At 45.1% G+C, this 72,089-nt stretch overlaps 2 protein-coding genes across 2 annotated transcripts; both read right to left on the reverse strand.

The window, feature by feature from the left end:
• Positions 1-4,044: 4,044 nt before the first annotated feature.
• LOC147624940 (uncharacterized) lies at positions 4,045-59,558 on the reverse strand. The gene is made up of 3 exons (XM_086818182.1): positions 59,293-59,558; positions 5,175-5,444; positions 4,045-4,381 (listed from the first exon to the last, which is right to left on the reverse strand). Exons 1-3 carry the CDS (start codon positions 59,504-59,506, stop codon positions 4,326-4,328), a joined length of 540 nt encoding a protein of 179 aa, XP_086674308.1. The 5' UTR covers positions 59,507-59,558; the 3' UTR covers positions 4,045-4,325.
• LOC147624941 (uncharacterized) lies at positions 30,595-32,162 on the reverse strand. The gene has a single exon (XM_086818181.1). The coding sequence runs from the start codon at positions 31,706-31,708 to the stop codon at positions 30,800-30,802; it is 909 nt and encodes a 302-aa protein (XP_086674307.1). The 5' UTR covers positions 31,709-32,162; the 3' UTR covers positions 30,595-30,799.
• Positions 59,559-72,089: the final 12,531 nt, after the last annotated feature.

Raw genomic sequence — 72,089 nt, forward strand, 5'->3', positions numbered from 1 at the left:
AGTTCCTTTGTCTTAATTGGAAGGAAGTGATGGGACTGATGAAGTGGGAATGACGCACAAGGGACACAAGGAATTCTCTGTTTAGCTTAGGATTATTGTGGTCTCATAAATATACCCCCCCTTTAGCTCACTTAGATGTAAGAATAACCAAAATATTGAATAATAAGGAGCTGAGATGGATTAGAGACTGTTGGGATAGATCTCCAGTTGAGTGGAAAGAGCTAGAACAAATCAAGGATGAATTTGGTTTCAAGCAAAGGGACTTACAGGTGGTAAGACAAGCCCTGGAGGAGATTGGGAAGGGATAGGTTTCTACTGCCTGCTGTAAATGAGACTTGTTGGATGAAGGACTAGACTTGGATTGATGGGATCAAGTTGGGAAGGGTGACCACCAAGTGTTTGTATGAGGAGATGAGCAAGTGAGAAATGAATGTGATGAATTATAACAAAATCTATAGAGTAAGGTGGAGTTCAAATACTTGGATGAAGAGGTAGAGACTGTTGTGGCGTGTGGATATTCCTTTGAAGGCGGAGACCTTTTTGTGGAGAGTTTGTATGTGGGCTCTTCCCCTTAGATACAAATTGGTACAAAGGAACTTTACTTCTCAAGTGTGTCGTAGATGTGGAACTACAGTTGAAGATGGTAGACATGCTTTCTGGGGATGCCTTGCTATTAGGGAGCTGTGGAGTAGAATTCATAAATGGGTATCCTCTAGCATAGGGGTAAAGGGAACTTGGGGGGAGTGGTTTATGGGGAGACTAATAGAAGCATAGGGGGAAATTAATCTAGTCTTTGGCCTTATTAGATATAGATGTTTATGGGATAATTGGAACACTAGAAACTGGCTATAAATGTGTGCACCAGTGTTGGTTTGTATATTATGTAAATAAGATGAATAATTCATTTGTAGAGGTAGTGCACACTCTATAAGATGAGCCACTTTCATGCTGATGAGATCATTGCACATACTAGGGTAACCTAACCATTTATTAGCACTATGCAAGGAAAGATTTGAAGGAAAGCTTGCCAAAGTTTGGACCTAAGACTCAAAGATGGTATCTGAAGGAGAAGCAACCGGTTCATACCTTTATGGCCTTGATAGAGAGTCCTATTAGCATGAGACCTGATGTGAAGATCTTGACCAAGAAAGAGTTCATGGAGGAACACTCCTAACTAAGTCTTTGCTTGTGGCTGGCTTGCAACTGGGGTATCATATTTCTTGGGAGCACTCATCTTTTGTTTGGGAGGAGAGGTGGAATCAAATTTGTGGTTTACTTAATAGTGAGTGACATCTATAAAAGTTGACTATTTGATATGTTTTTGTGTAGTTTATAAATATAATTATAATTATGTTCCCAAGAAAAAAAGTTATCATGGACAAAAGTCAAAGGTTTTTGTAGATCTAGCCAACGCACCTAAGTTATTGAATAACGAACATATTGGGCATGCCTTACCTTTGGAAAGTTGTGCATAAGTGACTATAATGCACGCTGTAAATAACCAATCCACAAGTTTCTCAAGTCTAGCTTCTATAATGAAGTCATACTTCGTGGGCATGGTGCCCTGCCCCCCCGCCCCCTCCCTCCCTCCCTCCCTCCCTCCCTCCTACATCTTTGAAAGATAGGTGAGCTTATGGAACTTCATTGCTTTAGCCATGAGGCGTACTCTGACAAGGTTCATTTAGGACACTTGCTGATGTTTTATTCACACGGATCTATACACAATAGGTACCACCACATTGAATGTAGCCAATTCCTTTCCATCCAATATCTACTTCAACAATTGAGGTATTGGCTTGGAATGTCTCGGGATATCATTATCTTTTCTTCATTTGTGTGTGAGGACATGTTGATAGCCCCCTCAAAGTCAAAGCCGAGTTGGCAAAATAAGCACTAGTGGCATGGTTTCTTGGGCCCTTGTATGAGTACAAAGGAGGAAAGGTTAACCTACAGATTATGTGGCTCCTTAAAGATCATATCTCAACTCACTATGATCATATCATGTCATAGATCGAGAAACCCCTAGACTCTATACTAGGTCGGAAAAGATAATGCATTTCTTCATCTTTTGATTGAATTTCATTTCTGATCGACACTGCTTTGTTTACAACTTTGCAGACCCTAGTGTTACCTACCTCAGCGTGAAAGATATGAACCGTGCTCATATCCATCTCATAGGTTACTATGCTCTTGTGCAATGCAAAGATGCTTGAGTCCATGTTCCTTGTAGTACTCATGAAACCCCCTAGATAATGCTAAGATCCTTGATTCATGTTCCTTGCCGTAGTCATAGAACTCCCTAGGTAATGCTAAGATGCTTGATTCATGTTCCTTGTCATAGTCATAAAACTCCCTAGATAATAACTCAATCCCTCCCCGCCCAAACCCCTACCTTTAAAATTCTATTCATCCCATTTTGAGCCATAGTCGCACATTCCTTAAACATTGAGCTCCTTGACAAGGTACACGCAAATTTCCCTATTGTAGTCACATGAAGTAGAAAAAATCTCCCACAAAAATCCATTTGAACAAGTTGAAAAGTATCTATCCTGAACCAACTTCTAGTGCGAATACATTTCAATGTTGGGCAATAACCAACTTCTAGTGGGAATATATGTTAACATTGCTTGCCCATCATGCAAGCCTCACATATATACAATAAATAGTGCGTGTGGAAGATCCAAAACAAACTAACTTCTTATGCTTCTTGGGCAAGCAAGCCTCACATATATACAATAAATAGTGCGTGTGGAAGATCCAAACGAACTAACTTCTTATGCTTCTGGACCTTTGCAAAAGTCATCACACTCCAATTCCTATATAGAAAAATCTACAAGCCTTTGCATCAACTTCTGCATTAAGAAACAATGTGTAGAGGTTATTTTGTGGAGCCCACCAATTTCTATTCTTATCCAAGATGACACACCCCATTAAATCAAAATGAGCATTTATGTTGCCATTAATGGTAGAATAAAGAGATCCTACAATTGTTTAAAAACTTTTTGACCTAAGCATGAAGGCACAATACATATCTACAACTTTGAATCTAGTATCTTCAATATATCTACATCTATTGCTCCTACATTGTATTATTGATGAAGTTGCTTCTCAACCAAGAAGAGGTAGTCAACCTCTACAACATTCCTTGATTCCATTCTCTCCTAGGTACACAAAGTATTATCCTTAGCATAAGCTTGGCTTTTTTAAACTTCTTGGCATAAGATGCCTATGACAATAATGGACTTTTCAGTCCCATCCAAGGTTGTGTGCTTCCATTGAGCCTCACACAAGTGTCCAAGGTAGCACACCACAAGTCTTACATCTCCGATGTGGGGGTATCAAGGTATCCCACCTATCTAGCAATGAGCCAAGCCGACATAAACATCTTGATCACACTTTAACCCCTCTAGTGCCAAATCTAAGGTGTCCGCCTGTTCACAAACCATGGGCAAACATTGTTTAAGGTTTCAACTCATAGCACAACTTATCAGTGAGCTCAGTATTCTATGATTGGTGTCGACAATTATATTCACTTATGTCTGCCTACATGCATAGTGTCCACATTAGACAGCTCATATGTGAAGATGTTTGGTCAAGGAGCTCATATAGCACAAAAATTGGCATCCTCAATTCACTTTTTGGTGCTGCACTAAGTTTCCATTAATGCAATTGCTCTTAAACCATCTGCACCTTATAACCTTTTGGGCTTCCCTCCTCTCTGCATCAACCCAACCATTTGAAGGGTCGTTCATGTTTGGATGTCCAATCCAGAAGAATTTGCACAAGCTGTCACATCGCCCTCAAGGCAGTAGGCAATCCACAACAGACCACTGCAAGTCCCCACATCCCAGATGGGCTTCAAGCACACCAAATAGTCTGAAGCCTTGCATTATGGCTCTATCATGAACTGTCACTTACACTCTATCTCAATGCTCCCAACAACACTCTACAAGGTTCAATCAAAATGTCTCTCTCTCTCTCTCTCTCTCTCTCTCTCTCTCTCAAAAACACATGTGAGCAGCCATGTTTCCTGCATCCATGATAAGAATCATGGTCCATTATTAGATCATATCCAGCAAATCACTTTAATTGAAAGCATTGCAGCCTCAGAGTAAAGCATGTTAATCTTGCAGCTGAACCTACTTAATGGATTACTCTGCAAACCTAATGAGCCAAAGGGCCATTCTGTTGTGCAAGGTCGTATAAAAGAAACAAGAAAACACCAATCAAACATGATAAATTATGATACATCATGGCAATGCTTGCTACAAGCAAACATGATACAAGGAATGTTTTGCTTCTAAGAGCACAGGAATGATTTGCTTCTAAGAGCACATTGCCTTCTCAATTGTTTCCTGCAGCTCCCCACTCTTGTATGCCTCTACAAAAGCCACACACACAAACATAAACTCCGTTAAAAAATGTTTAACCAGTATATAAGAAGAGATTATGCAATTTAAGTCCTACTTTCACCCCTTGAAATATATTTAAAAATCAGGGACATCGTTGTACGGCCACTGGCCACAAATCTCTGCTTTGAGAAGACGTGCATCTTGAACACTAGAGCAAAAATCCATACTAGACCACCAAAAACTTTAAAAAACATTAACGAGCATGAATTTTACAAGATGAACACAACCATGCATGCGTTCACACATACACATGCACAGGAACAAATGCAACATATTAACACTCGCACACACATACACGGACCAACACATGCACACGTGCACGCAAGAGTGCAGCGCAAGATAAACTCCATGGTAGATCCAGAAAGTAAGAAAAACCCAAACAAATGAAAAGCACGAATTTAACGAAAGGAACACTAGGGAGTAAGTATGCACTCACAAATGCAATGCAACGACGCATACGCATGAATACATGCAAAAACATGCATGTCCAAAAAAACACACGCACAAAAACGCATGAGCGCGCTTGCAGACACAGGATAAAAACAAATACTGTGAAAGGCAAATTAGTAGAGAACTTAAGGAAAGGACAGCAAGCTCTTGAAAAAATTTCAAATATGCATGTACACAAACCACATGCAGGAGCTGTTGAAGTATACGAGTTGTTGCTTTACAGAAATTATAAAAGACTCAATGGAAAAACAAGCTAACGATAGCAAGCTTTACTATTCCTTAAAAATTCAAAATAGGCAAGTGTATTCTCACCCAGAGTGATGTCACAACCTCCAAAGAATTCTCCGTCTATGTACAGCTGGGGGAAAGTAGGCCACTTGGAGTACATTTTCATGGCGTAACGCATCTGTTCATTCTCGAGAATGTCCACAGTCTCATAAGGTACATTTAAAGAGTTTAATACTTGCACCACTGTATTTGAGAAGCCACATTGAGGAAACAACTTGGTGCCTTTCATGAACAGCACCACCTTGTTGGATGTTACATACTTGTCCACTGCTTCCTTGAGTTCTGGTGACAATGCTACATCATGAAAAACATAAAAAACCTGATAAGTTTAAAGTCACCGCTACTCAGAGCTGATGCTGCTCTCATGTTTCGATGTTCTATAGTATTCATTCCATGATGAGTTTCCATGGACAGTTTTGTATCACCCGAGTGAGATAGCTATGTTCATGTTTTCTTTCTATTTTATTTTCCATTCCATGATGAGATTATGCCATGGACATTATTGTATCACTTTGGCCCATTGAGTCTTTACTAGACTCTCTCTCTCTCTCTCTCTCTCTCTCTCTCTCTCTCTCTCTCAAAAACTAAAACTAATGGATCTATGCTTCACCTTTCCTTGAAATTCTGTGAGCCTTAAAACATGCCAGAATCAAGTACCCTCCAGTAAGATGCTAAGTGGAAGCGTGCTTGATTAATGGTACAATTGATGCAAATTAAAACGCTAATCAAGTGCACAAATAGAAGAAAAAAAATAAGACTTCTGTCTGTGCACGTGCACGTGCGTGTGTACACACATAGTACATACAACATGTATATACATGTAATTCCCCCCTGGGAAAAAGATCCTTCTATTAGTTACCAAGAAAACAGCCAAAATGGCTACGTACCTCAACTGGGAAACGAGAGTCAAGATGCATAAAAGGGGAGGATGCTCTCCTCCTCCGGCTGGCCACTCTAGGAGGAGAAGGCTATCTCATACAATGGAGGGAGGAGAAAACAACTGCACAGGTGGTCTACAATGCCAAGTGGGCTCGCCACCACTATCAGTGAGAAAGGGACCGTGACGCCAGATCCTTAAGAAGGCCTCATGGCACTTCCGCATGCAGTCTAAGCCACCCTGAAGCTGCCCCCACTCACCACGAACGATATGAATGATATCGAGCCAAGTGCTCCGAATGGACTCCGCTGGCAGGGTGTGGGTGCCTCCTATGGCTTCGCTGCAAGCCTGCATCGAGCTCTCCATATGTGCCACACAACTATACTGCTGCGAATCTCCCATCTCTGGCTAGAAGCGAGGCCTGAGCATGTGACCACTAGGGAGACGGACCATGAGGTTTGAGATCAAAGGCTTTCGAAGATGCTCCTCAGATGCTACTGGAGCTGACTGCTGAAGAACCAGCCTGAGATGATCCCAAGCACGCAAGAGACTCGCTGCAAATCTCTCCTCAAACGCTGGGGTAAAGCCATGTGCCCGCATCTCTGTGAAAATCCATCTCGTGCTCTGAAGCCAAGGGCCTCCCAACATCGGGGTGCGGGCAAAAATCCTAGCCAAGAGGAAGTCCTTCCAAGGCTCACCACCCAGAAGAAGAACTCGAACAATCAGCTTGCCCAACACGGCACAGCTTTGGATGGAGGGGTCGATGATGCTCAGGCCCCCTCTGTTGCACGGTTGAATGATCACTCTCCAAGCCACCTTGGCTCGCGCAGGTCTCTCATCATTGCCAGCCCACAAAAAGTTGTAGATCAACCATTGAACATGACGAATACAAGCCCGGGAGAAAAGACCAACAGGTGGTGATGTACCACATGGTGGCGAGAAGATCCTGGCTTGCCACCACAACCCAGCCAGCTAAGGACAGCCTGACTGAACTCCAGTATAGCAGCTTCTTCCGAATGCTCAAAAGAAGAGGGGCAAGTTGCTACTCAGGGGAGATGTCAATGCCAATCTGGCATCCAAGATAAAAGAACTGGAGTGCCCCTCAAGACACATTGAAAAGCCTCCACTGAACGCCAAGTCGGGGCGGGTGATGAGCCAACCCAAAAACCACACAACTTGTGCCAGTTGATCGGCACTCCGGATGTACAAGAGATCTCAATCGCCTCGGCGAATCTCTGGAGGTTCCCCTCGTCCCTCGACAGGTATGTTGCCGTGTCATCGGCGAACTCAAGATCAAAGAGATCCTCTTGCTCACAGATGGGAAGACGCAATCCTTGGAGCCCAGTCTCTTGGGCAGAGAGAAAACTACTCTCATGGCCTCAGCGACAAATAGGAAGAGATAAGGAACCAAACAGCACCCCAGTTGGGCCGAGCAAGAAAGTGGAAATCTGTCGCCTCTAGCTCCTTGAATCAGAACTTGGTTGTGTGAAGTCGAGTAGAGTCTTGAAACACCTCGGACCCACTCCTCTGAGAAACCCATCTTGCACATCGTCCCCTCCAAAAAGCCCGAATCTACTCTGTGATAGGCTTTCCCGAAGTCAAGAAGAAAAAACAATCAGATCCTAATGTCTCATCCTAGCCGATGCGGTCGCCTCCGAGACGATGAAGATGTTGTCTAAAATACTCCAATCCTGAACAAAACTGGTTTGTGTACCATGACTCAAGTTAGGAAGAAAGGGCTCCAATCTCCAATAGATGGCCTTGGCCAAAATTTTGTAGACAATCCCTAGGAGGGTGATGGGTCTCCACTGCCGAATCTCCAATCTGTCACCCCCCTCCTTAGGAATCAAGTGGACCAATCCCTCAGACAACCTCTCCAGCATGGCTCTCGTAACCATTATCTCGTTGAAGGCCACTCTAAGCCCACCTTCCATGAGATCCTAGTGACAGAGAAATAAGGACACTAGAAACCCATCCTCGCCCAGGATTCGCCCCTAGCTAATGCCGTCATAGCCTTGCCAACTCCTCAAATGTGAAGGGGGTCAAGAAGAGGGTCCAGAGAGCGTGAGGGGTCACCTCTCTCGTATGCCGCCAAACACGCTCACACTTCCAGCACCTGTGTGGAAGTAGGGGCACTCCTGAGAAGAAAGCTGGAGAAATTTGTGGCGATGGCTTTCACATGGGGGGGGAGGGGGGGTCTATAACAATGGATCCATCCTAGCCTCGCAACCTGCAGATACTATCTCTCTGCCTGTGTGGGTCTGCAATCTCAAAGAAATCCCATGTGACCCTGTCTCCCGCTTGCATCCAAAAAGAGGTTGTGGCATGGTATCTAAACTCCACCCGCCGCTCCTCTATGGATCTAAGCTCTGCACAGGAGTCAACCAACTAACTCTCAATCCACGCACTATCTGGTGCACTCTCCTGAGGCCGCTAAAGAGAAGCAAGACCCCTACGAATGCTCATCTCCTACTCTCGAAAGCCAACCAATCTGCTCTGCACTGCCTCCTGTAATAGATTGCTAATCTCTCCAAGGCCTGCATCCAGTGTGCCTGCGAGACGACGGTTGCTCCTAAATGAAAATCTAGCCTCTCCCAAATCCCCTCAATCCTGCTACAAATCTCAGGGTCCTGGATGAGGCTATCTGGGATCCGAGTGCTCAAATGTATGTCCTGCCTCTAGGGGTCATCCAAGGAGAGAATAACCGATGCCTGATCAGAGTAGGTAGTACCAGCTAAAATTCCAATCATACCACCACGACCACAAGCCCTCATCTACATAGAACCACTCTAATCTAGATAGGTTGGGACAAATACACCTCCTCTTGCATACGGAGAAGCACAGACTCCCGGGGCTGTGTCCAAACTCTAGAAGATGCCAAGGGTCATGTCCCCTGAGAATCAAAATCAACTCTTCCCAAGCCGAGTACTCTACACCAGATACTGTAGCCATACCACCTCTGTGTCTGTCATCTGCCGACTCTAGCATGTTAAAACCCCCCCACATACACCAAAAATCTGCCTATGGCAGGGACTATACTATAGAAGGTGGCCTTGCCTGCTGCAACGTTCGGCGCATATACATTCAAGAAGCCCACACAATTCTCTCCAATCTTGATGGTCACCCACTGAGCTCATCCAGTGACAATGGTGCTTGAGTCAACCACTGACAGCAATAGCTGCTCACCAACGGAGATGCATACACCACCCTGAGTCCTAGAGGGGCCAAAAGAGTGGGGCCAAAAGGTGTGACTCTTGCCCTACAAGATCTTCCCACAACGCGTACGTCCCTCTAAAAGATGATGCTCCTAAATGAACGGCTCCACCAACTGCTGCTATGTGGAGCTCCTCTGTAAGGACACCACATCTCTCAAAGCACTGTGGCCCCCCCAAACCCTGGATGTTTCATGAGACAATCCACATAACTAAGATTGGTGGAACGTGGAACTCTCTGAACTACCCTCCACTCGAAGAGTCTTGGGCATGGGTTTCGATGGATAGTAATCGTTGTGGTCTTGGGTGTTGGAGGTGGCAATTCGCGTAGCTACTCTCCGGTTGTCGCATGACTAGTTGTGTTGGATTATCCCATATGTGATGCATGGGAAGTCGAAAAGCCATATATAGGGTGTGGTGGCACCTTGTCGTAGATATCTCCTCCGACCGGATTTTTGGGGGGAGCAGCAGTTATGGAAGCCCAGCCACCGGCGTTGCTCAATGCCATAGGATGGTGTGCGTGCTGCTGCTACGTGACTTTGACATGGTATCAGAGCTCGACCTGTGTGCTCCTTGGCGGTCCTAACTTTGTTGGTTGAGATGCGAGATTTGAAGGAGGGTGCTAGAGGTGGCAATTCGCGTAGCTACTCTTGGGTTGTCGCATGACTACTTGTGGTGGATTATCCCATATGCGAGAGCATGGGAAGTTGAAGAGCCATATGCAGGGTGTGGTGGCACCTTGTCTCATAGATATCTCCTCCGGCCGGGTTTTTGGGGAGAGCAACGGTTGGGAGATGGAAGCCCAGCCACCGACGTTGCTCAATGCCCTAGGGTGGTGTGTGCTGCTGTTGCGTGACTTTGACATTGGGGCGAAGCCGTGCCAGATGGACATGAATCATGGCTACCATATGCAGCCACTTTGTTCGAGCCCTAGAGTATGCATACTCTAGACTCCACAGGTATTTGTAGGAGGGGGGGAGTGGTCCTGCAACTGAAACATGAAGAAACACAAGGAGAAGCACCTCCAGGCTAGAGGGCGCCTCCCCTGCCTGATCCCTAAGGCCTGATCCTCCCAGCTCCATCCGAGCCAAAGACTAAGCACATCTACAATACGCAGGTCATGCAAGTGATGCGAAAGCTCAATGGCCTGCCCCTAAATAGTGGTGGACACTGACTCCGTGATCCAGTCTGGTCCCTGTGCTTCACTCGAGTGGGAAGGCGAAGATCATCATGCCTCTCTGGGGTGGACGGTCTGGTGTCACGTGCAAGCCCGTGCCAAGGCTAATCTCCAGCATGAACAACCTAATCCCAGATTAATCCATCAGTTAGACAGCATGTAGGACAACAATATCATCATCATTAGCAGTAAACAGCAGTAGCATCATCATCAGCATTATCATCAGCATCATCATCAGCCCCAGCATCACCATCATCATCATCACCAACATGACAAGAGGATGGAACCCTGTCGGAAGCCAGCAGAGGGTCCCAACCAGCCGACAGCCAAGCGCCAGAAGGAAGGGCAACATGAGTGGGCAACAGGGCAGTTAAGCGCAACAATTTTGGGGATTTTCCTCATAACCTTGTCCAACAGCAAGCCAGCCTTCAAGACTGGCTGACCAGCTCCTCCTAGCGCATATAAATACATTCAGTCATTATTCAGCGAGGCATTCAGTCATTTTATCAGTCAAGCATTCTCAGTCATCAGTAGAGCATATGTAGGACCAGAGGTCAACCCCTTTGGGGCTGATCAAGGGCCTCAACCATGTACATTCATTAAGCTACCTTTTTGTACAATATTAAATACAAGAAAAACCCTGACACTAATCTCTCTTCTTCTCTCTCCTCTATCTTAATCATGTTTATTTAGCATCTTGTTCTTAATCAAACTTAGGGCTATGGATCAGTACAGCAAGGCTTTCGCGCATGCAACATTGGTATCAAAGCATTCAAGCTCAGCCAATAAGATAGTCCCAAGGAATATGCACAGTTCCAGCAAAAGAATGCAACAGGGTAGCAGATGGAGTGGTCTGCAACATGCAAAGCTAGAGGAAGCATTCCCTACACATAACCAGTACATCATTAAGCTCTCAGATCAGTTCCAAAAGCCTACCAACAAGCATGATCAGTACCAACAGGTGACCCACCGTAGCGTTAAGGGCAAGGGAAAAGCAGTCAAAGTCAAAGTCAAAAGTAGAAGTTTAAGGTCAATAGTCAGGATGACACAGTGTTCAGCCCGTCATCAAGTTTAGCACGAGGGGATGTGTCATGGCCCTGTGAAAATGGAGCAGGACAAGTGTGGGCATGGTGGTTGCAGAGCCAGAATATTTTATGATTCGCATGGGGGGTGCCCGGACAGAGTTTAAGATGTGTGGACATCCCTAGGTGTGAAGGGGGGAACTAAAAACATTAAACTTTAATGTTTAATAAAGTTCTCTCTCTCTCTTCCCTTTTTGGGGAGTCGTGTAGCAAAAGAGGAGAGTTTCTCAAGCGCATGTACACAAGCGTGGAGAAGCTGAAGAGCAAGTCGACTGCAGATTTCTGGAGGGCTGTTGCTGTTTTTCTGAGTGGAATCAGCCGTACAGCACTGTACGGCCAGAACTGTGCAAGTACTCTCTCTCTTTCTCCTCTGTTGCTGGCTGCGCATAGAAGCTGCTGCAAGGATTCCCTGCGCACAGGCCCTGTACAGGCTGTACCAGCAAGTACACAGCCAGTACAGCACTGTACGGCTGCCGTACAGTGTACGGACAGCCAGGTACAGCAAGTACAGTTGCTGCAGGCTGCTGCAGGTGGCGCAAACAGGTGCTGGACAGACTGTATACTCTGATTCAGGCCGGCACAAGAGTGGACAGCCGGCTGTTTGTGCAAGTACAACTCCTGGCACGTATCCCGAGGCGGTACAGACGGGTACAGTGCTGATTTTCAGATCTGTATTTTCAAGGACAGCATAAGAGTGAACATCAGGAGGAGGATACAGGCAAGTACAAGCACATGTGTGAAGCAGGGTTGTGAATACAAGTGCCTGCAAGTACAAATTGGTGCCGTTGCTTCCTCCAGTGCTGTTTCACGAGCTGAACTTGGTAAGCTCTGTTTCTGTTCAACTATCTCTCTTTCTACTGCTTGATGTCTGTTGCAGATATGTATTATCTGGCCCCTTGTGAGAGGAGGGGTATGGCAGATTGACAAGGGTTGAGACAGAGTTTGGACAGCACATGTATGTTTGAGCTGAGAAGATGTATCATGCACTTGAGTTATGCCAGATGTATGCCCATGGCTGGCCTGCTTTGTGATCTTGGCTGATCAAAGGGAGGCACAGTGTGTTGCTTGGGGACACAGATCTGTGTGCATAGATCCTCTGTGCTGAGAAGGATTTGTGGGCCGTCAGATTGGACTTACAGGTGTAAACTCTTGGCTGATCTTTGTGTTGTACTCAGCCATTCATTTTATTTTAATTGAATAAAGAAATACCGCAAGGGGCGCCAAGCTTTGGGGCCAACAGGTGTCGCTGTGTTTTCAGATTTGGGCACTCTAGCTCCAATCTGTGTTTTGTTTCTCATCTAGACTACAAGTGGACGGGTGATTGCTTCTACCGCACTCTGGTTTTCTATCAGAGGCCGGTTTTCAAGGTTCCGTTGCCGGGACAAATCATCAACTTTCTGAAGGGGGTGAGCTCGTGGTTGCTTTGAAGAAAGCCATCGCTGAAAATTCAGCAATCATGTCTGATACAGAGGATGAGTACTTCTATCATGAAGAAGAAGAGCAAGAGGCTTCTCCTGACAGAGATGTATCTGAGGATCTTTTTGCAGGAGAACAGGCTGCAGATGTTGAGCCTTATGAGGATGTAACACAGCCAGAAGATGTGCATGGTAAAGAGGATGATGATGCTCGGTTCAAAGATCGCTTGGCTAGTGTTATGGATACTTTTATGCAGCTCACTCAGAGCGAGAGATTTGCTGAATTTTTGAGATCTCGCACAGAACCCCGCACAGAGCCCCAGAAAAAGAAGAAGAAGGTTCGTTCGAAGAATCTTCCCCAGGGTCATAGTGGTGCCATCCCACAGGAACCATCTTTTGGCCAGTTTCCGAATATGCAGCATGCTTATGGTGCAAACTCTCAGAGTTCCTTCTATGGACAGCCACCTATTCCTCAGCAGAACATGCATCCAAGTTATTTTGGTGGTGGCTCGGTGTTCCAATCCATGACTGGGGGTTATCCTCAGGGAGGCATGGGTATGTATGGGCCTTTTGGAGCCAATTTTCAGCCTAGCATGCAAGGGAATATGTATGGTGATATGCAGTCCGGTATGGCTGGAAATATGTTTGCAGGCATGCAACCTGGGATGCAAGGCAATATGTTTGGTGGTATGCAGCCAGGTATGCATAATGGAATGCATGGAAACATGGCTGGAATGTATGGTATGCCTGGCATGGGAATGGGAAATGTTGACCCAATGATGGGTATGAATGTTGGGGGCAGCAATCTCACGAAACCACTTCCATATGATAATCTAACGCCTATGGGAAAGGCGAAGGATTACAAGGAAGGGGGAGCTGCAGTGAAGTTTGACACTTTCAGTGGGGCCAAGGATAAATTGAAGGCACTTACCTTTTTACAGCAGTTTGATGCTGCTTTTTCTGGTGGGAATTACACAGAGTCCTCTAAGGTGAGGAAAGCTGCCACTTTTCTCAAGGGCAATGCTTTGCAGTGGTGGTCTACTCTTCTTTTGCAGGGCATAACACCCACCACATGGGTCCAATTCAAACAGGTTTTCTCTTCCGTATGGCTCACATCTACATTTGAGGTGGATGTTATGACCGCATGGCACAAGCTGGATGCTTCAAAGTGTGATAGTTTGGAGGATTATAACAAGAAGTTTTGGGAAGCTCTACTCCCAGTGACTTCTTATCGTGCCGTGCCATTATCTGAGCAGGTAGAGAAGTATTGTTGTGGGCTGCCCAAGGAGGTACGAGATTACTGTATAAAGACAAGAGTAACGAACATGTCACAGATGATTGAAAATGCTATGACAGCTAATGCGTTACTCACAGGTGGTTCATCTGGGTTTAAAGGCAGTAAGAAATTGAGCAAGAAAGCTGAAAAATTTGGGCATGCTTCTCGTGATGCTAAAGGGTCTTCAGAGACAAAGTATAAGAAGTTGCCAATGCCCAAGAGGACTTCTGAGGAAAGACAGGCTTTGAGAGATGCTCAAAAGTGTTTTTTCTGTACTGAAGAGGGGCATATGTCATTCAATTGTCCCAAGAGAAAGTCCCAAAAGGACCCTCATAATAAAGGAGAGCCCAAGCCAAAGAAACCAAAGCCTTCTGCAAGCTTAGTTCCTGATCTTGTGGGGGAGCAGCTAAGTGGTGAAGCTACAGAGTTGTGCAGGGCATGGGGCAAAGTGAGAGATCAGAATGCTTTGATCTTCTTTGACACAGGTGCTAGAGCCAACTTCATTTCACCAGATTTGGCTGGCCGATTGGGAATTCGCGCAGAGGAGATGGGGCCGTTACATGAGGCAAATATGGCTTGTCCAGGGTATGCAGAACCCGTTACTCCTATCATTGGGAAGCTTCGGCTTCATTTACAGGGTTATGTGGACAGCGAAGAGTTCTTCACCATGCCTTTGGATGGCTGTGATGTTTTGTTGGGGATGCCATGGTGCCACAGGGTACATGCGGTGGTGGATACTTACAATAGGAAAATTACTCTGACTCATAGAGGGAAAGAGCATGTATTGGATGTAAAACTCAAAGGGGAATCTGTTCCTATTGTATCCGCTTCGGCGATTTCATCAGTAATGAAAAAGCATCTTTCCGCGTACTTGATTTATGTAAAGGATGCACAGGATGATGAGTCTAAGTCTAATTTGTCAATGTTAGATAAGGACAGGGCTGATTTCTTAAGTGGGTTTCAAGACTGTTTTTCCGAGTCATTGCCAGGAGAATTACCTCCTGAGAGGCCAGAAGATCATGCCATAGATCTGATTCTTGGTAGTACTCCACCGAATAGACCGCCGTATCGTGTTAGTGCAACCCAACAGGAAGAGATTATGAGTCAGGTGCAGGAGCTTCTAAATAAGGGGTTGATACAGCCTAGCTCATCACCCTTTTGCTCACCTGTGCTCTTAGTGCAAAAGAAGGATGGTTCTTGGCGCATGTGTATAGATTACAGGGCACTGAATAAGAATACCATCAAGAATCGATTCCCCATACCGAGGATCGATGACATCTTGGACCGCTTACAGGGCTCCACAGTTTTTAGTCGTATTGACTTGAAAAGCGGGTATCATCAGATACGCATTAGACCCGAGGATGTGCATAAGACAGCATTCTGAACCACATTTGGGTTGTATGAGTTCTTGGTTATGCCCTTTGGTTTGACAAATGTGCCTGCCACATTTAACAGAATGATGGACAGGATTTTCAGGCCTCATAGAGAGTTTGTCGGCACATTCTTTGATGATATGATTGTGCATTCACGAACTGAGGAAGAACATAGAAGGCATTTGGCCATTGTGTTTGCAGAACTCAGAAACCATAGGCTGGTTGTAAATGGCGAGAAGAGTGAGTTCTTTTTGCAGGAGATACATTTCTTGGGGCATATTGTGTCTGGTCATGGAGTCCGTATGGATCCAGCAAAGGTGGAAGCAATACTTAATTGGCCAGCTTTGAGGACCGTGCATGATGTACGCAACTTTCTAGGATTGTGTTCCTATTACAGGCGTTACATACGGCACTTTGCTGAAATTGCTTCGCCTCTTCATGCTTTGACGAAGAAAGCAACTCCGTTTAGATGGGCTGATCGGGAAATTATAGCATTCAAAAAGCTCAAAGAAAAGCTTACTTCGGACCCAGTATTGGTGTTACCGGACCTCCGAAAGGCTTTTGTTGTCCAGTGTGATGCATGTGGAAGTAGCATTGGTGCAGTTCTCATGCAAGAGGGACATGTTATAGCCTATGAGAGTAGAGTTTTGCAAGATGCTGAGAAGCATTTACAGGTGTATGAGAAAGAGATGTTGGCTGTAATTCACGCTCTTTCTACATGGAAACACTACTTGCTTGGGGCTGATTTCACTGTGCAGACAGATCATCAGACCTTGCGTTATTTCCTCACGCAGACTAAGCTTTCAGAGAAGCATATGCGTTGGGCAAACTTTTTGTCAATGTTTCACTTCCAGATTGTGCATGTGGAAGGCAAAAAGAATGTAGTGGCAGATGCTTTGTCACGCAAGCCACAGGTCTCTGCAGTTTCACTTGCTTATCATCATGAGCTTGATGAAATGAAAGAGCAGTATGCCCATGATGAGGATTTTGAAAGGTTGTATGATCAGATGTCTGAGGGTCAGCGGCATGAGCATTACACTCTCAAAGATGGGTTCTTATTGATGCATGGCAGACTGTGTGTTACCAGGCCATTGCGACTCAAGGTTATGATTGAAAGTCATGCTCCACCGTATGCAGGTCATAGAGGTATTGACGCCACGGTCAAAGCAGTGGAGACTTTCTTTTATTGTCCAACCTTGAGAAGAGATATTGACGCCTTTGTGAGGCAATGCATCGTATGTCAGAAGGTAAAGTTTGACCGTCAGAAGACACCAGGGTTATTACAGCCTTTACCTATTCCGGATAGACCTTGGAAGAGCATTGCCATGGATTTTGTATTTGATCTTCCACGGACACAAACGGGAAATGATGGCATCTGGACTATCATATGCAGGTTCAGTAAGCAGGCACATTTCATTCCCGTGAGGAAGACAATTAAAGTGGACCATATGGTGAAGTTGTTCATGGCAAACATCTTCAAGTATCATGGCTTGCCTACGTCTATCATTAGTGACCGTGATCCACGGATGACGAGTTTGTTTTGGAGAGGGTTGTTTGACAACATGGGTACAACTCTCAAGTTTTCATCGTCATTTCATCCACAGACACATGGTCAGTCAGAAGAGGCTAACTCTACAGTGTTGGATCTTCTCAAGTGTTATGTGTCAGAGCACAAGCAACAATGGGAAAAATATCTTCCTTTGGTGGAGTTTGCATATAACAACACTGTACATAGCTCGACAGGCAAGGCGTCTTTTGAGATTGTAGAAGGAGGGAAGAAAGTACCACCCATTTTGCATACAAAGGATAAGATCTTTGAGGCTGATCAGTATGTGGAGAGCTTGGATGAAGCTTATCGGAGAGTTAAGTTGGCCCTCCAGAAAACTCAACAGAAGCAAAAGAAAGCCGCAGACCGTCACAGACGTGATTTACAGTTTGCATTGGGTGATTGGGTTCTTTTGCGCTTTGAAAAGGCTAGACTCAAGAAGATGAAGGGTAAAGAGCGCTTATTCCCTAAGTTGAGTATGCGATATTATGGGCCTTTTCAGGTTTTGGAAAAGATTGGTGAGGTAACCTATCGTTTGAAGTTACCAGATCACTGGAGGATTCACAATGCTTTTCATGTGAGTCTTCTTAGACCTTTCCGTGGGGATGTGCGTGAGGATGTATCCGATGAGGCTCAGCCGGAAGTTGAGGAACTTGATGAGGTTCTGATTCCAGAGCAGATACTGGCACATAAAGAAAGGAAGGTACGAGGTAAAGTTTCCCGTCGCTATCTTGTGAAGTTCAAGAACTATTCACCGATGGATGCGAAGTGGATGGAGGAAGGTGACTTAACAGATTCACCTCAGGTTTTGCAGCTTTATCTCGATGCCTTTGAGTTAGAGCCGACTCTTATTGTGGCTCATTCAGGTTCAGCAGAGCATGGGTCTGGAGCATTACCTGATGCTCAAGAGGGGGGTAGCACCTCCACTCCCTTGATACAGAGAGGCTCAAATGACATCTAGAGGTCGCTTGGTGCAGTTTTTATCTCACCCGAAGGTACTGAGGCTGACAGTACATCTGTTTATGGGACTTCTATGATATATGTGTACTAGTCACATGGAGATTTTTGTGGATATGTATGGTTCACAGTGGTATACAACTTGGACTATTACTATGCCATTGGTTTGCAGTGAATGTTGATACATGTGTATGGCTCAGAGAGATTGGGACGCTGATCTTGCCATATTGTATGTTTCACTCTGGATATTTTGATGCATCACCAGAATGCAATCGAGGACGCTTGCCATTTTTCAAGAGGGGGGTATGTCATGGCCCTGTGAAAATGGAGCAAGACAAGTGTGGGCATGGTGGTTGCAGAGTCAGAATATTTTATGATTCACATGGGGGGTGCCCGGACAGAGTTTAAGATGTGTGGACATCCCTAGGTGTGAAGGGGGGAACTAAAAACATTAAACTTTAATGTTTAATAAAGTTTGCCCCTAGGCCTTAGTGGCCCTAGGAACTTATTAAAGTTTGGGGCCCTAGGGATTAATTTGGGGGAGAAGTGTTTCTCTCTCCTCTCTCTCTCTCTTCCCTTTTTGGGGAGTCGTGTAGCAAAAGTGGAGAGTTTCTCAAGCGCATGTACACAAGCGTGGAGAAGCTGAAGAGCAAGTCGACTGCAGATTTCTGGAGGGCTGTTGCTGTTTTTCTGAGTGGAATCAGCCGTACAGCACTGTACGGCCAGAACTGTGCAAGTACTCTCTCTCTTTCTCCTCTGTTGCTGGCTGCGCATAGAAGCTGCTGCAAGGATTCCCTGCGCACAGGCCCTGTACAGGCTGTACCAGCAAGTACACAGCCACTACAGCACTTTACGGCTGCCGTACAGTGTACTGACAGCCAGGTACAGCAAGTACAGTTGCTGCAGGCTGCTGCAGGTGGCGCAAACAGGTGCTGGACAGACTGTATACTCTGATTCAGGCCGGTACAAGAGTGGACAGCCGGCTGTTTGTGCAAGTACAACTCCTGGCACGTATCCCGAGGCGGTACAGACGGGTACAGTGCTGATTTTCAGATCTGTATTTTCAAGGACAGCATAAGAGTGAACATTAGGAGGAGGATACAGGCAAGTACAAGCACATGTGTGAAGCAGGGTTGTGAATACAAGTGCCTGCAAGTACAAATTGGTGCTGTTGCTCCCTCCAGTGCTGTTTCACGAGCTGAACTTGGTAAGCTCTGTTTCTGTTCATCTATCTCTCTTTCTACTGCTTGATGTCTGTTGCAGATATGTATTATCTGGCCCCTTGTGAGAGGAGGGGTATGGCAGATTGACAAGGGTTGAGACAGAGTTTGGACAGCACATGTATGTTTGAGCTGAGAAGATGTATCATGCACTTGAGTTATGCCAGATGTATGCCCATGGCTGGCCTGCTTTGTGATCTTGGCTGATCAAAGGGAGGCACAGTGTGTTGCTTGGGGACACAGATCTGTGTGCATAGATCCTTTGTGCTGAGAAGGATTTGTGGGCCGTCAGATTGGACTTACAGGTGTAAACTCTTGGCTGATCTTTGTGTTGTACTCAGCCATTCATTTTATTTTAATTGAATAAAGAAATACCGCAAGGGGCGCCAAGCTTTGGGGCCAACAGGTGTCGCTGTGTTTTCAGATTTGGGCACTCTAGCTCCAATCTGTGTTTTGTTTCTCATCTAGACTACAAGTGGACGGGTGATTGCTTCTACCGCACTCTGGTTTTCTATCAGAGGCCGGTTTTCAGGATGTCACGTGCACACTCGTGTCATGGCTAATCTCCAGCATGAATAGCCTAATCCCTGATTAATCCATCAATTAGATAGCATGTAGAACAACAGCATCAGCACCATGATCATCACAATGAAAGGAGGATGGAACCCTGTCGGCTGCCATCAGACTGCTGCTGTCGACAAAGCCAACAGAGGGTCCCAACCAGCCAGCAGCCAAGCACTAGAAGAAAGGGCAACATGAGTGGGCAACAGGGCAGTTAAGCACAACAATTTTGGGGATTTTCCTCATAACCTTTTCCAACAGCAGGCCAACTGCCTTCAATATATATAAATACATTCAATTATTATTCAGCAAGGCATTCAGTCATTTCATCAGTCAAGCAGTCTCAGTCATCAGTAGTGCATATGTAGGGCCAGAGGTCAACCCCTTTGGGGATGACCAAGGGCCTCAACCATGTACATTCATTAAGCCACCTAATTTTACAATATTAAATACAAGAAAAACCCTGACACCAATCTCTCTCTTCTTCTCTCTCCTCTGTCTTAATCATGTTTATTTAGCATCTTGTTCTTAATCAAGCTTAGGATAGTGGATCAGTACAACAAGGCTTCTGCACATGCAACATCTGGGGTGATATAACACAACATGCGAATGGGAGCCACCGTCTCCTCGAACATACCAACTCCTTCAACAGAAAGGCATCGGCAAAAGCTATAGTCAACTGGCTGCCCCAGCACTCTGGGGAGCCACTTGGCGACTCAAGAGGGATAGCCCGCACCACCGAGGCAACGATGGTCATCTCTATCGGCTCCATAGAATGATGGATCAAACAGTGGACTGAGCTGGCCGGCTACCTCTACTCCAAGTCTAGCATGGCTAGAGGGCGGCAGAAGTGCTCTGGAGAGGCGGAATGTAACTCGCCCAAGAAGCACAAGAGTGGGTGTGCATCACTTGGACCATGGGCACAATTAAACATTTCGGCATTTAATCACAATCGTTAAACAATCCACAAAGCTGAAAATAAAAGTTGCACATATAACACCGCAATGGGGCGACTGCCTCCCCCCCCCCTCCTTTTTGGAGTATTTCATTATCCAAGGAGAATTATAACATGTACAAGCTTTGAGGGACTCTCCCCATGGGAGATACTGAATTATCCATATACAACCATAAACTTGTCCTTCATCCAATAAGGCTATCCAACATGTCCTTCCATAGGCACACAAACGTGTATAACAGCCCACATGGCTCTTCCATACGCGCATAAACTTGTATGACAGCCCATATGGCTCTTCCACAAGCACATAAATGTTGGGTAGGAGGAAAGCTAGCCTGCACACACACACACACACAACCTCAAGCACAGAGAAACGTGAGAGTGCTAGAAAAGATATACTCAATAATGATAATAAAATGAAAGTACAAGTGAGTACTAAAAGGCCTAGGGCAAAGTGCCCAACACACATAAGTGTGTTCACACAGGGAAAAAACCTGTGTCCAATCACAGGGAAAAAGTGCCCGTGAGTAAGCTGGGTTCACACCTGAACTAGCCGGGAGTGGACATGACCAACAAACCCCCCTCAAGTGAATGATGTGAACGGGTAGCAGCAGGGTGATAAAGCTGTGAATGCTGCCCTGCACTATTGTCCACAGTAAGAGTGAACTGCACTGCCAATGGAAAAAGCAAGCACTATATGACGGGAAAAAGGAGAATCCCCATTGTCATAGTGCTAATGCTTAGAGCACAGTGGTACATAAATGCATCACCAAAAATGCATGGCAAAGATCATGTGGACATCAACTGCATCAAATCAAGAGGCATCACATAATACCCCCCTGAAGGCAAGTACCAAATGCCAAGCTGAACTGTATGTAATCCACATCAATGCTCTGTAACTACACCAATGATAAGCATAAGAAGAGGTAGCAGATATACGCATGTGTAAAGGCAACAGGATCTAAAAGTCATGCCTGTGAGACATGCAATGTAAGCTGCAAAAGTGAAACTCATCAATGGAGGATCCGATGAGGAAAAATCAGCAATGGGAAAAGCTGAAAATGGGGAGAAAGTGGGGGCTCGAGGCGGGCATCAGCCAATGCTATGATAGGATAGGTAAACTCTCAGCGATGCCATGATCAGTGGCATGTATGGCAAATGTGAAGATGCATAATCCCACAATGAATAATATACATGTGACATGTCAAAACCATGAGAGCAAGCCAACACTGGCCAAGTGTGTAAAAGGCACTCCCAGTAAACATCACATGTGAGAAAGTGACAATGTCAACACTGTAGAAACAATCCCGCCGCAAGGGAAAACAGCATAAAAGACATCTCCAATAGACATTACATAAGAGAAAGCGTCTAGCATAGACCAGCATAAGGGTCAACAAGCATAAGTGACCATGAGGCATCACCAACTGCATGTGGGCAAGTAGAATCCCCCCCTGAAATGCATCTGCCAGACAATGCATACCATGGAGTACAGACTATAAAGCATAGTCATCAAAAGCAATGGCATCAGAAGACATCTCTGCAGGCAATGAAGATGTAAGTGTCAAGGCTGACACATGTGTAGCCAAATTGGCTTGATCTGCACCTGTGGAAGAAGATGCCAGCTGCTTCTTTTTTTTCACTCTCAGTACGCTTCCTGCAATCCTCTATGTTGTGCCCTGTTTTCCTGCAATAGTTACAGCACTTTTTCTTTTCAGGCTTGTCCTCTGTCTTGGGAGGATTCGATGGGCTAGGTTTAGGCCCAGATCTATTCCCACGAAAAGGAGTAGCCATTGCTGACTCAATAGACATCATGTTGTTCCTGTTGGAACGAGATTGCTCTTCACTGAGCAAGAGAGTCACAAGGTTGTCAAAAGTGAGCGCATTAGGTGCATTGCTAGTCAACAACGGCAAAGTGGTGCCAAATGTCTGATAAGAGTCAGGCAAGTTGCGCAAAACTGTCTGAACAAGATAGCTATCTGTCAAAACCTCATCAATGTTAATGAGCTACTCTCGTAGGTCCTCCACATGCGTAAGGTACTGATCGATAGAGTCACCTTCAAGCATGCGGTCAATCTCAAGCTTGCCCCCAAGGTAAGCTACACGAGCCTCATTGCGACCTGAATACAATGCCGCTAAGGTATCCCAAGCACCCTTTGCAATGGTGCAAGATCGAATGTGCGGAATGATATGCCTGCGGCACGAGAGAGCAATCAATGCATGGGCCTGAGCATCCATAGCATCCCAAGTACGCTGCTGCCGTGTGTAGAAGGAAGACGAGGAGGTGGACCTGCAGGGGGATGAGCGGGAATCACATCACCTTCCGCTGGAGCACGTGCAAGAGGACGCTCCTCAGTGCCATCCACATACAACCATACATTTTTGGCAACCAAAACATGACGCATCATATAAGCCCACAAAGGGTAGTTGTCCCCATTGAGCTTGTCCTCTTGAGATAGCATTCCAAAGAGGTCATTATTACTGTTGGCCATGATAGGACAGCAAATCTGTCACAAGTCACCACGAGTATGCAATGTCCAGCAAAACCGTAAGAATGCGGGAGATAAATAGCAGGATAACCAATGGACTGAAAGGGAACTCCTTCACTAGGAGAAATACATATGCATGTCCCAAAACTGCAAGTGTACTCCACGATGATGCAAATCTGTCAAAGTGTCCACAATGGCATACATATACTGCAGCAAACCACAAATGTATACATGTGCCATGAAAACACAATCAGCTGACACTTGTAAGAGCTGCAAGTGCTCAAATCCTGGCAGATCAAATGTAAATCGGTCAAATGCTCCAAAAATGGGCTCAATGTAGAAAAGCCCTAATTTTTAGGCAACCAATTAGACCACATCTGAACCGGATCTGCACCTGTAAATCTGCTAATGCGATTGTCACCTGTACCAAGTGCTGCAATGCCCAAAAATTGGGAGAAATGTCCCAATGCCAACCAAATGTGCCTGTAATACCCAAAAACTTGGGAGAAATGCTCCAATGCCAACCAAATGTGCCTGCAATACCCAAAATTTGGGAAAAATGCTCCAATGCCAAACAAATGTGCCTGCAATGCCCAAAATTGCCTGCAAATAGTGCCAATTTCTGCAAAATAGTGCCAATTTTGAGGTTGCAATGGACAGCAGTATGGGCATGAGGCAACAGTACGGGCAGCAGGTACAGTCGGCACACAGCAAGTCGGCCCTGGGCAAAAGGAGACGGTGAATAGTTGCAGGTGGCGCAAGGCGGCGAGCTGTTATAGGCGGCGATGGCGGCAGGGCGGCAGGGCGGCGATGACAGCGTTGCAGATCTGTCAAATCTGGAACAAGCAGCGGTACAAGTCGACAGACGCAACTGTACAATCAACGGGCGGCAACAGTGGCTTCGGCAGGCGGCGCAACGGCAGCGCAGGTACAAGTCGGCAACATTGCGCACAGGTAAGGCGGCGTCGTACGATGTACGGTCAGTGGCAAATCTGACAGGCTGCTCTCAGGGCGGCGGCAAATCTGACAGGCGGCGGCAGCTCTGAGGGCGATGGCAAGACGGATGCACAGGACAATAGGGAAAACCCTAACCCTAATTCTCAGAAACCCAGCCTAACCCTAATTCTCATATGTGTGCAATAGGTTGAAGCAAGAGGAGAAGCTCAAGGGCAATGGGGGTAACCCTAACCCTAGCAGCACCTAGCTCTGATACCAATGTTGGGTACGAGGGAAGCTAGCCTGCACACACACACACACAATAAACCTGTAAACCAACCCATGTGGCTCGTCCATGAACTCATAAACCTGTAAACCAGCCCATGTGGCTCATCCATGAGCTCATAAACCTATAGACCAGCACATGTGGCTCATCCGTGAGCAGATAAACCAGTATAACTGGTCTGAATGTCACATCCATGGGTGCCAAAACCTATAAACCAGCCCAAGTGGCTCATCCATGAGCGCATAAACCAGGATAACAGTCTGTATATCGCATAAAACCATAAATTTCAACAAGCTTTAGGACTCCCCAAGGATGGAGCTGTTAGAGCTGAAAGTAAATTATAGCTCATACACAGTGATGTATGTGGTCCAATGCGGACACCATCCATAGGGGAGCATCTTTATTTCCTCACATTCATTGATGACTACTCCACGTTTGCTTGGGTTTACCCCTTGAAAGCGAAAGTAAAGGTGTTTACATGCTTTCGACACTTTGTAGCAATGGCTGAAAATATGTGTGGATGTAAAGTCCAAACACTCCGCTCAGATAGAGATGGAGAATACATGTCAAATGCATTCAAGGATTATATGCTTCAAAAGGGCATCAAACACCAATGTACTGTGCCTTATACACCGCAGCAGAATGGTGTAGCTGAGAGGAAAAACAAATCTCTCATGGAGATGGCAAGATGCATGGTGAAAGCACAAAAGTTGCCTCACAATTTTTGCATGGAAGCTATAATGTGTGCAACTCACGTCTTGAACAGGTGTCCAACAAAAGCTTTGAAAACCATAACACCATTTAAAGCTTGGTATAGCCGAAAGCCAAAAGTGGATTATATGCGTACATTTGGGTGTTTGGCATATGCAGTTGTGCCAGAACAACTCCGAACAAAGCTAAATGATAAAGCAATGAAGTGCATTTTTATGGGCTACAGCAATGAGAGCAAAGGATACCGTCTTCATAATCCAACAACACGTAGGATTTTTGTCAGTAGAGATGTGGTATTTGCTGAAAATTCAGTACAGTCCATGTACAGCTTGTATAAAACTCATGATACAAGCATACAGGACATGTTTGATGGGCTATTACCCATTGCAATTAAGGGAGATTCAGATCAACCAACCCCTACACAAGAAAATCCTCATGTAGAACATGTGGAACAGCCAGCCATTCAGCCCCCCTTCTATGGAAGAAGTTAAAGATCTTGTCAGGGAAGAGCAAACAGCCATAGACACAACCAAGTCGATGCCAAGATGGTTGCTGAAAACTTTGCAAGAAAGCAAACTTGCACCTCCACTCACAGGTAGAACAAGGGCTAGTTCCAGCCATGCATTGAATATGCATCATGGGAAGTCTGCAGTAGCCATGGGTGGTCTCTTTGATTTAGAAGAGCCTTCTTCTTATGAAGAAGCACATGAGAATGATCACTAGGTGCAAGCTATGCAAGATGAAATCTCTTCTATCATGAAGAACAATACTTGGGATCTTGTGGACTTGTCGGAAGGCAAGCATGTCATTGGAACAAAGTGGGTGTACAAAGTCAAAAGGAAGTCTGATGGTACTATTGACAGGTACAAAGCAAGACTTGTGGCTAAAGGCTACTCCCAAAAAAAAGGGAATAGATTATGAGGAGACCTTTGCTCCTACTTCGAGAATGACTACGATAAGATCAATGACTGCATTGGCTGCACATAAAGGATGGCAAGTGCATCAATTGGACATCAAAACTGCATTCTTAAATGGGGATTTACAGAAGGAAGTATATGTAAATCAGCCCATTGGTTTTGTAGTTCCTAGTGAGGAACATAAAGTATGCAGATTACACAAAGCATTGCATGAGTTAAAGCAAGCTCCAAGAGCTTGGTATGATAAAATACATGCTCATCTAACCAGCCAAGGTTATGTGAATAGTCTATCTGAAAGCACATTGTATGTGAAGAAAACTGGTGCCAATATTCTCGTAGTCATCTTGTATGTAGATGACATGCTCATTACAGGGACTAGCAAAGCACAAATTTCAGATTTCAAAGCTGATTTGAAAGCTGAATTTGATATGTCAGATTTGGGACCTTTACACTGCTATCTCGGTATACAGTTTATGCATGCAGATGATGGCATTGTTATGCTGCAAACTAAGTACATAAAAGTTTGCTAAAAAGATTTCACATTGATGAATGCAAGCCCATTTCTACTCCAGTAGAACTAGGTGTACGGCTTACTATGCATGATATTGGAGAGCCTTTTAAGGCCAGCATTTACAGCCAGGCAGTGGGATGCCTCATTTACTTGTGTAACACGAGGCCTGACATATCTTTTGGGGTGTCTTTGTTGAGCAAATTCATGCACAGCCCAGGCACAAAGCATTGGCAAGCAATCAAACGCATTTTTCGTTATCTTCAGGGTACCCTGGATCTTGGTTTTTGTTCTATCCCAGGGAGGGCAACTTGCAGCTTTATGCATACAGTGATTCAAATTGGGCCGGTGATTATGATACCAGGCAATCCACCAGTGGGAATTGTTTTTTTCTTGGCATTTCATGCATATCTTGGTTGAGCAAAAAGCAACCCACTGTTGCCACATCTACTTGCGAGGCTAAGTACACGGCAGTCTTCCCAGCTACAGTAGATTGTGTGTGGTTGAGGAGATTATTGGCTGATCTTTGTGGGTGTCAGCAGACACCCACCACCATTCTCACTGATAGCCAGGGTGCTATGGCCGTGGCACGAAATCCCATATTTCATGCACGTACCAAGCACATTGAGATTCATTATCATTATGTCAGAGAGAGGTTACATGCAGGGGAGCTCAGTTTATCTTACTGCCCTACACAGGATAATGTTGCAGATCTATTCACAAAGACTTACCTCGAGAAAAGTTTGAAGCTTTCCACAAAGCTTTGGGCTTACTCTCATACAGAGAGTGATCTACTACCTTGTATAGGTTCACACTTTCACTACAAGGGGGATTTGTAGGCATATGCTCACTTACGGTAGTGCTATGTGTGAACCGGGCTTAACCAAGGGCACTTTTTTCCATGTGGTTTTTCCCCTTGGATATCAAGTGTGAAAGGACACTCTATCCATATAATATTTTGTACTTCTATATTATATGTATGTGACACATGCAAGTGTTGACTAGCATTTTGTGGCTACCACACATTTGGCTCTCTCTCTCTCTCTCTCTCTCTCTCTCTCTCTCTCTCTCTCTCTCATTTCTGTGTGGGCTTCTTCTTCCTACACCTAACCCTAATATGCAGGATTGTGTATGTGAGTGTGTGAGTCCAACACCAACATACACAGGGTATGTTGTGCTTGACACTATCCTCTGAAGTGTCAATGTTTCCTTCTATCTGCTCTTTGTTGTTCCACCCACACATGGTAGAAACAATCTTCAAGAGAGCTTGTAGGACAAGAGAACACTACACTGGGTATGTGAACCATGAGTTCCATAAGTCCAATGCATCCCAAATAAAGGTATCCAAAAAGAATAATCCATCCCAGTAAAAGGGAGCCATAAACATAATCCATAAACCTGAGGATGGATCAAAATCCCTAGAAAAGAAGTCCAAGAATCCATAGACCTGTATACCATAAACCTATATACCATAACTCTTACCACATGCTCCGTGCTGACCACACACCTCGGAGTAGAGGTGAACTTTATCCATAAAAGCACCATATCCATGAGATATCCAAACATTTCTTCTCTATAAACTCGGAGAGATTTGTCCATAGAAATTGCTTGCAAAGCCCAATATCTATATAAATCTCGTCCAAGAAAGAAATCTCCATAGATATAATCCATCCCAATACAAGGAACCATGAAGAGAATTCATCCCATTAAAGAGAGCCATAAGTCCATAAAGCCATCAAATCACGAGGAAAAAGCTCAAAAGCAACTAGCACCTAGCACCTAGCACCTAGCAAGGAAGAGGTTAAGACAAGAAGGAAGCTGAGGGAGTGATGATATACATATGTATATGTATATGTGTATGTATGTATGTATGTATGTGCGTGCGTGCGTATGTGTATGTATGTATGTATACACAAACATGTGTGTGTATTAGATATGTGTGTGTGTGTGTGTGTGTGTGTGTGTGTTGGATATATATGTGTGTGTGTTAGATATATGTGTATTAGATGTGTGTGTGTGTGTGTGTGTATGTGTGTGTGTGTGTGTGAGAGAGAGAGAGAGACAGAGAGAGAGATATGTTAGCAGTCATCTCCTGTCTGTATATTTACACCAGGGCCTCTGTTGTGGGCATGGTTAGTTAGTACGAAAGGTACGATACGGTACGGTACGATAATATACGGTACTAATCGGTACCTTAAAATTTTTTGAGGTACGGTACGATATTAGTACGTTTTTTTTAAAAAATACTTCCTAAACTTAAAAATTGTAGACAAGAAGTTACAAAATAGTAGAACCATGAACATAATGTCATCATGCCATTAGAGTACAAAATTGCTACAAAAGGATAGGCCAAAAACTCATGGCATGGGCGACCGCCAACATGCGTACATACATGATACTACATACTACAATACATCATCGATGGGCTAGAAGGAGATAGATGCCCAATGCCTAGAGAGCTATAACATATCAAAAGTCTACATCATCACCAACATCTGCATGATCACTACTAGAGTGTCCATCAAGAGAGTTCTCTGAAGAGGACTCTTCGAAGGTGGACGAGACACTCTGGGGATCATTCTCGCTAAGTAGGTTGCCATCATCATCAAACAAGGGCTCTCTAGGCAGTGGGGTATCATCATGAGGGGGCAATGGAATATCATCATGAAGGCGGGGATTGGAGCTCGAGGATCCCCGCCTCACATATGTGAGGAGGCCACCCTTTGCCGATGTCGAAGGCGGAGGCCTATGAACTCCAACTGCTCGGCCCCGTCCATGCTGACTCCTGGTGCTGCGACTATCTGCTGCCACAAGCTCACTATAGAGCTCCATGAAGATTGCCTCCTCCTCCTCATCAGGTTGTTGATTGACACTTGCAAAGTTTTCACTCGTCAAGGTGAAAGTGTCAACATTGACCTACACATTAAGGCACAAAAGTTAGAGTCTGTACAGTGTACACAAAACTTAAAAGTTATGAGTCATGACAAGTTAGAGTCTAGACTTGTCACTTACTTGCTTGGGACTACCCATACTAAGAATGCCCTGCATCATGCGCAAGTTAGTGCGGCAGTAGACCAACCGCTCCAACTGTCGTGTGCTCAGTCGATTGCGTATCCTCGTGTGTATGAGAGAATAGGAACTCCAGTTCCTCTCACATGCACCCGAAGAACAATCCTGGGCTAGGACCCTTAAGGCTATGGGTTGGAGATGCTCTAGTCCATACCCAAAATTGTCCCACCAAAAAAGGGGCTTCACAAGTGACTCCCTCCTCCAGCAAGTGGGAGACGAAAAGGAGGTTTGACCTCTCTGATCAACATAGCAACCCAACTCCTCTAGAAAGGCATTGTGCTCATCAACTGGCACAGCTCGAAGCATATATGCATCCCGATCTTGTCGAAGCTCCCTATCGGTGCAAACTACTGGAGACTTGTAGGCTGGATGTACCAATGCTGCAAACCCGTGGATTGGTTTGTGCATCCACCTCCATCTCTTCTGTGCAATCTCCATGATTTGTGCTCGCTCCTCAGATGTAATGTCTGTGCAAGCCTCCAGCTCCACAAGGGCAGCTCTAAAGAAGTGGACAAGAAGGCCCATGGTGGACCCCTCGCAATCTGTCATCCGCAAGAGCCTATAGAATGGAGTCATAGCAATGACAATTGCTCGGACTCTAGCCCAAAATCTCTCCTCTAGGCAAAAGCGTTGCATGGCTTTGGCCTCTTCAGTGACGTGCTCATCCCAATCGTTCCACATGGTGGAAACAACTGTCTGGCGAAGGGCGGGCCTCACATCGTATAGACGCTCCAAAACCAGCCACATGTAGGCAAAGCGGGTGGCTGATGGCTTCTTCAAGTCAAGCTTGCTATGCTCACGAAACATAGCAAGCACCTTCACCTTTAGCATGAAGAAGTTGACAATAGATGTAGCTTGTTGCACAATCCTCTTCACCAGCCGAGCTTCGCCACATCCTCCATGAGTAAGTCAATGCAATGACTCGCACATGGAGTCCACACAATGGTGGGGAATTCCTCCTCAAGCAAGCGGCCCATGCGTCGACAATTTGATGCATTGTCGGTGATGACTTGCACCACGTTTTGAGCCCCAACCTACATGGTAGATAAATCATATGAGTTGAGGGCTTTGCACAAATGACAAAATCAGCCACACTTAAGTAAAATAATGATTACCTCTATGATCGCTTGCCTAATATGGCGGTAGATGAAACTCCCGGTTGTCTTTCTCCCCCTTCTCCCGGTGTCAACCGCACGCAAGAAGTATGTGCCAAGCGGGCAAGACACAAGGATGTTGATAATGCCACGCTTCCTTTGATCACTCCATCCATCTGTGAGAATAGAACATCCATACTTCGTCCATGCGGCTCGAATCGGGTCAAGGGCTCGATCAATTCTCTCCTTCTCTTCATCAATCTTCCTTGTGCGCATAGCCGTGTAAGAGACCCCCGTCCACCCCTCACATGGGCCCACATTTGCAATCGCCGTCACCATCTTCTTCCATTGCTCCTTTTGGAGTACATTGAAGGCAAGATTGCATTCAATAATGGTGCGAGCAATCTCTATCTCCGCAAGGCGTTGCCGCTCCTTAAGGAATGCAACCGAACCTCTCACACTACCCGTGACTTGGTGGAGAGAGGGTTGCACCCCTTCACGCTCCACCACCCTTTGCCTTTTGCCCGGTGCGGAGGCGGACCGTGCATCCGTGGAAGTGGCAGTGGAGGATACACCAATGAAAGAGCCGGTGGCCGCTTCATCATGTGCCGATGGTGGTGCCGGTGGTGGTGCCGGTGCGTGTGTTGATGATGCTCCTCTACTTGAATTTGAGCCGCGGCTCATCTTCCACGAAATGTCATCGGCAATGCTTTGCGGAATCTCCTTGCATGGGGCAACTTGTCCCCCAATCTTCGAAAGGTGTTGGAGAAGCCTTGTTGTTCCACTAGTGTATGACTTGCCGCAATATCGGCATGTCCAATGATGGGAGTTGGACTTCTTGGTGTCCTTCTCCACATTGAGGCAATGCAAATCAAAAGCCTCATGCTTCTCCCGAGGCATGATGGATAAGAGAAGGGCTGAAGCGTGGAGTAGAGGAGAGAGCGTAGAGAAGATGAAGTACGGGAAGAGCTTGGAGGAAGAGAACTTGGAGTAGAGGCTCAAGTGGGATGGAAGGAGCTTGGAGGAGGGTGGAAGAGGGTGGAGGAGAGGCTTGGAGTAGGGCTTGGTGCTTGAGGCTTGCTTGGAGTAGATGGAGGAGAGGCTTGGGCCTTGAGGCTTTTATAGAAGGACTCAAGAGAGATGAAGGCAAACAACCAAAAAAAACGGGCAGAAAACGGCTAGAAAAACGGGCAGAAAACGGGCAGTTAACGGCTACTTCCAACGGACAGAAACGGGCACTTCCAACGGGCAGATCCAGGCGATTTTCGTACCTAATCGTACGGATACGTACGGTACCGTACGGTACGATTCGTACGTACGAATCTGTCCGTACGACGTACGGAACTAAGCCTGGTTGTGGGTGTGGCCGCCCGATTTAGGTGTTTTCTCATTTTTCCCCACTCTCCATATTTTTCCCTGTTTTTTCTATGTATGGGAGGCTGTCCTGTGCTTGTTGGCTGGTCCAAACACTGGCCGACTGCCCCTGCTCCTCCTTGACCTTCCCTGTATGTTGGCCGACTAAGAGTAGCTGGCTGACTAGAGTTGCAGCAGGTCGTGGACCTTTTGGAGGCTGTCGGCTGTCTTTTGAGAAGGCCGACTGGCTAATGGGGCCATATAAAATGGCCACTTGGCCCCCCACACTTTGTATTCTGATTTCGGGTTTTCTTGTGTATATAGCAAAGTTATACGCTTCTCTCTCTCCCTCTCTATTGCTGTGTTTTTCTGCAGTGCACTTGCTCTTGTGTTTTCAGATCTTGTCTTCATCTCCGCTGCATATTCTGACATGGTATCAAAGCTCTACGCTCTTGGAAGATCTTGGGAGCTGTGTGAGCAAGAGGGGGGCTGTTTTGTTGTTGATTGGAGGACAGTTTTGGGCCGTTACGGGAAGAGGAGAAGCAAGCGGGAGGCGGGCTTATTTGCTGGACAGCCACTTGCAGGTTTAGTTCCTCATTTTTTCCCACCCACCCTCCCTTTTCAGTTACACCCCCGCAATGGCAGATTTACTTGAGATGGCTGAGAAGCACATGCGACACTCCCTACATTCCCAGTGGACCGTCAGTTGGACGGGAACAGTTATGGGATCGTGTCAATGCCGGAGTCCATTCTTTCAGATTCCTCAATTGCACACCACAGGTAATCAATCATATCAAGCATATGACGCTGGCCAGAGGTATTTGGCAGCATTTGGCTTCTCTCTACAACAGGATATCGCCTATGAAGAGGATCTCCTTGGAAGTTCAAATGCGGGTGATGAATCCTGCAAAGTCGTCGACGATGCGGGAGCACATCAACAAGCTGCAGGCTCTTCAATAGGAAGTTCTCTAGGCTGGGAAAGAGATATCATCAGAGGATATGGCCATAACGTTGCTGTCACATTTGCCCTCTCAATACTCAGCCTTTTACTCTTAATTGATTACCAATGGCAAGCTCAGCACCATCACATGGAAGGAGCTTGTGCCCATGGTCTTGGACCAGGAGGAAAGATTCACGAATCCTCCACAGGGCCGAGGTTACGACGCCTTAACTGGCCAATGTTCGAAAGGCCGGAATAACAACAACAAGGGCAAAGGGAAGGCTTCATCAGAGAAGTCTTCTGAGAAGAAGCCCGACTTAGACCGAGAGAAACTGAAGGCTGAGAGGACCTGCAATGATTGTGACGAGAAAGGCCACTATTGGAGGAAGTGTCCCAAGCGGACTCGGAAGAGTGCTGATTCTTCAGCTTCAGCTGCGCAGACTCCGGCCTTTGTGAACTTAGAGATGATGGACACGGATGCTTCATCCTCTTCGAGCGAGAAGGCAGTTGGCTTCACCGCAAAGGATACTCGAGAATGGATTCTCGACAGTGGTGCTTCCAGGCACATGACTCCTTCCCGTTGGTGTACATAAATCCTCACCTCTATCTGCACAAATTGTATGCCCAAATAATAATGCATCAATCCCAAATCTATTACCTCAAATGACCTTTGCAATTCAACTTTGAATGCTGAAATTTTATCCATGTCATTCCCAGTTAGCAACATGTCATCCACATAAAGAATAAGCATAATCAAAGTGCCATGATCCTCTTTCACATAGAGGGTGCTCTCCGTTAAACTATTGCAAAATCCCTGCGTGGTCAAATAAGTATGTATCTTCTCGTACCAAGCTGGAGGAGCTTGTTTGAGACCATAAAGTGCTATTCGAAGCTTGCATACTTTGTTTTCATGACCATGCATCACAAAACCAATGGGCTGATTTACATACACTTCTTCCTGCAAATCCCCATTGAGAAAAGCTGATTTTATGTCCAACTAATGCACTTTTCATCCATGATGGGCAGCCAATGCAACAACACAACTAACTGTGGCCATACGAGAAGTAGGTGCCAAAGTCTCATCATAATCAATGCCTTTTTGCTGGGCATATTCTTTCGCCACTAGCATGGCCTTGTACCTATCAATGGTACCATCAGACTTTCTTTTTAACTTGTAAACCCACTTTGTGCCAATGGACTTCTTGCCAGCATGCAAGTCTTGTTGGGGTAAAGGCACTATGCCCACCCTTGTAGTGTGTACAAGCCCATAAGTTATAGTACATAGTACACTTAGTACTTTTAATGTACTAAGTGCACTATGTGTACTAGTGCAATATACATGTGTGATAGGGGAGTCACACACTCACACTTGGTGAGTTGACTTATCCCCACAACTCTCTCTCTCTCTCTCCCTTCTTCTCTGTGTGTATGTCTCCCACATGAAAACCTAACCTTAATTCTCCCATTCAACTGGTATCAGAGCTTAGGTAGCTGTCTTGATCCTCTCCCTCTTGGCGCTGATTTCTCTACTGGTCGCACTGTCCATTCTGCCCAACTGGTCGCCTTGCCCAGTCCATGCAGCCCAGCTAAGGCTGCCCAGGCTGCCTAGCGCAATTAGCCAACAGCCAAGCAGCTGAGCGGGTTGCCCAGCCAACCAGGCGCAGCCAGGCGCCTACAGCAGCAGCAGCAGCGCCCGCAGCAGCAGAAGCAACACCAAGCGCACAACAGCGCACGGCAGGTGGACATCGTGGGGAAGCGTGTAGACGCCTGGCCACAAAGCATAAGGCTACAAGGCGGAGGCGGCGAAGAGCTTTCAAGCTTTAGGCGGAGGCGGCGTCAACAAACATGCCAACAAGCCGTTGCGCGTCAGACGCCTGGCCACAAGGCGTAACAAAGGTGAAGGCCCAGTCGCGTGCAACACTGGCCACTAGGCGGAGGAGGCGTCAACAAACAGTGTTGGCTTCACGTTGGCACTGATACGCTATCGTTCATTGCTTGTGCCATCACGAAGCAAACTTGTGTGCAGCGAAGCGATTGCGCCCCAACAGCAAGCACCGGCTCAACATCACCTGGCGCCGTACAGGAGCGCATGTGTTCATCTCTGGGCAGTACAGGCGTTTGCAAACTTGGCCAGCTGTAAGCGACGTTGGTGTCTTGGCAGGCCGTGAAGCGCAGAGCTCCTCAGCTATTGCCCACCTACACAGCAAAATTTTTCTGCATCAGCACGAACCCCCCCTTTTCCTGCAATCAAAAATTGCCTGAGGTATTTGCTTTATTTTTTTGGGATTTGCAATTGAGCAGATACAATCATCAATTGAGCAAGTACAAGTGCCAAATTGCTCAATTTTTGAGCAAAATTGGCAAAATTGGGTGACATTGGTCACATTCAGGATCAATTTGTAGAAATTGGATGTCAAAATTTGGGGCTTTTGATGTAATTGTGCAATTAAGCATTCATACATGCTGTATGATGTGAGAAATCACACATTCGGGCAAAATTGCACCAAATTGCAGTGCAGATCAAAGGGCTTTTGTGCCAATTGGATTGATTTGCATGCAGGCAATCGCATTTGATGCTTTGGGCAATGTGTTGATGCCTGACAAGCACTCAATGTGCCTGTAAGTCAAGGGGCTTTTATGTACTGGATGTTTATGTGGCCAGGGGGAAGCATTGCGAAGACTCTGGATGCCTTCATGTGCACTAATGTACCATGTATGATCAGAAATTGATCTTAAATCAAGGGGCTTTTCAAGATTTTATGGTTGTTGAGCTTGGCAAAGCAGCAGGCAAGACTTTTATGCCTTGAATCCTCAGAAATCACCTTGCAATCAAGGGGCTTTTGCCCAATTTCTATTCCGGACTGTTGTATGCAGTGGTCGGGACTGTAAAAGTCTGATTTTCACTCATTTGGACAGCCAAGAGAGCATTTATTGCTGCTGTACTTGCTGGTACAGATTTGGTACAGCTTTGTGCAAGTTCTGGCATGGCTGCACATTGATTTGAGTGAGCAAAAATCTCAATTTCAGCTGCTGTACTTGACGGTACAGGTTTGGTACATCATTGGTGAGCACTTAGTACTGTTGTATAGTACTTTGGAAGGGGAACAGAGCACATTTAAGGTGCTGTCCTAAATCTGCAGCAACCAGATTTTGGTGATTTCATCACACACAGTGGGAGAAAAGTTGCATTCGTGCTTCCGCAGTGGGAGATAAACTTTGGGAGAACAACTGTGAGCACTTTGTGTGCTTTTGGTGCAGTGTTTGCACATTTTGCAGGGAGTCAGGCATTGACAGGTTGCCAGGTTGCATATTGCTATGGCAACCACAGGTGAGAGCTCTTCATTGCTTCACATCAAGAAGCTTGAAGGCTCACATAACTATGATATTTGGCAAACCCAGTGCTATAATGTGTTGCTCCAGAAGAAGCAGCACAAGCCTATCAAAGAAAGGGGTGTAATGCCCGCTTCTCTTACTGCTGCTTCTCTTACTGCTGAAGAGTGGGAAGATATGGATGAGCTAGCAAGATCCACCATCATGTTGTCTGTGTCAGACACTTTACTTTTCAGCATTCGTGAAGAGAAGACAGCTTGGGGAATGTGGCAAAGATTGCAGGACTTGTATGCCCAGCAAAGTGCCTCAAGCAAAGTGTATTGGTTGAAGAAACTCATAGGTCTTCAGATGAAGGAAGGGGCGTCTATGGCAGCCCATCTAAATGAGTTTAATGGTATTGTCAGCCAAGTTATAAATCAAAAGTTGGCAATGGACGATGAGTTCAAAGCCACCTTTCTCTTATGCACTTTGCCAGAGAGTTGAGACACATTCAGGACAGCCACTAGCAATTCGAATGCTATGCTGTCATATGCAGATGTTGAGGGTGCTCTTCTTCAAGAAGAGATGAACAGGAAGAACAACTCTGTTGGAAAGTCCAATGCAATGAATGCACGTGGGAGATCCCAGCAAAGGGGTAAAAGCCAAGAAAGGGGAAGGAGCAAGTCCCGCTCCAAAAAGGACTTGGAATGCCATTATTGTGGCAAGAAGGGACACATCAAAAAGCAATGCTACAAATGGAAAAATGATCAAAAGGAAAAGGGAAAAGGCAAAGACAAAGACAAAGATGAAGCCAAAGATGTAAAGCCAAAGGGCAAAAGTGGAGTCAAGATTGACGAAATCAATGTGTCACATTCAGGTGACAGTGAGGATGAGGTCCTATTCACGTCTTCACTTGATGCCCATTCACTTCTTACAGGAGATGGTCATGGTATGCAATCATGGATCATTGATTCAAGTGCCTCCTTTCATGTCACAGGTTGCAGAGACTTGTTTGTCAGGTATACTGCTGGCAATGAAGGAGTAGTTTATTTGGGTGATAACCATGCATGCAAGATTCTTGGCAGAGGTGATGTGAGGCTTGTGTTTTCAGATGGCTCACAGCTTATGCTCCATGATGTCAGGCATGTGCCTGAGATCAAGAAGAACCTGCTTTCTACTGGACAGCTTGATGATGCTGATTATGTTACCACATTTGGTCGTGGAAAGTGGAAGATTAGTAAGGGCTCACTGGTTGTTGCCAGAGGCTCTAAGGTGGACACTCTTTACTTCATGCATGCAGGTGTTTGTCACCATGCTAATGTAAATGCAACCGAGCTGCCGGAAATCTCTATGTGGCATAGCCGGTTGGGACACATGAGTGTCAAGGGAATGGAGCAATTGTCTCGTTTGGGTTACTTGCCTTCTCTAAAGTTTTCAAGTTTTCAGTTTTGTGAACATTGTATATATGGCAGGCAACTCCAGTGCCCCCACAAGAAAGCTCTTGGACAGAAAGATGCTCAGTTAGAGCTTGTGCATACAGATGTATGTGAGATGCCTCAGCTTTCTTTGGGAGGGGCAAAATATTTTGTGTCTTTTATTGATGATGCCACACGCAAGGTGTGGGTTTATCCTCTTCGTTTGAAGAGTGATACATTCTCAGTGTTTCAGAAGTTTGTTGCTCATGTTGAGAATCAAACTGGCAAAACATTGAAGGCTTGGAGAGTATATGTCCAAACAGTTTTAGGACTTTTGTGATGCTAAAGGCATCAAGAGGGAGCTCTCTACTCCTTATGATCCTCCACAAAACGGGACAGCAGAGAGGATGAACAGGACCATTCAGGAGAAGGTCCGTTCTATGTTGTCACATGCTGCGTTACCTCATGGTTTTTGGGCTGAAGCTGTTATGACAGTCGTTCATCTTATAAACAGGTCACCTAACACGAGGCTTGGTGGGAAAGTGCCAGAGGAAGTATGGACAAGGAAGCCTCCGTCATACAAGCACTTGAGAGTGTTTGGTTGCATTGCGTACGTGCACATACGCAGGGAAATGCGCACCAAACTTGATCCTAAGTCTCACAAATGCATATTCCTAGGATATGGTGACAGAGGCGAAATGGGGTATAGACTTTGGGATCCCGTGAATAGAAAGATTATACGCAGCAATGATGTCATTTTTGATGAAACATGCATGTATAAGGAGCCTGCAAGGCAACAGGAGCCTCGTAGAGTCATCTTTGATGATGATGGACATCATGGACAACAACCAAGGGCTGTAAATCAGCCATTACAGCAGCAAAACCAGCCCTTAAATGGTGCTGAAAATGGTCCAAATGGACAGCCAGAGATGGCAGAAGATATCCCTATGGATATCCCACAGTTAGAGGAGATACCGGGCATGATATTTCAGCCTTATGGCATGGAACAGGAGCCACCAATAGGTGATATGCAGGCTGGACAGCAACCTGCAAATGATGGTCATTGGGTACGGAGGTCCACACGACCCTCCAAAGCCCCTGACAGGTTTGTTCTAGGGGTTGACTACTTGATGCTTACTGACTGTGGGGAGCCCTCATGTTATAAGGAGGCTCTACAGAGGGCAGACAAGGCTCTTTGGGAGCGTGCCATGAAGTCAGAGATGGATTCTCTGCACAAAAATGGAACATGGAAGTTGGTGCATTTGCCTACAGGCAAGAAGGTTTTGCCTTGCAAGTGGGTTTACAGGCTCAAAGTTGCACCAGATGCAAAGCCAAGATACAAAGCCAGGTTAGTGGCTACGGACTTCAAGCAGGAATATGGTGTGGACTTTGATGAGATCTTCTCTCCAGTGGTCAAAATGACCACACTTAGAGCTGTATTAGCTTTGGTTGCACATGATGATCTGGATTTGATTCAGATGGATGTGAAGACTGCTTTTCTTCACGGTGATCTCCATGAGGAGATATATATGCAACAGCCAGAGGATTATGCAGTGAATGGAAAGGAGAAGCTTGTATGCAAGCTGAAAAAGAGTCTTTATGGGCTCAAACAGGCACCAAGGGAATGGTATCATAAATTTAATACATTCATGAAATCCCAGAATTTCAGGAGAAGTGACATAGATCACTGCTTATACACCAAGAAAGCTTTGGATGGCAGTCTATTGATCCCCATCTTGTATGTTGATGATATGTTGATTGCCGGGAAATCTCGTAAAGAGATGGATGCCTTGAAGAAGAGGCTGCATCAAACCTTTGATATAAAGGATTTAGGTGATGCAAATCACATTTTGGGTATGCGGATACTTCGGGACAGAAATCAGCATGTGTTGTATTTGTCTCAGAAGGAATACATTGGCAAAGTTTTGTAGAGGTTCAATATGGACGGGGGGGAAGAAGACTAGTACTCCTTTGCCTCCATATGTGAAACTCAGTGCTATGGACAGCCCACAGTCAGATAGTGGCAGGGCTGATATGGCCAAGATTCCGTATGCTTCAGCTTGTGGCAGTCTCATGTATGCCATGGTTGCTACTAGGCCGGACATTGCATTTGCAGTGGGAGTGGTTTCTAGATACATGGCCAACCCTGGCAAGAAGCATTGGGAAGCAGTGAAAGGTGTCATGAGATACCTGAAGGGCACACAGGATATGTGCATTTGTTTTGGCAAACAGGATGCATTAGTGCATGGTTACACAGATTCGGATTATGCCGGTTATCCAGATAACCGGAAGTCTACTACCGGTTATGTGTTTACATTCACAGGAGGTGCTGTGTCATGGATATCCAGGATGCAGAAGTGCACTGCCTTATCTACTACAGAGGCCGAGTATATTGCAGCCACAGAGGCTTGCAAGGAGGCATTATGGCTATCTCGGTTAGTGGTTGATTTGGGTTATACAGGGGATATTCCATTGTTGCATTGTGACAGTCAGAGTGCCATCCAGTTGGCAAAGAACCCTGTCTTTCATGCAAAGACGAAGCATGTGGATGTGAAGTATCACTTCATCAGAGAGGTGATAGAGAACAAGCAAATTCAGCTTGTTAAGATTCATACGGATGACAACCCAGCTGATCTGTTGACAAAGAGTTTGCCTCCGGAGCGGTTTGCTCATTGCAGACACTTGATGGGCATTGGATGAGGCCAGTTTCAGCCTTGATATGGCCTTGTATATTATCATGTACATGCTGATTTTTTTTCTTTTCCTTTACTTAAGGGCACACTGCCTTTAAGTGGGAGGTTGTTGGGGTAAAGGCACTATGCCCACCCTTGTAGTGTGTACAAGCCCATAAGTTATAGTACATAGTACACTTAGTACTTTTAATGTACTAAGTGCACTATGTGTACTAGTGCAATATACATGTGTGATAGGGGAGTCACACACTCACACTTGGTGAGTTGACTTATCCCCACAACTCTCTCTCTCTCTCTCCCTTCTTCTCTGTGTGTATGTCTCCCACATGAAAACCTAACCTTAATTCTCCCATTCAAGTCTACCACATTTGTATGAGTTCTTTCAAAAGCTTGGCTTGCACCGCTCTCATGCAGATTCAAACCTTTATATCCTCCTTGAGAGGGGGTTAGTTGTTATCATTGTGGTCTATGTTGATGACCTCATTTTTTCATATTCTTATTCTATGAGGATCCGTTCAATCATGGATGCTTTGGAGCACGAGTTTGAGATGATGGATCGTGACCTTCTGCATTACTTTCTTGGCTTTGAGATTAGGCAGACCCCTCAGGGAATTTTCTTTTCTCAACAAAAGTACACAGGAGATTCTTGACAGGTTTCAGATGACTAGGTGTAGACCAATATCTTCTCCAATGGATACTAGTGAGAAGCTCTCTTCTTGATGCTTCTCCAGGGATTGATTTGAGACAGTATCGGGTTCTCGTCGGATGTTTGGTCTGGTTGACCTGCTCCCAATTGGACATTTGTTTCCCAGTCAGCTTATTGAGTTCTTTCACATCCAAGCCCCGTCGCGACAGCATTGGCGGTGTGCTATCAAGGTGCTTCGTTACTGTTGGCATATATGCTATGAGTTATGCCACATATGATATGAGTAGTGCCACATGTGAACATGGGCTAACCAATGGCACTTTTCTCTCTCTAGGTTTTTCCCCTTAGATAATAGGTGTGAAATGACACCACATGTATGGTCTTTTGATATTGTGGAGTCGACCCTCTTTGCTCCACACATTTGTATGCTATCTTTCTTTGAGCATCAATCATCATCTCTCTCTCTCTCTCTCTCTCTCTCTCTCTCTCTCTCTCTCTCTCTCTCTCTCTCTCTCTCTCACAGCATAGACGGAGGTTGCAGCGGCGGATTCGGATTATTCTTGCGAGACATGCGGAACACCCAATCAGGGTGCTGACCATAGAGGATATTGAGGAGATCCGCCAGCGTCCGATGCAGCACATATTATGAGATGGAGGCACCTCCATAGTGTACCCCCCCCGTCCCACATGATATTGTATCCCCTCACTGTACTCCACTCACCTCCATAGCGTACCCCCCCCCTCTCACTATATTCACACCCTATAAGGGTTTCTGTTTACCTTCCAGTTCCAGTTTCATTTTCTAGGTGCCAGTAGTATCATCTTTATTTTTCATTTTCTGGTTTTTTATCCAGACATTGTATCAGATCCACCATGATGTAACTTTTTGGTCTCATAGGTCATTATGGCCTTTTGAAGACGTTAATATAACATTTCATTTCATTGAGAGAGAGAGAGAGAGAGACCTTGCTGCTGTGTACTTCTCTGTGTTCTCTGTTTCTATGAAACCCTAACCCAACAGTGGTATCAGAGCGAGGTTTCCCTTTTCTTGCACGCGCTGTTCTCTGTCTGTAATTCTGTCCATCGGGAACAACTCCGTCATTGCCTGCACATTCCCATCGAGCTCCTTGCCGCCCCTCCCCTGCTCTGCCCGCCTGTTGCTTTGCCACTCCTTCCAGCCACCATTCCGGGCGGCACTAGTGGGGAGGGCTCCACCACCACCCCGCCCACCGATAGTGCTCAGCCCCAAAGGAGGCTTACGTGGCAACAAACCAAATTGTGAGTTTTTTTGGTGCCTTGTTTCTGTTGCCGTCCGGCCACCAGACCAAATCCGTCCGTTAGCCCGTCTTCGTGGACGTCGTCGACTCCCGTCGACTTCGTCGTCTCTTGCAATACGTCGCCTCTGCAATCGCCCACGCCACCTGCAACAGTCCTCCCCTCACAGGAGTAGAAGAGATGGGATACCCGCGATGCCCAAGCAATGGCTTTGATTGCTTTGTCAGTAAAGCGATCAATCATACCAGACTTGCAATGCCCAAGCAATGGCTTTGATTGCTTTGTCAGTAAAGCGATCAATTATACCGCATATTCAGTCTTGCAGGACCTCACGGCGAGCTTGGGGTGTACTTGAAACCATGTATCAAGCAAAGAATGAGGCCAGGTTTGCATTTCTCAAGAAAGAGCTTGAGAACTTGGACATGAATGAAGGTGATAGTATGGCTGATCATCTTACGAAGATCCAGGATCTTCGAGAGCAGCTACTCAATATTGATGAGGTCATTTCCGAAAAGGAGTTGGTTTCCAAGACACTATCATCTTTGCCAGAAACCTACTTAAACTTCCACACATTACTCACTCTATCTATGCGGGGAAACCCTGAACCAATCTTGTTTGAAGAGTTGGTTGGTTTGTTGCTACAGGAGGAGCAAAATCAGAAGAATAAATCTTCCAGCATGCGTGGTGATGGGGCTTTTGTTGCCCAAGACAAGGGCAAGGGAAAAGCCAAACATAGTTTTCAGCCAAAGGCTGATTCAGGACAGCCTTCACAAAAGGCTAAAAATGATGCATGCAAACCCAAGAAGAAGGACAAATGTCACTATTGCAAGAAGCCAAGTCATTACTTGAATGAGTGCAGAAAGAGGCTTGCAAAGGAAAAGAAAAAGGAAAGCGGCATGGCTGTAGATTCTTCTTCATCATCTCAAGGAAAGATGATGCATCAGTAAATCTTGTGTAGGATGAGTGGACTTTCAATACTTGCAGTTATGATGCATCATTGGAGCATGTCTCTCAATGTCAATGAAATACACGACACATGGTACTTTGATAGTGGTGCTTCTAAACACATTATCTCACAGAGAGATTTGTTTAAGAAGCTTATGGCTGGCCGTGAAGACAAGCGGGTAGCATGTGCAAACAATTCTTCTTATCCGGTTCAGGGTGTTGAAGAGGTGCTCCTCACAACAGCAAATGGTGCAGAATTATGTCTTCTACATGTATTGTATGTGCCAGGGATTAAGAAGAACTTGTTGTCCGTCTCCTCTTTTGCTAAAAGAGGATATGCAATGAACTTTGAGGACAACAAATGCACAGTGAAAGACCGTGAAGGTGGCTATGCATTGGTCACTTCCGGCACATTGTACCATGGGTTATATCAGCTTGACAGGTGAGCATGATGCTCATGTGGTTACCACTCTTACATCTGCCATGCATGAGAGAATTGTGGCATGCTAGGTTTGGGCATGTAAATTATGGCAGTTTGATGCTATTGCAAAGGCATAAAATGGTACAAGATATGCCTCATGTAGAGCTGCCACCAAAACATGTATGTGAAGGATGCATATTGGGTAAGATGCATAGAAATGCATTCCCAAGAGATGGATCAACAAGGGCTGTCCGGAAATTACAACTTGTGCACAGTGATGTGTGGTCCTATGCGGACACCATCTTTTGGAAAGCATCTATACTTTGTACCCTTTATCGATGACTACTCGAGATTTGCTTGGGTGTATCCCTTGAAGGCAAAATCTGATGTATTTGAATGTTTTCAGCATTTTCTGGCACAAGCTAAAAATCAAACAAGTTGCAAAGTGCAGACCCTCCATACAAATCGAGAGGGGGAATACATGTCCACTACTTTCAAAGCATTTCTGGCAGAAAAAGACATAAAGCATCAATGCACGATGCCATATTCTCCTCAGCAAAATGGTGTTGCTGAGAGAGAGAACATGTCTTTGATGAAAATGGCTAGATGCATGGTTAAAGGCAAAGGATTGCCTCACAAATTCTGGATAGAGGCAATAATGTGTGCTACACATGTGTCGAATAGATGCCCTACCAAAGCATTGAAAATCATCACAGCATATGAGGTCTGGCACTAAAGAAAACCTAAAGTTGATCACTTTAGAGTTTTTGGATGTACAGCATATGAACATGTACCTCAGCAGTTGAGAGGTAAGCTTGATGACAATGCAGCTAAGTGCATATTTGTGGGTTATAGCAGTGAAGTAAAGACTACCATCTCTTTAATCCTTCCACACAAAGGATTTTGGACAGCAGAGATGTTGTATTTGCTGAAAATTCAGACCAGCCATTGGCTGAATTCTTTGGACACCACCTTCGGGCCCACATAACATGTTTGAAGGACTTCTCTCGATGGGAATTGATGGCTCAACAGATCAGCCATCAACTTTGCCCAATGGACAGCATTTGGGTACTCAAAATCAGCCCATCAATGAGCTCATTACACCTCAAATGCGGAGTAAGCAGTGGAGCAAGGGCGGAGAGCAACGGAGGAGGCTAGAGTTGTGCCTCATTGGCTGCTCCGTACTTTACAAGACAGCAAACTTTCAGCTCCACTTGGTAGCAGAACACGGACTGGTTCACGTAATGCAAGAGAACACGCAGATGCTGCTTGCATAAGTACACTCTGTGATGCAGACATAGTTGTTACGAGGCGCGCCTCTAGCAGGTTGCAAAGTGCAGACCCTCCATACAAATCGAGAGGGGGAATACATGTCCACTGCTTTCAAAGCATTTCTGGCAGAAAAAGACATAAAGCATCAATGCACGATGCCATATTCTCCTCAGCAAAATGGTGTTGTTGAGAGAAAGAACATGTCTTTGATGAAAATGGCTAGATGCATGGTTAAAGGCAAAGGATTGCCTCACAAATTCTAGATAGAGGCAATAATGTGTGCTACACATGTGTCGAATAGATGCCCTACCAAAGCATTGAAAATCATCACAGCATATGAGGTCTGGCACTAAAGAAAACCTAAAGTTGATCACTTTAGAGTTTTTGGATGTATAGCATATGCACATGTACCTCAGCAGTTGAGAGGTAAGCTTGATGACAATGCAGCTAAGTGCATATTTGTGGGTTATAGCAGTGAAGTAAAGGCTACCATCTCTTTAATCCTTCCACACAAAGGATTTTGGACAGCAGAGATGTTGTATTTGCTGAAAATTCAGACCAGCCATTGGCTGAATTCTTTGGACAGCCCCCTTCGGGCCCACATAACATGTTTGAAGGACTTCTCTCGTTGGGAATTGATGGCTCAACAGGTCAGCCATCAACTTTGCCCAATGGACAGCATTTGGATACTCAAAATCAGCCCATCAATGAGCTCATTACACCTCGAATGCGGAGGAAGCAGTGGAGCAAGGGCGGAGAGCAACGGAGGAGGCTAGAGTTGTGCCTCGTTGGCTGCTCCGTACTTTACAAGACAGCAAACTTTCAGCTCCACTTGGTAGCAGAACACGGGCTGGTTCACGTAATGCAAGAGAACACGCAGATGCTGCTTGTATGAGTACACTTTGTGATGCAGACATAGTTGTTACGAGGCGCGCCTCTAACAGTTCAAGGCGTACGACTGCCTGATCGAGGTATACACAAAAGGAAAAAAAAAATACTGGCTTGAGTCTTTAGACGAGGGCTTTAAGGGCCCAAGGCAGCCCCTCTCACACACACTCTCTCTCCCTCGTTCTCTCCCTCCCTCAAGCCTTTCTCAAGACCCACAGTTCAAAGTTTAAACTTCAAACACACTAGGATGATGATGTTTTTTATACCCACTTTTGGAGCTCTCTCTATACTCTACCGGTTCATTTCAGTTCATTTCATTTTACTTTGTACCCTTGAATCTTGATGATGTATCCAAGTGATGAGGATGGACTATTTTGGTCTCATAGGTCATTTTGGCCTTTTGCAGTCGTTTAATACAACTTTCTTTCTTTAACACACACACTCTCTCTCCCTCTCTCATACACACCCTCTCTCTCCCTTCCTCAAGGCTCATACATACACACTCTACTCTCTCTCTCTCTCTCTCTCTCTCTCTCTCAACTTTCACTATGTATATTATATCTATCTATGTCACATGCATCCCGCACTTGAATGCCACGTAGACATATCTGTACAGAAGGTGCAAGACCTGGGATAGTAAACTGGTCCCATGTGAGCCCAGTCCGGGACGAGTCAGCTAAGGTTCCATCCCAGTCGTCCGAGGTCAGGTGTGCATTGTCCTGCACAGGAGTCCAAGGTCTGGTGTGCATTGTCCTGCACATGAAACAGTGCAAGTCCGCGCTGTGAGTCTCCCTCTGGAATGATGACAGTGATTTTGTGTATCTGGTATGGTGCTGGATGCCTGATCATTGTGTAGGTAGTTAGGGTTTGCTTTTAGGAAAAGGGGCCAGCCCATAGGGCTACCCCGAGTCTTTGTGTGGGCATGGGGATAGTGTAAAACCACCCCCATGAGGGCCAGGAAGGCCCTGGCTGAACCCACCAGCCATGGAGAGGCTGTAGGATAGCCCTAAGGGCATGCTAGGGGAAGCCGACAGCACATCTAGCATTATGACGGCGGCTGTAGGGCAAGTGTGGGGCAGCCCACACAGGCTGCCCAGCCCTCAAAACAGAGGGGATTCAGTGCCCAGATCTGTGGTGGTTTCATGCGCCTGATGCCCAGCCAGCCATGAAATGATGCACAGCTTTTTATGTGATTTATTCCGCATTTAATGCTGATTTTACAGTCGTGAACAGGAAATATGCTAGCCGCCTGGATTAATGCTGGCCGACTGCTGTTTATGGAGTAGTATAAATAGTGAGCCCACAATCCCATTGAGTCATCTCATAATTCACCAAGTGCTCAAGCAAACAAGGGCCAGGACAGCCAAGAAGTTGCTAACGCAAAGGGGTGAAGGACTGCAAGTCAAGGGCAGAGATTTCTCAGCCAAGAAAGGTCAAGTTTTACTGTATTTTCTTTCAAATTTACATCATTCTAATAAAGCAAATACACCATCCGTGGTGGGGGGCCTACAGAGGGTATTTGGGACCCAATACAGGGCAACCTTTATAGCCACAGTACATTGTGTATGGCTGAGGAGATTGATGACTGATCTTCGTGAGTGTTAGCAAGCACCCACCACCACACTCGCTGATAGTCAAAGTGCTATAGCCGTGGCACAAAACCCAGTGTTTCATGCATGTACTAAGCACATAGAGATTCATTATCACTATGTCAGGGAGAGGATTCATGGAAGGGAATCTCATTATCTTACTGCTCTACACATGACAATGTTGCAGATTTGTTCACGAAGGCGTTGCCTTGAGAGAAGTTTGAAGCTTTCCGCAAAGCTTTAGGCTTACTCTCCTACAAAGAGTGATCTACTCAGACCTTGTACAGGTTCACATTTCCACTACACGGGTGATTTATTGGCATATATGCTATAAGTTATGCCACATATGATGTAAGTAGTGCCACATGTGAACATGGGCTAACCAAGGGCACTTTTCTCCCATTGGGTTTTTTCCCTTGGATATTAGGCGTGAAAGGACACCACATGTATGGTCTTTTGATATTGTGATGTCAACCCTCTTTGCTCCACACATTTGTATGATACCTTTCTTTGAGCATCAATTACCATCTCTCACTCTCTTGAGAGACCTTGCTGCTGTGTACTTCTCTGTGTGCTCTCTATTTCTTATAACCCTAACCCAGAGGTACTTGAGTGGTACTTTGGATTTTGGCATCTTTTTTGGCCACCAGTGTACTCTTCTGGATGGACTGATTCAGATTGGGCTGGAGATCCGGATACTCGGCGTTCAACCACTGGTTGTAACATGCAGCGGAATTATGCGAAATGAAGACTCCTGTCACACAAGTCTCACACCGCCTTCTTTATCCTGAGTTTCGCGAATCTTTAGCAATCCACTTTTAGCACTTCAAACTTTAAGAGATGAGAGAGAGAGAGAGAGAGAGAGAGAGATCTGTACACCAAATTACCCACTAAAGGGCCCCCTCCTATTCCTGGGAGTATTTGCTTTATTATCTTTTAAGAGAATGAATGAGGACTGACTTTGTACTATAGATAAGCCAAACGCAAGACCTTTGAAAGACCAAGAGTCAGGCTGAACTGTACATGGTTGTAGAAGCACCAATGATGACCGATCTCAAGCCTATGCACTCTTACAATGGAGTGTAGGAAGGCTCAAAATCTGAGGCTGAGAGAAGGGGCTGATTGGGACTGTTCTAGGCTGTGTATATGCTGAAAATGAATGAATGAATGCGTTTTACCTTCACGGGTAGGGCTGTAGCAAAACGATGATGTGAGTGAATGCTGAAAACTGTATGTATGCTGAAAACACAAAGTACTGTAGTGGCTGAATGTTGAAGGTGCTGCGTTTTGATGAAGATATGCTTAATGCTCAATCGTGGATGCTCCTTGTGCTAAAGGAAGAAACGCTTGATTGCTGATGATTGAATGATATGAATGAATGCAATGCTAGGCTATTTATATGCCTTTCATGAGCAGTCTTGCATTAAATGAATAATGTTGATACTAATATGATAAAATGCAAGATAAATGATATAAAATATGGGAAAAATACTAGATCGTATTCTAAGTCATCTGCAATGATCTAGATGGTCTATATGCATATGGGATGAATGATATGCAAAATACAGACATGATCTAATGTAAACCCTAAGGCTTCTACTAACTTCTATATGCATGAACTGACTGACTAACTCTCTAAGGCTGAGAAATGACCTACATAGCTGGTGCTTGACATATCTCGGTCTGAGGATTACAATGGGGTCACGTCGTACGACAAATATCAAATCCTAAAGGGTTCTAGTGCTATACAATGTTGCATTGATGATGAGCCATCTTGTCACCATGCACTACAATGCAGAGTGCATGTGACATTCCCTCCTACTTAGCTTGGCAGCAGGTTCATGGCTTCCAAGTAGTCTGCCAACAACTGGGGGTACTCTTGAAAGAACTCTTCGTCTAGCCAAACTGCTTCATGGGTACCTTAATCTCGGAACTTCGTATAGAACTGACAGAGTCTTCGACCGGAACCATGCTTCCAACGATGAAGAAGGATCTGCTCAGGCTCAATGACTTCGAATTCGTCTACCACGTCTGGTAGCTGTTCATCTGAAACATCAAACACTTCTGGTCTAACATAAGGTTTTAGCCAAGAAACAAGGAAAACATCATGCATCATCCAACTAGAAAGCTTGGGACGGCGTTTGCCCACGAGAGGAGCTGAGATAACTGCTTTTCTAGCTCGCCCTCTAAAGCCTTGGAAAGACGATAGGGGAACCTGCTACGAGGGTCTGATCCAAGAACCAAATTGATATGATGGTCCTCAAGACGGGATGAGATCGTCCCTAAGCATAATGTCTTGATATCTAGACAAGAGATCTACTAACTGTGGGACCGGGGATGAAGATGAAATAGCTACTACTGATGAGGTAGAGGCTGTTTGAGCACAAACATAAAGCAATGCTCCTTCCACTCCTTTGCAAATAGCTAGTCAAGCCTAGAGATGAGAAATCAATGGAATACCAAGAATGCTTCTATCCCCACGAATCATGGCAGGCTCAAGAAGACCTTTACAGATAGTAAAAGTGTCCTGCCCCCAATCGGGAATAGGCTCATACTGACGAAGCCACTCGATTCCTAAGATCATGTCACACTCCAAAAGAGGCGAGACAATGAAATCTTGTTGGAATGAGGCCTTTTGAACTACAAAGGCAAACTGTTGTGCCTTTTGAGATATGTGGGTGCAGAGACCAAGTGTAAAACCGTCCACATCCAAATGATATGGCACTAATGTACAGCTCATTTTATAGCCAACTGGGGAGAGAGAGCGTCCTCAGAGCTGCCCATGTCAAATAGGACTACAAATTGGCGGCCCTTGGCAGAGCCATAAACTCGGATGAGGCTTTTCTGTACAGCATCGCTCTCACCCTCCTGCTTAGCATCAAATACCACGGATGGCATAGGATGCATAGAAGGTAAAAGCTGAACTGCGTTTGTGGTAGTAGGCGGGGCTGGAGGAGTAGATGTTGTGGCAACTGTGGAAGAAGGTGATTTGGAGGCTTGCTCCGCTTACCATTTCTCGCAATCCTTCTTACCATGCCCAATGGTATGACAGAAAAAACATATGTTCTCTAACTGGTACTTCCTTTGCTCCTCTGGAGAAAGATAGCCTCCAGTTATGCCTACTTTAGCCTTTTCCTTGAGGGTTTTCTTAGGCTTGGATTCCTTATTCTTCTTACCCCTTGAACTAGAGCTAGAACTATCGTCCTTCTTAGCATCTTTAGAAGATGCATTACCTTTCCCTAGCTCCGCAACAGATTGTTGCTGCTAGGGTTTGGTACTAGATTGCAGTTGCTTAGGCTTGTCTCCGTTCATCTTCATTTCTTCATTTTGACCCAGAGTCAAAGCCCGGTCGTATGTGCTGGGTTCAAAGTTACAAACTGTGAACCGAATGTTAGGATCTAATCCACGAATGAATTGATCCATCTTGGCCTGCTTACATAACCCTAACTGTTGTGCTGAAGTTATAACCTTACCGAAAACTAAAGCACCGGTGACCCATTCTATCTAAGTCCATAGAACTCGTCTTCCAGGTTGGTCAAATACTGGGGACGGAGAAATCTGGTCTTAAGGTCATGGACAAAGATATCCCAGTGAAAAGCTGTGACACCTGTGATATGGTCTATATGGAGACTAGACCAATGCTGCCACCAAGTGACTGCCTCACCCGTGAGGTGGGAAGCTGCTATGGAGACTCTATTTTGAGAATCTGGGATCCTAGTTAAAGAAAAATGACCATTAAATTGATGAATAAAATTAATTAACAACTAAATAATCACACTTATCATCATACTTACTAAAGTTCGGTTGAGTTTGGATGACTGTATAGTCGATGTCGCGAGATTCTGGCTAGCGGCACCTATCGGTGGAAAACTGAAGAGAGATGCTAATACTTCAGATATATAGCCTCCTTTTCCCTTTGGTGTTCGACTAACATGCGCTCTCGAACGAGCTCTCGTTGGTGCTCCTGAGCGGCGAATTCAGCCTGACACTGATCTTCGTCGTTCCTACGTTGGGCTTTCTCATAGTCCCATCTATCTGCTTTTTCTTTCAGTCGCCTGGCTTCATCCTCTCGTCTTTGTTGTTCCATCTGAAAGAAAGGGTGATGAAGTCAGAGATAACTCGAGGAGTGGGTTTTGCTGATGTTGCCTCCAAGAGTTGGAGACGCTCCATAAGAAGCTGGTTCTGAGCTCAGAGGAGAGCTATGGTATCTGTGGTAGGCGAAAGAGCAAGGTCTCCTTCGGGGGAGACGTCTTCCTGCTGATGTATACTCTCCTCTATAGACATGTTACTAAAGAGTTGCCTCCAAGAGTTGGAGACACTCCATAAGAAGCTGGTTCTGAGCTCGGAGTAGAGCTATGGTATCTGTGGTAGGCGGAAGAGCAAGGTCTCCTTCGGGGGAGACGTCTTCCTGCTGATGTATACTCTCCTCTATAGACATGTTACCATAGCTCGGAGTAGAGCTATGGTATCTGTGGTAGGCAGAAGAGCAAGGTCTCCTTCGGGGGAGACGTCTTCCTGCTGATGTATACTCTCCTCTATAGACATGTTACTGAAGTCGGTAGTCGTGCCGGAGCGAAGTTTGACCATCCAACGATGCTCTCACGCTAGGATGCAGTGTGTGTCGACAAACTGAATCTGATTCCAATGTAACATACAACAGAATTATGCGTAATGAAGGATCCTGTCACACAAGTCTCACACCGCCTTCTTTATCTTGAGTTTCACGAATCTTTAGCAATCCACTTTTAGCACTTCAAACTTTAAGAGATGAGAGAGAGAGAGATCTGAACACCTTATTGGGTCCCAAATTACCCACTGAAGGGCCGCCTCCTATTGCTAGGAGTATTTGCTTTATTATCTTTGAAGAGAATGAATGAGGACTGACTTTGTACTGTAGATAAGCCAAATGCAAGATCTTTGAAACACCAAGAGTCGGGCTGAACTGTACACGGTTGTCGAAGCACCAATGATGACCAATCTCAAGTCTATGCACTCTTCCAATGGTATGTAGGAAGGCTACAAATCTGAGGCTAAGAGAAGGGGCTGATTGGGACTATTCTAGGCTGTAAGTATATGCTGAAAATGAATGAATGAATGCATTTTACCTTCACCGGTAGGGCTGTAGCAAAACGATGATGTGAGTGAATGCTGGAAATTGAATGTATGCTGAAAACACAAAGTACTGTAGTGGCTCAATGCTGAAGGTGCTGCGTTTTGATGAAGATATGCTGAATGCTCAATCGTGGATGCTCCTTGTGCTAAAGGAAGAAACGCTTGATTGCTGATGATTGAATGATATGAATGAATGCAATGAACGCTAGGCTATTTATATGCCTTTCATGAGCAGGTCAGCTGGCTGAAAGCTCGCCGACTGCATCATGTCTTGCATTATATGGATAATGTTGATAATAATATGGTAAAATGCTAGATAAATGATATAAAATATGGGAAAAATGCTAGATGGTATTCTGAGTCTTCTGCAATGATCTAGATGGTCTATATGCATACAGGATAAATACTATGCAAAATGCAGACATGATCTAATGCAAACCCTAAGGCTTCTACTGACTTCTATATGCATGAATGATTCTCTCCAAGTGGGTTAAGGGACTTACCTGACTGACTGACTCTCTAAGGCTGAGGAATGACCTACGTAGCTCATGCCTGACATATCCTGGTCTGAGGATTATAATGGGGTCACAACGTACGACAAATATCAAATCCTAAAGAGTTCTAGTGTTGTATAGTGTTGCACTGAAGATGAGCCATCTTGTCACCATGCACTACACTGCAGAGTGCATGTGACACTGGTTGTGTTTTCTCACTTGGGTTGGGAATCGGGAGCAATAAAAAGCAACCCTCCTCTATAGAGACAAAATATCGAGCAGCTTGCTATGCTACATGTGAGGAGCTTTGGTTGTGGAGATTATTGGGAGAACTTGGCTTTACTCCTACTGGATCTACTCTTCCTTGGTGTGACAATCAAAGTTGTGTCACGATTGCCAAGAACCCTATGTTTCATGCTTGTACCAAACACATTGAGATCCAATATCACTATGTTTGTGAACGGGTTCTTGCGGGAGATTTGCATTTGGAGTGCTATCCTTCAGCAAAGAATGCAGCAAATTTGTTCGCCAAGCTGGTGTCTCAAGCTTCCTTGACTCCTCATCTTCAACTTCTTGGAGTTTGTTCAGCGTCTAGCTAGCCGACTAGACATTAGGACCGGACCCAAGAAATTGTTAGAAGTCATCTCCTGTCTATATTTATACACCAGGGCCTTTGTTGTGGGTGTGCCCGCCCTTATGAGGTGTTTTCCCATTTTTCCCCACTCTCCGTATTTTTCCCATTTTTCTATGGCTTGGGAGGCAGCCCTGAGTTGGCAGGAGGATCCATTTGCTAGCCAACTGCATCAGCATGTGTGTTCTGGAGCTGGCCGACTGTACTAGACAAGTCGTAGATCCTCAGTGCTGGCCGATTGGCTGCATATGCTGGTCGTGGAGATTCAGGACCAATCGGCTGCCTGTAGCTCAGGCCGACTGGTATATGGGGCCATATAAATAGGCCCCCAGCCCCCCATTCCATGTAGTATCGTACTCCGAGATCTTCTTGTATATATAGAGCAGAGTTACACGCCTCTATCTCTCCCTCTCTTGTGCTGTATTTTTTCTGCATGTGTTTTTGCTCGTGTTCCCAGATCTGGTCATCATCTCCACTGCGTATTCTGACATGGTATCAGAGCCTAGGCTCTAGATAGTTCTTGGGATTTGTGTGAGCAAGAGGGGGACTATTGTGTGGCTGATTGGTGGACCGTACGGGACTGTTCGGGAAGAGGAGAAGCAAGAGGACGGCGGGCTGATTTGCTGGACAGCCACTTGCAGGTATTAGTTCTTCTTTGTTCCCACCCAGCCACCCTTTTCAGAGTACATACCGCAATGGCAGATCTGTTTGAGATGGCCAAGAGGCATGTGAAGATCCCGACACTCCCCACGTTCCCAGTGGACCGTCAGTTGGACGGGAGCAACTACGGCATATGGAAGGTTATGATGGAATCTGTTCTGGAGTCTTACGACCTCGCTGATTTCATCATTGTTGGTGTTCCACAGCCGGAAGTAGAGGAAGGGGAGTTACCGTCAATCCGAAAGGACCGGGAGGCTCAGACACAGATGTGGGATCGTGTCAACGCTAGGGTCCGTTCGTTTATCTTTCTCAACTGCACACCGCAGGTAATCAATCATGTAAAGCATATGATGCTGGCCAGAGGTATATGGCAGCACTTGGCCTCTCTTTACAACAGGGTATCGCCCATGAAGAGGATTTCCTTGGAAGTACAGATGCGGGTTATGAGCCCTGCAAAGTCGTCGACGATGCGGGAGCATATTAACAAGCTGCAGGCTCTTCAGCAGGAAGTTCTTCAGGCTGGGAAGGAGATATCATCAGAGGACATGGCCATAACGTTGCTGTCGCACTTGCCCTCTGAGTACTCTGCATTTTACTCGTCTTTGATTACTAGTGGCAGGCTCAGCACCATCACGTGGGAGGAGCTTGTGCCCATGGTCCTCGACCAGGAGGAACGATTCACGAACCCTCCTCAGGGTGAAGGTTCGGAGGCCTTAACTGGCCAACGGTCGAAAGGCCGTAACACGGGCAAAGGGAAGGCTTCGTCGGAGAAGTCTTCTGAGAAGAAGTTCGTTACTGACTGCGAGAAACTAAAGGCAGAGAGGACCTGTAATGATTGTGGCGAGAAAGACCACTATTGGAGGCAGTGTCCCAAGCGGAAGGCCGAGAAGGGTGAAGATTACTCGGCAACAATCATGAAGACTCCGGCTTTTGTGCACCTGGAGGTGGTGGACACCGATGTTTCATTTTCTTCAGGCAAGGAGGAGATTGGAGGACTCTCCGCAACGGATACTCGGGAGTGGATTCTAGATAGTGGTGCTTCCAGGCACATGACTCCTTCCCGTTCCGGTTTACAGGATCTCTGCAGGCTTTCTGGTCACACTCTTACTGGTGATACATCCACTATCCCAGATCATAGTGAGGGCAAGATGGAGATAGTTCCCAGAGGGGGGAAGCATTCCTCCCAGGTGTTGTATGTTCCGTCACTTGGTTTTCATCTGTTGTCAGTGCATCAGGTTTGCAAGACTGGCGTACGGGTGGAGTTTGATGAGCATTTTGTTGCTCTCTGGGACAAAGCAACAAGCCAAGTGGTTTGGGAAGGCAGAGTGGAGAATGGAGTTTACAAGCTTTCACAACTCTCTCTCTCCCAGGTCCTCAGGTTTGTGATGAGTGGCAGTCTGGTAATGGCCACTTAAGTGTGGATACACTACAGGTGCAGGCTTTCCGGGATCAGATGGTGGATAGCTTGCCAGTAGATGGCAGCAGTTGGCAGGAACTCTCCAGTACTGATGTTGGTGGTTCTTGTGTTCGTCAGTCAGAGGAAACTGAACAGGTAACTTATGCTCTGATGTCGTAGTATTCGGGACAAAGAACCTCCAGTAGATGAGGATGTTCTTTCCACGGGGACCTTTCGGAAAGCCAGGCAGGTGGCAGTTGATTACTTGCAGAAGGAGGTGCTTACTCCAGGCTTTGTGGTTCCGGATTCAGAGGAGGTGGTTGACAGGTTTCAGAAGGCCTTGCGTGGTCTTCAGCAGGTTTCCAAGACTTGTTGTTGCACCGTAACAGGTGTTGATCCTTGTGAGCAGTGTGATGCCTCTTTGACTCAGAAGCAGAATGGTTCATTGATCTGGTTGATGGACACCAGATTGGGCGGGAGCTTCCTTATGAGGCAATTGAGCTCATGGTTGCGGATGACTCTTTGGGAGGCAGGATTGCGTTTCATGTGGTTTCTGCGGCATGCAAAGGATCATGGACTCTTGTACACAGAAGGGGGATTGTTGGATGGAGTCCGACTCCACGGTTGGAGTGACTTAGTTTAGGGAGGAGATCCAGACACGAGGAGATCTACTTCAGGCCCAGGAGCAGTTTTATGAAGCAGTAAGAGGCAGTCATCTTTTGCTTTGTCGCGGACAGAGGCAGAGTACCGGGCTGCTTGTGAGGTGGTGAGGATGCAGCAGAGGTTGCATTGCAGGTTTGGGCTTCCACTGGAGGAACCCATGGTCATCCATAGGCACTTTGTTTGTGAGGACAGTACCGTGGACCTCTTCACAAAGTCGCAATCTCAGGAGTTGCTCACGCGGCACCCCAGCTCCCTGTGGTTGGTTTCACAGCCACGAGCTGAGAGGGGGTGTTAGAAGTCATCTCCTGTCTATATTTATACACCAGGGCCTTTGTTGTGGGTGTGCCCGCCCCTATGAGGTGTTTTCCCATTTTTCCCCACTCTTCGTATTTTTCCCATTTTTCTGTGGCTTGGGAGGCAGCCCTGAGTTGGCAGGAGGATTCATTTGCTGGCCGGCTGCATCAGCATGTGTGTTCTGGAGCTGGCCGACCCTCAGTGCTGGCCGACTGGCTGCATATGCTGGTCGTGGAGATTCAGGACCAGTCGGCTGCCTGTAGCACAGGCTGACTGGTATATGGGGCCATATAAATAGGCCCCCAGCCCCCCATTCCATGTAGTATCATACTCCGGGATCTTCTTGTGTATATAGAGCAGAGTTACACGCCTCTATCTCTCCCTCTCTTGTGCTGTATTTTTTCTGCATGCGTTTTTGCTCTTGTGTTCCCAGATCTGGTCATCATCTCCGCTGCGTATTCTGACAGAAATATGCTAGGAAAATAGAGGAAAAATAGGGTGGCTAGCATACAATCAAGAGCCATAAAAAGGGAACAAATATGGGTTAAATATGGGCAACATACACGGATGAAATGCTAACACCAATCGGCCAGCCCCATATCTATCTATAGGCAGGCTAGCCTCTCCCATTCTCATCTTGATTAGTTGTGTTGTGTGGTTCATGTGTTGACACACTTGCCGCCTTTTGTATCCTTCACTTATGAGCCTTCAAGGTCTCTTGCTCGGGATTGTATTCATTGCAGTATATTCAACCCTTTGGCTTCCTCTCTCTCTCTCTCTCTCTCTCTCTCTCTCTCTCTCTCTCTCTCTCTCTCTTAGTTCAGCACATTCTAGTGCTCCCTTTGCTTCCGCTCTGTGCACACTCTATCAACCACTATATGACACCACCTAGACCACAATCATCCATTTCCTTGGTCCTCAATCAATAACAACTAGCATTTCAAAGGGACAACCAGCTCTTCGAAGCCCCCACCAACAACAACAAGGGAGTCCATCCCAAGCAAGACATGTATTGTCCACCCACACATGGTATTATGAGAGAGAGAGAGAGAGAGAGAGAGAGAGCATACATTCTACAAAGCGCTAACACCCCCGAGACTTGAGATCACAAGCCCGTCCTACCAGCTTCAGATCTCAAGTCTCGGGGGTATATTCATTGTAGTATATTCAACCCTTTGGCTCTCTCTCTCTCTCTCTCTCTCTCTCTCTCTCTCTCTCTTCAGCACAATCTAGTGCTCCCTTTTCTTCTACTCTGTGCACTCTATCAGCCACTATATGACACCACCTAGACCACAATCATCCATTTCCTTGGTCCTTGATCAATGACAACTAGCATTTCAAAGGGACAACCGGCTCTTCGAAGCCCCCACCAACAAGGGAGTCCATCCCAGGCAAGACATGTATTGTCCACCCACACATGGTATTATGAGAGAGAGAGAGAAAGAGAGAGAGAGCATACATTCTACAAAGCGCTAACACCGCCGAGACTTGAGATCACGAACCCGTCCCACCAGCTTCAGATCAAAGACAAAACCAAATGCCATGGAGCGGCATTGCCTCGGACAATGCCCCCATGTACACTCTCTTAGAGGAGGATAACATCTAATGGTTTCATGGCCTCACTACCCATCGTACGTGTAAGGCCCGCGTAGTACACGGGCCTATTTTCCTTTGGTACCTTTTGTTTCCATGTTTATGATCTTTAGTTTACACATGTAGCTCTCTTTGATCTCATAGACCCATTGGTTCTTTAGTTGAAGTTAATAAATCTCTCTCTCTCTCTCTCTCTCTCTCTCTCTCTCTCTCTCTCTCTCTCTCTCTACATACATGTATGTATGTATGTATATATGTATGTATGTATATATGTGTGTATGTATGTATGTATGTATGTATGTATCATCCGAATGTGGTTGTCAAACAGATATTCTACACTTTGCTCTCATAGACAGCCTCACTACCCATCGTACATGCAAGGCCTGCCTAGTACACAGGCCTATTTTCCTTTGGTACCTTTTGTTTCCATGTTTATGATCTTTAGTTTACACATGTAACTCTCTTTGGTCTCATAGACCCATTGGTTCTTTAGTTGAAGTTAATAAATCTCTCTCGCTCTCTCTCTCTCTCTCTCTCTCTCTCTCCCTACATGCATACACACCCGAATGTGGTTGTCAAACAGATATTGTACACTTTGCTCTCATAGACCCTAGATTTGATGGACCTCTCTCTCTCTCTCGACCCCCCCCCCCCGCACCCAACCCAATAAGAGATTCTGTAAGGGCATTAAAGTAAACTACCCTCGCTAAAAAAGAAAATATTTGCTTCAATATGTACATGTCTATGATGCTATTTGCATCACTATAACTTCATCAATGTAACCCTAGCTGCCATAAGGGTTACAGCAATCTAACCGTAGCTGTGATATGGGTTGCATCAATCTAACCTGGCTCCTATCAAACTTAGGTTGAACAGAAAGCAAAGGAGAACTCACCATTTGGGGCACCTCCAAGGCTGGATCTGCACACGAAGCCCTTGGGCTGCCGCAAGGGTTTCCATTTCAGACTCTGGGCGCCCGAAACCACAAGGGCCTTCCTCAGAGGCGAAGGTGAGAGGAAGCGAATCGCAGAAACCGCCGAGGGTGTGGACTTGATTGCAGAAGGGCCGCTGCTGCAAAGACCACTCGCTTGCGGGAGCGTGCACGCCATAGCTCCTCGTCTAGAGAATTACGCAAGTAATATGTGTTCTAGGCATTTCTACACATACATACACTGGTATACATTTAATATGCATCTATATTAATACATACGTATATACATAAAAAATTATACATTCGTATACGTTTAATAGGGGCACACAATTAGTGGAAAATGAAATTTAATAATTAATAAGATTTGATAGTAGCAATTTATCAGTTTGTGTGCTAATTGTGAATAGTTATGAGTCACAACGTTTGCTTTTCAGGCAGACTCACGAAAACGCCTCCTTTCCCTTTTTGTGTAAGGCTCCGTTGCCCTATCCCCACCCCAGTCTTGTCCAACACCCTCACTTTATTTCAATAAACCTTCTTCTTTTGTTGTCTCTTGAGTATAAAAAAGAGAGTTTGGGATGGAGTTGAGAGTGTACGGAAACCTGTGACTATTTAGGGTTTCGTCAGCCTTTTTTTCTCTCTCACACTATTCGTTTATTCTGCTCTGGCTACAACACAGAGAAGCGCGCCGGGGGGCACGGGGGGGGGAGGGGAGGGCTTCCTTTGTCCCAGTGGTCGCACAACTTGAGGGGCTCCCTTTGATTCTACCTGTGACCCCGAGACCAAGTGCAAGACTGAGACCGACTCCCTTGAAAACTGCACCCACATGGGTCAGCAGCAAAAACAAGGAGCAGAACACAAGCCTCGTCCCTGTCAATCCCCAGGTGGCAGATCTCCATCATAAAGAGCCACATGTAAATTATCCCGCCCCATTCCTCCATCATCATGAGGAAGAGAGGGGACAACGCCAGGCGACGGGCTTTCTCTTCCCTCATGTGTGCCACACGGTAGACATATACTCTGCCCCTTTGTTTGTAGATATTCCTCTTCAGACCTCATAGTTGGCGCCTACTCGCCTACTTCATTACATGTAAACATCTTGTTCGCTCCTTTTCCCTATGTTGCTCCCGACCAAAACCAGACTCCCCTACCCTTTCCACTATAATAAAGATATGGAGAACCAAGATGGCCCAAGCCTAGAGCCCCAATAGGATGAAGACCCTGGAGGATGCAAAGTGCCGCTTTTACTATCTCATAGAGAGAGAACTGAAGCAACTGAAGGGAGTTCTTCTGAAGAAGCCAAGTGAGCCCAAATAGAGCTAAATCCCAAAATCACCAGAGCGAAGGCACTGAAGTTGATCGAAGAGAAGATCGAGCAAACAAAGACGGTAAGCTTTCTATCACCCTCCCTGTTGAACTAGTGCAGAAGTGACAAAAAACTTACCAGACCATAGCATTAATATGTATGTGCTATGGTTCAAGACCTCCAGCGAAGGTGCTAAAGACCTGGATAAGAGCCAACTAGTCTTCCTCCAGAGGCCTCATAGCAAACCACACACAATACTTACCGAATAACTATTTCTGCTTCCTGTTTAGAGAGGAAGGGATGGCTCTTAATGCCCTAGGAGTAGGCCAATTGGTCCTTAGAAATTCCCCCCTATCCCTCTTCCCGTGGTCTCCTAATTTTTTCCCCTGTTGGCCCTAAACCAACTCTCTGTCATGTATGGGTTGAGCTTCCCAACCTTCCAATCCATCTGCACCCCCTCATTAAACTTCTTCTTGAATTAGTTGGTAGAGTTTTGGGAGTCAGAGCTAATGTAGATCCAAATCCACGATGGCACTCATAAGCTTTGATAGAAATAGATCTAAGTAAAGAACTTCCTGACTCCCTTTTCATTAACATGGGCATGGGTGTCACTTTAGATCAGCCCTTGGTTTTCAAGAATGTACCAAATACATGTTTCCATTGTGGGTCGAACGACCACTTCATTAGAAACTGTCCCGTCAAATTTCCTCCACCCCCACAGCCCCCCAATCCCTTAGGCAGAGCCCAAAGAAGATAACCAAGGATTTCAATCTATTGAAAGGAGAGGAAGAGGACAGGGTTGCCCCCAGTTCCCTAGAAACCAGGTGAGAATGAAAAACCATAATAGATTCTCCCCTCTACTAGTAGATATCTCAAACCCTACACAGACCCTAAGAAGTCCCTAACACTCAGCTTCAAGAAAGTGATCTAGAAAAAGAGGTTGCGGAAATAGACTTCCAAGATGCCTCCCAAGTAAACCTAGATCCTAGGCTTTCCCAAGCTAAAGAAGAGTCTCTACTAGTGGGGGAAATTAAAAGATCAACATCTCTGGCTGTGGTTGAACAAAAATATTAGAAATGCTCGGCAAAGTAAAGCTGAGTCGCTTGCCCTAAAGAGAAGGTAGTCTCAAGTTGGAGAAATGGCTTCCCCACTTCCCACAGAAAAAAGAACACAGGACTCAGCTAAGCCCCCACTTAAAAATCAAAAGACATGAAAGACATCAATATCATCTGTAACAACAACACAAAGGGGTTAACAGATGGGAATCAAGCTAGAATTATTAAAGACTGGATGTTTCAAGTGAAAAACCAAACTAACATAATATGTCCTTAAGAAGTAAAAGCAGCTGGGCAACTCCTTTAATAAAAACAACATGTGTGGTTTAGTTATAATCACGAATAGGGAGGTGAAGGCAAATCTTTAGGTTTATGTAAATCTTGGATGCCCTTCTATATATGTTAAGAAATTGATCCCCAAAATCGATGGGTTGTAGTACGTTTGGAACATAATGATTTAAAGTTTGTTCTAATTTTTGTCTATACCATGGGCCCGGCTGTATCCAAACTAGAACTTTGGGAATCTCTGATGCACTTTGTGGAGCCGATTATCCTCATAGGGGATTTTAATATGGTCGAATCCCCTCAAGATAGACTATTAAACTTAGGGCAAACAATCAAAATGCTAGAACGAGCTAGATGGATGGACTTGAAAAGCATCCATGCCCTACATGTTATGGCATGTGATAACGAATTCACGTGGGACAATGGGAGATAGGGTATCAGTTAAAGAATGCCTAATTGCATAGGTGCTAAGAAGAACACTTACAGCATTTGCATTCAGTATTCAAACTCCGTAGGAAAATGAGCTATTTGGGAAGGAATCCAAGTGCCGTTTTTTTGCTAAGGAGATCCACTATTTAGGCCATATTGTCTTGGTATGCGGAATCAGAATGCTAGAACGAGCTAGATGGATGGACTTGAAAAGCATCCATGCCCTACATGATATGGCATGTGATAACGAATTCACGTGGGGAAATGGGAGACAGGTTATCAGTTAAAGAATGCCTAATTGCATAGGTGCTAAGAAGAACACTTACAGCATTTGCATTCAGTATTCAAACTCCGTAAGGAAAATGAGCTATTTGGGAAGGAATCCAAGTGTGATTTTTTTGCTAAGGAGATCCACTATTTAGGCCATATTGTCTCAATATGGGTGGTATGCGGAATCAAAATGCTAGAACGAGCTAGATGGAAGGACTTGAAAAGCATCCATGCCCTACATGATATGGCATGTGATAACGAATTCACGTGGGACAATGGGAGACAGGGTATCAGTTAAAGAATGCCTAATTGCATAGGTGCTAAGAAAAACACTTACAGCATTTGCATTCAGTATTCAAACTCCGTAAGGAAAATGAGCTATTTGGGAAGGAATCCAAGTGCGATTTTTTTGCTAAGGAGATCCACTTTTTAGGCCATATTGTCTCAATATGGGTGGTATGCGGATGGATCTTGACAAGGTGGATGCCATTGTTAGATGGCCTAAACCTAAAAATCTCGAGGAACTGTAGATTTTTCTAAGCATGTCAAGGTTCTGCTGACAATATGTAAATCATAATCCCCTTAACCGATGAGTTGAGGACAAAGGATAAAACTATTTGTTGGGGGGATCCTCAATGAAGATGTTTTGAGAAGCTTATGGTGGCCATTATCACGACGACGACGGCAGTGTTATTGAGCATTGTGGACCCCAATGAGCCATTTGTTTTGGAGACAGACACTAGTGGGGAGGCCATTGGGGCGGTTTTATTGCAAAGGAGATGCATTGTTGCATTTGAAAGTAGAAAGCTTGACCATGCCCAGTGTAACTACTCAGCTTACGAGTGAGAATTACTTGTAATTGTTCATGCTCTTAAAAAATGGAAACATTACTTATATGGCACTACTTTTGAGGTCCGGACGGACCATGAAAATTCGAAATGGCTTTCTAGTCAAGGTGAGTTAAAAGGTAGAAAAGCTCGATGGGTAGAGCTCCTACAAGAGTATGACCTTAAACTCCATTACCATAGAGGTAATGGAGGCTTTCTAGTCAGGGTGAGTTAAAAGGTAGAAAAGCTCGATGGGTAGAGCTCCTACAAGAGTATGACAAACTCCATTACCATAGAGGTAAATTTAACGTAGTAGTGGATGCGTTGAGTCGCATGCCAATGGTGAACGATTTAAGTTTCACCACCTTCAAGAGTGATCTCTTAGAATCTCTGTGTGGTTTATGTGAGCATGATTCATCATCTTTAAAGGTATGGCGTGTTGTATCCGGCTACACTTATAGAGAACAATAGCCACCTCCCTCGTTAGAAAGGAGTACTAGTCCGGAGAGATAAGTCAAGGTTTATGTGGAAAGAGGAGTGAGTGTTAGTACGGAGCGACTAGACAAGTCTCTTGGGTTATGTACCGAGATGGAGAGCTCGAGGGTGGACCATTCACAACCATTGACACTAGTTCACTTGGGGGTGATAAAGTTTGTCGGGGAGAAAAGTATAGACACTATTCCATAGATGATGAGTACCTTCTCTACAAGAGTAGAGTTCACTTGGGGGTGATAGAGTTTGTCAAGGAGAATAGTATAGACACTATTCCATAGACGATGAGTACTTTCTCTACAAGGATAGAGTTTTCGTACCATCTATTAGTGATTTTTGAGCCCAAATTCTTATAGAAACTCATGATCATTCGAGTGCTAGTCTTCTCAGGATACAGAAGACCTATGCACTAGTCAAAAGACAATTTTATTGGCCTGGTTTGTTTAAGGACGTCTAAGACTTTGTGCTGAAATGCAAGAAGTGTCAAGTCAATAAACGTGAGCGCCTCAAGGTTGGAGGTTTGTTACATCCATTGGATATTCCCAAAGAGAAATGGAAAAGTATTTCCATGGATATCATCACTGGTTTACTAGAATGAATCGAGGGAACGATTCAATTTGGGTAGTGGTTGAATGATTGACCAAGAGGGTCAAGTATTTGCCTACTAAAAAAACGGTGAAAACTCCTGAGTTAGCTAAGTTGTTTATCGAACATCTCTACAAGCTATATGGTTTGCCTATAGATATAGTCTCTAATAGAGATAGGGAAGTTCGATAGTCACTTTTGAAGGAAAGCCTTCAAAAAGTTGGACACTAGTCTGAGTATGAGGACGGTTGTTCATCCACAGTCTGATGGTTAGACCGAGAGAGTCAACCAAGTGTTAGAGGACATGCTTTGAGTGTACGTCAGTAAAAAGCAATCCAACTAGGAGAAGTACCTCTGCCACATTTGGAGTTTACTTATAACAGCCCGAAATATTGTTTAACTCGTGAGAGCAAAATGATTTATGAAGAGCCCTCATCTAGTGGGGCCCCTCCATACATGCACCCCGACGTGGATAGATGCCTCAAGCACACTTACGTACCTTCTTCTCTATCCACGCCACACCCCACCCACGTACCACCTCCCCTTGCGCCATAACTCAACATTTTGAGCTTAGCATAAGCTCTAGGAAGGAGAGAGTCCCCACCATTGCACCCACAAACCTCACGTACAGAACCCATGTGGGCAAAAATTTTCAAAATTCTACCAAAATTCTACGGAGTCGGAGACCACGTATTTCACATAGAGGTCTTTAACCAAATCTCTTAGGCATTTGAAATTTTTGACGATGCAACCAAAGTCTACCTCCTTGGACTCAGCCTTGAAGGCAAGGTAGTGCAATGGTTCCAACCCTTGCCCCCCAAAAACTCACCAAACGACAAAAACGGCTAGTCACATAAACTTCCACACCATGTAAGGCACAAGCCCCTGCTTATGCTTAAAGCCGAGGAAGATCTGTTTGCCAACATGACTTTGACAAACGAAAATCTTGCCCCACATGTGCCTCCTAATCCTCCAGTGCCTATTCCACAGGCGGCCAAGCCCAAATCACATGTTCACATCAAATAGCTCGATGCGAACAATGACACATAGTTTGACAGGGATTCACGAGGTCCCATACAAAATTTGATGAGGTATTTTACCCTCCTATGGTGGCAAACAGATCTCGACCTCCACTCCCGTTAAATAAGGACTACATTGAGCTTCCATATACCATTGCTGGTCCACCTTATGATAACGGCCCCGCACCTGCAGGAAGCTTCTCATCATCGCAACCTTTCCGGCCTTTCAGCCTTCCTTTCCTCCCAAATCCAAATGCCCATTGGTACCTTGTTAAAAGGAAATCCAAATTTATGGAATGATACTCAGGATTGGATGGAACAAAAACTACAGGCTCTGTGGAGGAGGGAGCTAACTCTAATTCCTCAGATGAATTTGAGCCCCATCACACTTAACACCCTGAGTGTAAGCGTAGCTCCCCAACATGAAATGACCACCCTTCGGGTATGGCTAGATTTCCCCTTTGGTAGAAATATGCAAAGAAAATATTCCTTGCTGCCTCCTCTCACAGCTAGCCACAATCTTTTACCATGGGAAACCTGGGTCTCCCTAGGCAAACTCTCTTAAAACTGCCCATGCCAAAATTCAACTGCCCATGCCAAAATTCAACTGCCTAGTGGAAAACGTGTACAAAGCCTTGGGTCTTTTATACAAACTGTGCATATTGTCTCTAACCCATTATGTGGTTCCCACAGGTGAGACCAAAGAAGAAGTCATCCTTGGAGGAAGTTGGGTCTAGAATGCTACAAGTACAATCAACTTAGCTAGCAACACAGCTACCCTCAAGCTTCCCCATGGCAAGGTAACAATGATACTTTGGGAAACGAGAAGTGCATCAAATCTGATCCTTTGCCCCCCCACCAACTGCTTCCGCAAAGGTACTCTCTCACCCCCAACAATAACTGGTAAGTCTTCCACCGCCCCTGAACTTCCACAAGAAATAAACCCACCAAGAATATGGATTGGATTCCTGACTGAGAATGGTCTACAATGGTGACAAGACCACATATATCCTATGGTCCACACCAATCTCATATTCTTGGAGGCGTGGAAAACTCTTGGAAAGCCCACACTAATACAAAAAAACACTTACATTCAAATATCACATGAAATGCATCTAATGAGTGTTGGGTATTTCATTCCTAAAATTTATATAGGAAATAACTAGTTGGAGTGTAGATTTCATGCAGAAACACTCCAAGGCCGGATTATCATTGGAAAAGAGTGGATTTATGCCACTCACTGCCAAATCAATTGACATTGTGAAGAAGAAACGGCCACCGTGGAAATCAACGGCAAAAAGGCCACTGCTCTCTTGTGTCCCTACTAAGAGGAAATCATCCACATATCCTCACCCTCAACTGCCCTTCCCCCTCACGCCCCATCCTCATCACTGACAGTCTCCCCGATTCCCACACCCCATGCCTCACCAAAGCCGGTTGTTGAAAGGCCATTGTCGACACCATCCAACATTGACAATCAAGCTTTGTCACATCGACAATCCCCCTCAACTCTACATCCTTGACCACCCACATGACAAGCACCCCAACCTCATACCTTTACCATGGTGTGTGCCCAAGAATCTTCTTGCAACTCAGGGGTTCTATGATGGCTACTACAAAGAGCTATGGTTTCCCAAATGACCATCTCTGAAACCTAAGCGCAACTAAGCCAACAAAATCCAACCCTAAGCCAAAGCTTCAATGTTGGCTAGTCCCCGACCACATGTTACGAGCACTAGGCTACTATGAAGGTAACACTTGCCTTTGGCTACCCAAGAACACCACTTGTGCTCATCCACCACAACAACTCCTTAGGAAGCTATGACAAAAGGTCCCATGGCCGAAAGTTAGGCAACCCCAAGCACAACGTAACCAATAATGCTGGGTGACTACCAATGTGCTTAAAGCTCAAGGCTTCCATGAAGGCAACACACACCTGTGGTTCCCCAGGCCACCATCAAAAGCCTATCCTTAGCGTCGACAACCTACACCTAGCTCAAAGCCTCGTCAACCAAAAACCAAGAAGCCTCCCCAACCATGGACCTTCATCACTCAACAACGATGGGTGCCCAAGCGTCTCTTTGACACCCAAGGTTTCAATGATGGCAACTCCATCCTTTGGCTCCCACGGAAAAACCCTCAACAATTCACCCAAACCACACCAACCAAGCCAGTACATGTCCACTCGACGTAGATGGTTTAGCAACCAACGTGTAAGCAAGTCCCCTCTTGAGCAAATCAATCCTACAGACTTACCCATACACAACCCCTAGGCACTCACAAGCTCAATTCGCCCAGCTCTTTCAACCCACGGAGCCTCGTACCCGATGCTCCACCCCACCCTCGACTTTGTCACCAAACCAAGGGGTAGTGCTGCTTATCCAACCACTCAAAGATACACTCAAAGGTAAGCTCACAAATCTTGCCAAATGGGCCACTCCGTACAAAACCCTCTCTAGGGGTGCTGACTAATAAACACATGTAATATATATATATATTACATGTGTTTATTAGTCAGCACCCCTAGAGAGGGTTTTGTACGGAGTGGCCCATTTGGCAAGATTTGTGAGCTTACCTTTGAGTGTATCTTTGAGTGGTTGGATAAGCAGCACTACCCCTTGGTCCTAATCACCTATATATATATATATATATATATATATATATATATATATATATATATATATATATATATATATATATATATATATATATAGGTGATTAGGACCACGGGCACACCTTTTGCCCTCGCCCATGCACAACACTTGCAATTCTCACTGGACCTTGTCTTATGCGTACACACTGTACAAAGCTTCATAATCGGCAGCCATCCAGTTACATCTCTAGATGGGGGGACCATGGTGGGTGCAAGCATGGGGTCAATGGTATGACCCATTGCCTGGATCTTCTTAATCACCCCCACTTCACTTGAATAACTGTGTTTCATGCCTAATCCATCCTACCCTTAACTTCTTCTTGGCTCAACATCTTTGGATCCTTGCCATCGACTACCACTACTATCAACACAAGATCCCTAGTTCCACGAGCTACAATGACAGAAGAAGCCAACCTAGAAAAAGAAAAAGAGAGAACACCACACTCTGATGACTCAACATCCACGGGAGCCAAGATACCCATTACGATGTCTTGACAAAGATGCTAGAGCTTCATGTACATTGCCATCGATATATAGCATCTCAGAGTGCAAGCAGTTACCATGCATGTTACCTCCTTGTCCCTCCGGAATTCCCCCCTTGCCACTTGCTTACTAACACCATTGTTTTACGAACCCCCCTTAATAATACCACCTCCCACTTGGATACTGGTCATTAAGTATTCCCTGCTAGTCACTCACTCAAGTATTTCGACTCCTCTAAAGAGGATGTCTAGCCACCGCAAAGGCGACAAAAAAGAAAAACAACACCAAAAACAAAATAAAGAGTACTACAGGGCACATATAAGAAAGCGAATTCATAAGAGCCCATCAGACTAGTTGTATACTTAATTGCCAGTACTTCACTAACTTCTTTTCATATTACTAACTCCCCCACCCCCTCTCATTTTCAGAGAGACAAGAGAACCATCAGACTAGCTGTATACTTAATTGCCAGTACTTCTTTCCATCTTACTAACTCCCGCACCCCCTCTCATTTTTGGAGAGACAAGAGAACCAACCAAGTGCAACACTTCCCCGGGTGCCTTAACAACCTCTTACCGATCGAGGACGTGATCGAGTTTAGGAAGGGGAGTATGTTAACCACATATTGGTTGACCACATTCAATATTGGTTAACCACATTCAATATGTTAACCACATATTGGTTAACACATTCCTATGACAACTATGTCTGCACACTCATGTAATGGGAGCTAGCACTATATTGTAAATCCTATCATTTGATGAGCGAAACACCCTAAAGACGCTCCCAAGTATTGAACTTTGAAGGACAGACAAGAGGATCTTAGTCAGTTGGCCAAACCATAAAGAAAAGCCTTGTAACTATGTTTTAGGCACCTCGGGTCACTTACTCTTGAGCCTAGTGGGAAAAGGCTTGGAACTATAAAAGCCAATTTCTCTTGTTTGTAACTCATTCTTCTATTTGTGCAATAGAAGTGGAGTGTTCTCTCTCCCTCTCTCTTGCAACTCTAATCTAGCATGTGTGGTGTGCTCAGGGTTAGGGTTTGGGAGTGATTAGTGCTAATCGTTTGTTCTCTCATGCTTTCCTCTTGCTTCTTCTCTCCCTCTTTGCTCGAGTGATTAGGCTAACATTGCAATCATCTTCTGTGGAGATCCCACACGATCTTCACGAGAGAGATTGCACCATGCGTTGGATTAGAGAAACCACCTTGGTGTGACAACGAGTGCGAGAGGAGGGCGGTGATGAGTGGCTATGATAGAGCTCTTGAGCCTAGCTCAAGCTTAGTGGATTGGCAACTTCCCATGACACATTAGGGTAAGCTTAACAACATCAGATCCAAAAAGAGGTGCAATAAGAAAGTTATCATGTAGACATAGACTTGGATGTGAATTCACAACTTTCCAATGAGAGGACGCGAATTCACAACTTTCCAATGAGAGGAGTAGTGACCTTCACATCCTTCTCAACAAAGGTAACGTTCCATGTCTCCCACTTCAATCCCAAAGGCGGTAGACATTTGAGTGGAGATGAAGTTGTCTATAGAGAAATCATTAAACATCAATAAGGCCGGTTGATCTTTGAGTTGTCCACATGCCTTGTGTACATTGTTAGCCTTGCATGCATGATCTGTATGCCCCACACATCGAGCACCATGCTCACATGCACTTTGGGTTCACCTACTTTCTTGTCTTTGTTTGTACATTCACGTGACGTGTGGTCTTTACTACCACATTTAAAATGTTTGCCTTCTTGCATGTATTACATCCTTTGCTTACTGAGATAACTTATATGTGCATGCTCTTCTCATATATCGATATACACCTATGTTTTTTTCATGGACCTATATGCGTACTCTTCTCATGGGACAAACGTGCCCTTCCTTTGATAGATTTGTATGGATACTCTTCGCGATAGAGGCTACACATGCTCTTCTCATAGATTGGTATGGCTACTCTTCTCATAGATGGTGCAGTTGGGGGACAAATCTACCCTTCCTTTGATATATTGGTATATGGCTGATCTTCTTATTATCGATTGGTATGGCTTCTCTTCTTATTATCGATTGGTATGGCTTCTCTTCTTATTATCGATTGGTATGGCTTCTCTTCTTATTATAGATTGGTATGGCTTCTCTTCTTATTATAGACTATTGCATATACTCTTCTCATAGCTCCAAACGCATGTATGCTTTTTCATGGATTGGAATACATACTCCTTTAATAGATTGGTATGCATACTCCTTTATCAAATTGGTATGGATACTCCTTTAATAGATTGGTATACATACTACTTTAATAGATTGATATGCATACTCTTGTCATGGATGGGTATGCACACTCCTTTGATAGATTGGTATACATATGCTTCAAGGATGGGTATGTGCACTCTTCTTATAGATCAATACACATACTCTATCTATGAATTAGTACATATGCTCTTTCTCATGGGATAGATTTGAAACATGTACCCTGGCATATGATCATGTACCAAGGTAATTTTTCAACAAGCTTACATAAAATCACAAAAACTATATTTTTTTAAAATAGACACATGCCCAAGAATTCTAGTTATTATTATATAATAACTAGTTATTATATAAAATGTATACTCTCAGCATATGATAATGTACGAAGATAATTTTTCAACAAGCTTACATGAAATCACAAAAACCAATATTTTAAGAAATAGATGAGTCTAAGTTCCTAGAGGGCTAATGGAAAGATAAAGGATAGGTTCAAATATCAAACAACAAGTGTGGATATCTTACAAGGCATAACAAGGGGCACAACAAGGTAGTGTGCCAAAAGAGTAATAAGATAGACAGATCAAGGGGCACAACAAGGTAGTGTGCCAAAGTAGTAACAAGATAAATGCAAAACAAAGTCAACACTCTTAACATTATCATCGAGTTGTAATAATGAACAAGTTTATTAATGACACAATTGTTCAAAGGATTGAACATTACAAAGGAAGTGATGTTAACCGAGTCAAGGGGATATCTTACAAGTCATACTACTATAGGTAGATAAAGGGGCACAACAAGGCAGTGTGCCAAAAGAGTAACAAGAGAGATAGATCAAGGGGCATAACAACATAGTGTGCCAAAAGAGTAGCAACATAAATGCAAAAAAAAGCTAGCACTCTTCACATTATCATCGAGTGTTATTAACAAGTTTATTCATGTCACAATCATTCAAAGGATTAAACATGAAAACCACAAAGGAAGTGATGTTAACCGAGTCAAGGGGATACCTTACAACTCATACTATAGGTAGATCAAGGGGCAGAACAAGGTAGTGCTAAAAGGTAACAAGGGGCAGAACAAGGTAGTGCTAAAAGGTAACAAGGTAGTGCTAA

Source organism: Cibotium barometz, chromosome 24 (assembly GCF_041138505.1).
Source record: "Cibotium barometz isolate CiBa-2024 chromosome 24, ASM4113850v1, whole genome shotgun sequence".
NCBI classification, from domain to species: domain Eukaryota; kingdom Viridiplantae; phylum Streptophyta; class Polypodiopsida; order Cyatheales; family Cibotiaceae; genus Cibotium; species Cibotium barometz.

What these genes read in the sequence shown, in the direction of transcription:
- LOC147624941 (XM_086818181.1), bottom strand. Translation starts at nt 31,708, where the DNA reads ATGCCTCGGGAGAAGCATGAGGCTTTTGATTTGCATTGCCTCAATGTG.
- LOC147624940 (XM_086818182.1), bottom strand. Translation starts at nt 59,506, where the DNA reads ATGGCGTGCACGCTCCCGCAAGCGAGTGGTCTTTGCAGCAGCGGCCCT. An exon ending in CCTTGGAGGTGCCCCAAATG is followed by an intron (nt 5,445 to 59,292) that starts GTGAGTTCTCCT and finishes TTCATGATGTAG; the next exon opens with CATTGTCACCAGAACTCAAG. An exon ending in AGGTTGTGACATCACTCTGG is followed by an intron (nt 4,382 to 5,174) that starts GTGAGAATACAC and finishes TGGCTTTTGTAG; the next exon opens with AGGCATACAAGAGTGGGGAG.